Below are 55794 nucleotides of genomic sequence, written 5' to 3' on the forward strand. Positions count from 1 at the left end.
TCGACTCACCTGACTCACGTCGCGCCGGAGTTTCTCCGGGGGGCGGTGAGTGGACTATAAGTCAGGTGAGTCGGTGCGCACGCTGTCGGTGAATTGGCCGCGGTGTGCGTGAATGAAAAAGAAACGAGAAACGTCTTGCACCAAGACTACAATAACTGCAATAACTCAGTAAAAAGGCGAAAAGAAAGTTTTATCGGACAAAAAGGCTTACCCCTTTCTATATTACTTATGACTGGTTTTTTTTCTCTTCTTTTTCTCAATATTTAACATAAAACACATGAGTTTTACAGCCGGTCTATACCAGTGTGCATAGTAGGCCTACAGCCGTGCGAATAGGCCTACTCAATCTATTAAAAATGGTACATTTCATGCAATTAGAGAAAGGTCTCACGCACATAACATCACATAATTTGTGTAGGCTTATGAAGTTGTTTGTATTTCCATTAAAACAATTCATATTATTAAAATTATATAAAACAAATCTGCATTACAGCAACAGTTCAAAATTATATCATGGAGTTATTGTGTAATACTCCTATACTGTGGCCATCATGGGTTCGTCATTGGAAAACTCCCTCTCAAGAAGAAAATCCAGTAAGTAACCGCAAAAACTTTCTGGGTCTACTCGGTTTGATATGCTTTCCCTTAGAGATACAGGCAGGGGTAGGGCGTCCATAACAGATGGGTCCCCGAGATGATGAGGTCCAATGCTGCGCCTCAGTGTCTGCCGGCAGAGGTGGCCAAGAGACGGCACAGTTCGGGAGACGTGACGGACGATTTCGGTGATCTCATCGTACAATCGAGTCGACAGGGAGAGTGGGTTGTTGCTGACGGCAAACACCTGCCCTGGAGGAATGGACGGCGTGGTTGTCATGTAAGAGGCAAGGAGAACCACGGACCGGATGTTAGCGTTGTTGATGTGCGTCTGGTGTGAGAAGAGAAACTCTATCAGAGCACTCCTACCCATCTTGTTCACTAAGTCAGGGTTAGAGCCTTTGGTAAGAAGAGTCGATACCAGTTGGAAGTCGACCATGCGGCCGGCAACAGCGTAATGGAGTGCGGTGTTGCCAAGGTGATCTTGCTCGTTCAAGTCCCCGTCGTACTGGAGGATCCCAATGATATTGTTGAACTTCTCTAAATCAGGGAACTCCACATATGCATTGACTGCAGTGTGCAAGATGAACGGGATAGCGTCGATCCTCCCTTGCAGAACGCCCATATCAAGGAACCGACGGAAAACCACTTCGTGCCCGGAGATTAGTGCCATGGCTGCGGGGGTTTCTCCGTACCTGTTCAGGACATTCGGATTGGCTCCGTGGGATAGCAGCACCTCTACGATCGCCTCTCGACCTGCTTCGCAAGCTCTATGCAGAGGGGTACCCATGTCGACCTGACTGCGGATGTTCAAATCAGCACCTGGTGCTGAGCACAGTATCTCAACACAGTGATGGCTGCCGCATGCCCATCGTCTCAACAGCTGGGAGCGATCGGTACAGCAGTGAAAATGCAAGGCATGGCAGAACTCTGGATTCTTGGCAGCGTGGTGGAGTGCTGATTCCCCTTTGGAGTCTAGGACGTTGGGTGAGGCACCAGCCCGGAGGAGCAGAACCAACATGTCGGGTCGGCCCCGACTGGCGGCTTCATGGAGTAGGCAGAGACTCGTGGGAGGTTCACTTCGACAGAATCCAGTCATAGGAGCAAGGCTGGCCAGTCGAGGTGCTACCAATCGAGCAGGAAACAGCTCATCCACGCTGCCGGTAACTACCACATCAAGACACCGTCTGAAGTCATTCAGTCTCCCCATGATGATGCAATTGTGAAGTTCAGTCAGCCTTTCGAGGTGATCTACTGATGATACTCGTTGGTGAATCGGCTCACCACGGGACGTCGATGCTGAAGAAGCAAACGTCAGCAAGCGGTTCTCACTGCTGAAAGCTAGTCCGTCTACAGCACTAGCTGACACCCGTCTTGGATTTGGCCAAATGTTGGCAAGAAAGTTTCCCATGATAAATTATTATCCCGTCACCTGTTTACTTTTTGCAAGAGTCGATATAATCTACACACGTTGTAACTAATGTTGCAGATACCACCCCGGCCCAAGCGCGCGCGGTAAACTTTTAGAAGCATTTTTGGCGCACGCGTTAACGGGTCACAAAATGCCCGGGCCCCCACCCGGCCCAAACACAACATTTTCCGCAGAGCTCTACGCCACATTACTCTCAGGGCTCTATCAATGGTGCCACCACCACTCACAAAAGAAACTTGTTGGTCACTATGGTAGGAGATAATGTCCCCGGAGACTCTGTCCGTCATTATGGCGAACAGTGTACAAACTTCTTCCGATAGCGCCCTCTTTTGAATTCTCCTCCTACAGCGCAGCCCGTGTATAATTTCCTACAACCGACTTGCTTCCCGATTTGACATCAACGCAAACATTCCCGCCTGTTGGGTCAAATTGGAATGTCACATTGTTCAGGTCATCTTTAATTTTAGATAAAACGTAGAAGTATCGAAACATATTTTTGGTTTTCCTTTTGGTAGTTTAGCATGATGGTAACACTATTGTGTTATCAAGATATATCATTTTGTTTTGGCAAAATTAATAACTTTTATCTATTGGTTTTCAACTAATATATTGGTACTATACAAACAACCTGTCAACAGTTCGTAGCTTGTGGATAACAAAATAAAGAAAACACAAGTAACAGAAACCAAGAACAAACCCCATTAATTTATATGTCAATTTATGTGTCGAATCCCCAGCCGTGTGACACTTGTGTCCTTAAGCAAGACACTTAACCATTGCTTCGTCCTTCGGATGGGACGTAAAGCCGTTGGTCCCATGTGTTGTGTAACGCATGTCAAAGAACCCAGTGCACTTTTCGAAAAGAGAAGGGGTTCGCCCCGGTGTTCCTGGCTGTGGCTGCTGTATGCGCCGTAGCACCTTGTAAACCATTATAAGGTCCTAAATAAATGGGTCTCAAAATTCATCACTGCAATTACTTATCTTTCTGAAAGTTTGTATACTCAGCGCCTTGAGTACCTTGTTTGGTAGATACGTGCGCTATATAAGACTTCGATACTATTATTATTAATTTTATTCTGCCCTTAAAGGAGGGTCGTAGAGATCGGTAAATACTTGGTAAACAAATTAATGACAGTATAAACTTTGTTTGGTGAGAAGCGCGACAGCTGTTTAGTTTTTTTCAACTCAAACATTTAAAGACATTGTACACCTTTGTAATGTCAAAGACCAGCTCTCACTGTATCCCAACACATTTATAAAATGACAAACCTGTGAAAAACTTGGCTAAATTGGTCGTGAAGTTGCAAGAGAATAATGAAAGAAAAAATACCCTTGTTGCAAAAGTTTGTGCCTTCAGATGAATAACAAAGGCTTCAGGCCCGAAGTGTCTTAATATTTAAGTGAGAAATTTTAATTTCTCACTACGTTCTTCAGAGGGTAGGGAGCCGTTTCTCACAATTTTTTAATTTAGATCAACAGCTCACCATTGCTCGTGACCAAGTACGTTTTTATGCTAATTCGAATACAAAAAGTGTTTGGTGCCTTTATATCAGAAACGAATCACTCATGAAGCTTTTCTTAGATTTCTGATGGTTGGTGTAAGGCAGGTTGGTGTAAGGATTCGACATTCTTATGAATATAAATATTTCTCTTTTAGACGCTGTATTCAGCTGGAACTTTCATATTATATGACTTTCTTTTCTTAAATAATTTGCCAAGACAATGACCATAATAGGCTGCGTGGATGCAGAAAGTGAACTTCGGAGGGACGTTATGTTGATGTCGGCCCTATAATTATGCGCCAAATTCTCAATACCATAGTCATTATTTATAAGAATTACTCATTATAATACAAGATCTTGACTGTTACGGGAACTCCACAGGTGTTTGAATAATAGCTCCCTAGAACTGTTAACTAATCATAATATCTACTCCATGATCTAGCAAACACAAAACACGCTCTGTCGTCATGTACAAACGATGATATCAAGATAATGATGTGATAACCTTTTCATATTATGATTAAGATTGTGTTTGACACTGACATGCAATTGGTCCGTCGGCTGTTTGTAAAGCTGTACTCGGTGTATGCCACGTCGTGTGTGACTTTGTTTGGGCTGTTGCCCTTGAATAATTTGAAGTTAAGCTGTATGCAAACTTCTGTTTTGTTTGTATTGTTTGAAGCTTTGCATAGTGTGGAGAAATAGGAAGAAACTACAAATGAATAGTTAACTCGCGGGTACAACCATGTGTAAATCTTTCTTGTGTGAGTGTTGGCCCTGAGAGAAGAGTCGGTGTGGTCTCGACGTTTCAAACTCTACACTCTGCTCGTTTGTTGCTTGTGTTATTGTTGTGTGTGATGTCCATGAACTGTGTTTACACTGGTTTCAACCGGGTCTCCTTATACATTACAATAAAATTGGGGTATTGATTTTTCGGCTGATGATGGAAACACAATTCAGCCGTTCTTGAATGCATGCTGCAGAAGGTACTTTCTTCTGTGTCTATGTTGTCTGCAGCTACTGTGCAAACTCCATCGGGTGGATATCCAGCACAGCATCACAGGCTGCTGACGCGAAGCAGGCAGCAAGCATTTTGATAACTTAATTGATGCTTAAAGTCACAAACAGTTTCGACTGCTGTACAGATGGAAAAACTCAAAGAAGCTAAAATGGAGGGAGATCTTCACAACAGTATGGTTGAAAAGACCGGGAAAGGGCAGGAGGTAGATATGGAGGATGGAGGAGGGGAGAGGGGCAACTGGTCCGGAAAACTCGACTTTGTGCTGTCCTGCGTGAGCTACGCCGTGGGTCTTGGTAACGTCTGGAGGTTTCCTTTCCTGTGCTATGAAGATGGTGGAGGTAGGTCAAAACACTTGGAGAACTTCGCAAACGCATATACAAAATGACAACTTCACAAAATACATTTTATGAGTGCAATGATTTAATTAAATCATTATTTGTTTTTTAATTATTTAAAGTGCCTAAACTAAAATTTAAAAAAAACAATTAAAAACAACAACAACACAGAATTGAAGAACTATAGACTAGTGCCCAAACTGCAGTATGTGGATATATCTATTCCGGCCGCCAACTGAGAATTAATGGGACATAAGCAATAACCAAGCCATCGGTAATCCGAAATCGGTAACTATTTTTATCTTTTCAGGAGACGGACGACCCTAACTTTTTTTGGAAGGGTCTATTACCTATATAAACCAGAAACACTTCTGGGCCAGAATTGACCTGCCTGGATCCAGGTCCCTTTGTGCTTGGCTCATTTCTGGGTCAGTATGACCCGAAGTCTGTGTAAAAATTACCCACAAATAATTGGGTCAACGTGACGCAGAATACGGGTTTAGAACCCCACGTTTAACCACTTTCTTTTGCAATGTCAAACACAGCCCGAGTTTTTGCCAACCCTGGTTGGAAAACTATGGAAAGCCATGAATGCAAATCAAAAACAGATCGCTACTTTTGGTTACAATGTACAAAAATGTTCAAAATTTGTATTGATTTTGTTGGAAACAAATCAATTAATTATGGGAGGTATTTTATTTAATTGAAAGTTTGCAGAAATCGTGAATTTGTGATTCGTGAAAGCCAACCAAGACGGTTTGTTTATCAACAAAAGAAAGGTCTATAAGAAACTGACAAAACCCATAACTTTTACTCCCCAGGTGCTTTTTTGATTCCCTACGTGATAATGATGCTTGTAGTCGGGTTGCCAATCTTCTACTTGGAGATGGCAATGGGGCAGTTCTCCAGCCTAGGATGCCTTAGTGTTTGGAAGTGCACTCCTATAGCTAAAGGTAAGGCAACAACAATAATTTATAGAGTCACTAGAAGCAATGAGTATCGGTGGCCCCGATGAAATCTGTCCCGCCGGAGAATTTGTCCCCCACTGGAAATTCACTTTGGCTGAAGGAGAGTGATTCAAAAGAGGGCGCTATCCAAAGTAGTTTGTACACTGTTTGTCGTATTGGGGGGGGGGGGGGGGGGGGGGTACAGAATCTTCGGGGACAGAATATCCAGGGCGACAATATCTTCTGCCACACCGTTTTATCAGACTATTCAAGAGTTGTAATGACACAACCAAGCTATGGTACATTAACGCTGTTAGCGGTTATTTTTTAGCTGTTTGTAGTTACATTTTTTTCTCCAAATCCTCGCCTTGTTTTTAGTAGAAATAATACAATATTTCACCCAAATGTTGTGGTTATTGTTTTCCTAGAAAACGTGGAGGAATGTCTTTCGGGGTAAGCTTATTCGATTTCTCAAAACAGAGTTAGTAAGGAAATTAATTATTTCACAAGATGATAATATTGGTAGGCCTACTTGAAGCCGTTTTTGTTAAAAATAAACTTAGGAATTCAAAATTGAAAACAAGTTTTTGTTCGTATAAACCTTGCATTCAATGAATCAGTGATTTTTCTCTTATATCCCAGGGCTTGGATTTGGTATGATTACAATGACATTCTTCGTTGCCACTTTCTACAATGTCATCATCGCCTACGCTCTGTTCTACCTCTTTGCCTCATTCACAAAGGAACTGCCATGGAAGACTTGCGACAACTACTGGAACACACCCAATTGTAGAGTCACCAAGGCCAGTGACAACTCTGTGATCAACGACACCTTCTTCAATGACACATTTGTCAATGACACAAGTGACACTTACGACATCGCGAGTGGAACTGCAAGTTTAAGTGACAATGACACAACTTCGAACGGTTCTTTTGTTGCGATTCGACCTAGCGAGGAGTACTTCTAGTAAATAAATGAATATTATTTTTGTTAACAGTTAATTCAAATAAAAGATATGTAATATATACAACTAATAGTATACTTTTTTGAAGATTACGAGATGTATGGTCTAATAATTATTCGATTTTTTTGTTCCCGAAAGAATAACGGGCAAGTGTAGCCTTTTTGAAACTTGCTGATTAATTCTTCCAGTCACTTTTTCAAAATTCTAATCTGCGATGGCCCTATAGCCAAACATGTTTCTCATTAAATTGTTTGACTGGGTCAAATTCCATGCTTCTATCATACAACAGCACAATTCCCCAAATTCCCATATCTCCAATGAGGTAGAATAGTAAAAAGAACATCGTTTTAACCACTCTTTTGTTTTGCAATACTAATTACAGAACCATATCATTCAATTCCCATGTTATGCTAATCGAACAAGGGTAAAAAAAACTGTTTTATTCCTAAAAAAGGGAGGCTATTGGTAGCACTTAAACTAAAATGCAGAAAAATGCATCAGTTGATCTTCATTAGTTAGTCTTATAAGGCCTACCATCCTTTTTTATAATCTAACATACTAACACAGCTATTGTATTAGGGTGTTTTATTCCTGACTTTCCACGTGTAATTTCTCATTTCTAAATTGATTCAAATGTCATCTTTCCTCGACATTTTCCAGTAACCGTGTTCTAGACATGTCAGACGGTATAGACAAACTGGGTGAGGTGAAATGGGACCTGACGCTGTGCCTCCTACTGGCTTGGCTCATAGTCTTCCTGTCTCTAGCAAAGGGAATACAGTCATCTGGAAAGGTACGTCTTAAAGGAACATTTCACATTTTGTTTATTTAACAAAACAGTTTCTGGTAGTGTAAGCACTTAATGTAATCCACCATATACTCAAACTGACAAACCTGTAGAAGTTTGAGATCGATCGGCCATCTGATGAAGAGAAAAAAAAGGAATAAAACGTTCACTGAACGGTGAACCTCAAACAGGAGTTTTAGTTTTATTTATTTGTAATCAAATATGACATTTCAGACAAAAATATTTCAAGCGATTTTGTATTCTATCATCATAAGACCGTATAAGTTTTATGTAAATCTGTGAGACGAGTTTTTTCTAAGAAATTCAGTAAGTTTTTTAATTTTGCTAAATAATTACTTGGTTTGAAAAGTACAGCAGCTTTAAATAAAATGCTTTTTGAGAAACCTTTCACTTCGGTAATGGAAAAATCTATCACTTTTACCTACCACTATTTGAATCTCAAAAGCGTTACCGTTGTTACGCTTATTCGATAGTGTATTCCAACGGCAGATTAAATATTCCTCCTGCGTGGACATTTTTCGGCAACATCTCAAAAACGCTTCCACCTTTTGAAATTTAAGTTCTCAATTCTATTTGGCTGATCAGAAAATAACGAGTAATAGTGAATAATTTTCTTGACGAACAGCCTCACTCTAAAATTATTATTTCCGTGCAAAAGGTTGTTTTAGAATCTGTGGCTTAATGCAGGACAATACTGTAGCAGAGGAAACCAGTCACAGATTAATGTGATACGGTATTTTGGTTAGTTGTTAATCATGTGTTTTTTTGACCTCGGCTGCTTTTAAGTATGGCTTAAAATTGCGTGATAACAATGTGTATCTTTGTTGGATTGTAATATTAAATATCGAGGACAATATTAAAGGCAGTGGACACTATTGGTAATTACTCAAAATAATTATTGGCACAAAACCTTACTTGGTAACGAGTAATGGGGAGACGTTGATGGTATAAAACGAATTTGATTTCGAGACCTCAAGTTTAGAACTTGAGGTCTCGAAATCAAGCATCTGAAAGCACACAACTTCGTGTGACAAGGGTGTTTTTTCGTTCATAGTTATCTCGCAACTCCGACGACCGATCGAGCTCAAATTTTCACAGGTTTGTTATTTTATGCATATGTTGAGATACACCAACTGAGAAGACTGGTCTTTGACAATTACCAATAGTGTACACTGTCTTTAAACGTCAATATTTATTTTGGCATCAGCTCGAATTCCTAGAAATAATCAGACTTGCATTGTCACTTATCAAAAGATTCCCGTTATATTAGAGGAATATCAATTCCTGCCTCCAGCTCTCCTGAAGTTATTTTTAGGTAGCCCCTTAAAGTGGCTTTAAGCCTTGTTTAAGGAGAACTTAGTGCATTAAAAAGAAATTATGTTTTAATCGTTGGCAGGGGTCTGGTTTTACACATCTCAAGGTGACATTTATATTTTTATTTTGTGTAACCTTTACAACCCCTGCTCAACTTGTAATCATCGTGTAAATTATATCTATGGACAGAAGAAAACAGTCAACAAGACATTTTACCCTCTATTATAAATCGGGACTTATTATTTACTCCCTTCTAAAATCCATCAATATACATATTTTGTCTCTTAAATGAATGCTGGCAGCATTCGTTTTATGATGTAGTTTCACAATAAGCAACCTTTTATGTAAACTTTAATATGTGCGAGGTTGTTTTAACTGATTTACACAGGTGGTGTATGTGACGTCAACCTTCCCTTATTTTGTTCTGGTGGCCCTCTTTATCCGTGGTATAACACTTGAGGGCGCTATAGATGGTATCGTTTTCTACATGAAACCCGATCCTGTGAAGCTTCTCTTACCCAAGGTAAGCATCATTATGGTTTTCCGAATTTCAGTGCATGGTTTGCTTAGAATAACTCTTAAATATTAAAACCGCTGTTTAAATCTGCCTAACTTCGATAGTTTCCGGAGGACACACAGACGATGTCAATGCCTAACTTATGACAAAACCCTTTGTAGATTGACGAGGAGTTGTTTTTAAATTTGAATAAATTATTTTCTTGGTCGAAGAATGACAAAGCTCATAGATGAACATCAATGTGGACCTAGTAAAATTTCGTATTATTTACTGGAAAAACATGGCACAAACATAATATCCTAATTTTCATTTATGTATTAAAAAGGTATGGCAAGACGCTGCAGTACAAGTATTCTTCTCTCTCGGTTGTACGTTCGGCACACTACATACGCTATCAAGTTACAACACGTGGCATCAGAACAGTCATAAGTGAGTCTTATCACCAAACGCATGATCTGTTGTGAATTACGCGCGTAATTCAAAATACACTTTAGTTGCACGAGTAGTTCAAGCCATCAGAGAGTGACAAAAATGCCATTTGGAAACGTGCATAATAATGTTCCAATGCCAACAGAGATCATAATCTTTGAGGCCTACATGTAGCTGTGTAATAGCAGGCCTGAAACTGTCCTTACGCGAACGATGTGTCAGCCCTTCAATAGTTAGTTCACGTTCACTTCAGGATGAACAATCATTTGACTGTAGGCCTAACTGTGCAATATTTTAACAGTCGTGATTCGATTTTGTATGCGTAAGGATTTTAACAAATTAACAAATTTTGGTAGCCCCGATTGTTACTTTGAAAATGCACTGACGCCACATACACATAGTTAAATTTCCTATTGTAAATCAGCATGTCTCCATACATTCTCCTGGGTCAGAAACATTACCCGGATTCCAGGTCCGGAAGGGGGTGTAGACTTGATTCAAGTCCCGTTCTCGTGCGAGAGGTCCCTGGCCCTTAGCATACACCGCCGTCAAAATGCAGCTATATGTGGCCCCGCAGTGCGGCACAGGCTTGGGTGTTTTCTAAAGTAAGGCGATGGGCATGAAAATAATGGACTCCCACGTGATTGGGACTTGATTCAAGTCTAGAGGGGGTGGGAAGGGGTGGGGGCTGGACTGACACAAACTAATTGGGTCAGCCTCATCCAGAAACTGGTTTAAATTAATAGGTTAGTTTTTAACTCTGATTCTGCGTCAATTTGTCAATTTGTGGGTCATTTTGACACAGATTCCGGGTCATACTGACCTAGAAATGGGTCAGGCCCCTACAGGACCACCCGGAATCTGGGTCAAATCCAACATGGGACTTGTAAAAGTTTATCCTTTTGCATTTTGACAGAGATGCTGTGATCGTAGCTTGGCTTGACTGTTTCACTAGCGTCTTCGGCGGGTTTGTTGTGTTCTCTGTGCTGGGATTTATGGCGCATGATGCCGGTACGACGGTGGATAAAGTCGTCGCTTCTGGTAAAACCCGATTCGTTGTTTCTCTTCCACACATCACATAACCTCTTGAAACCATTGAATCGTTTCCCTTCTTCTGTTGACCTTTATTTATGATTTGACTGCAGTCTCTTACTTCCCAGATAAGGATTGAACCAGATCCGGGTCCCACATGGGTCCTGACCCTTTTCTTGGTCAGTATGAATAAACATTTTGCCCCAAAATGGATCAAACTGACGCAACACTCTAGTTAAATCCCATTTTAACCACATTATGGGTCAGCCTGACACTGAAATTGGTCAGGACACTAGGACTGGTTGAGTTTGTATATCTCATGTGGGGGCACGCGAGTTGTTAGCGGGACGGGTTGAGTTGGGTTTGGATGGGACTGCCGCCTCTGCTTATACACCACTTCAATCTACACAATGGGTTGTTTAATGGTACCATAGAAATAAAACACACAAAATGCTCCAGTACGGATGTAATATAAATACCCACGCAACTGCTATGGGGCAAGTCGTGCCATTGCCATTTTAGCCATAGTATTATTGCAAAATGTCTCAACTTCGCAATATTGTTTCTAAATCTAGTTTCCGGCACGCAGATCAGGCAAATGCGCTCGACATCCTCAGTGCACGTTCTGAGTATTATTAACGAGTATTAAGTATTAAACCATCCTTCTTCTTATTTTCTTTATACAGGGCCCGGGCTTGCATTTATCGCCTACCCCGAAGCCATTGCAAGAATGCCACTAGCACCTTTGTGGTCGATCTTGTTCTTTATTATGGTCTTTATGCTTGGGATTGGAAGTGAGGTGATTTACATTTTTGTGCTTTTCTAATATTGTCTATTATTGTATACGCTTTATTCAAAGTAAGGCAGTAGAACTAGGTTTTCGTGGGGCCGTGCAGTATAGTAAAAAAATCGTGAATAGTTTGCCAAAGAAATGTAGCCGTTTATTTTAGGGAGCCTAAAGATACTAAGATGACAGCTCGCTTGTTGACATGGTCTTGCGCGAGAGCTCTAGGGTCAACGAACATCGGTGTAGCCGTTCCTTTTATTTTTATCAAGGTCCATAGGTACTCGAGTGTGTAATCACAAAATAATGTGATTTAGCTCCCCCTCAATATTCAATATTAATCAGTACAACAAATATATTTATTTGTATAGTTCTAAAGCACCTGACTGAAGGACGAGATTTTCATTTGTAATAATAAAGATTTATATCTAGACCTAGCAACATTTGTGTCCCTGCGGTGTAGGAATATTGGAATAGAGCATCACGATGTGTTTTCATGTTTTTATATTACTGAAATGTCTTGGCAAGAGAAAATGTGACATTGTGAGCAATTCTGCATTAACACAGGGGTCCTAATATAGCCGCAATCTTAACATGTTAAATACACAGGACACTATTGGTAATTGTCAAAGACCAGTCTTCTCACTTGATGTATCTCAACATATACATAAAATAACAAACCTGTGAAAATTTGAGCTCAATTGGTCGTCGAAGTTGCGAGATAATGGTGAAAGAAAAAAACCCCTTGTCACACGAAGTTGTGTGCTTTCAGGTGCTTGAAATCTGAGGTCTCGAAATCAAATTCGTGGAAAATTACTTCTTTCCTGAAAACTACATTACTTCAGAGTGAGCCGTTTCTCACAATGTTTTATACTATCAACAGCTCCCCACACCAAGTAAGTTTTTATGCGAATAATTATTTTGAGTAATTACCAATAGTGTCCACTGCCTTTAAGACTCCTGGTTACCAACTTTCCAGGGGTCGATTTCACAAAGAAAGTCCTATAAAATAGGACTCTTTAGGAACTATTAAAAACTTAAGGCAAGTCGTCCTAACTCGAGATAAGACTAGGCTTAACTTTTTGTGAAATCCAACCCTGTACAAACTTGCCTGTGTGCTAAGGCCATACATCATAAGAACTGTATATTAAAGTGTACTTTATGTTTCTGTCTGAAGTTTACATTATTCGAAGCAATCATCACAGGCTTAGTGGATGAATTCGAGGGAAGCTTCAAGAATCTACGCAAGTACAAGACGCTGCTCACCCTTATCCTGTGTGTCGTCTGCTTTCTTCTTGGGCTACCCATGGTTACACAGGTAACAATGTCAGAGGGTCTTGAGAACACTAGGTGGCAGCAGACTTGATTGCTAAAACCCATTTATTTTTTGTAAACTAGCGAGCCAAGAACTTATCAAATGGAAAATGACCTGAAAATGTACTTGTTCTGCCCATCTATATAAAAACTATGGCATAGAAATGGCAGGGAAAACAAGTACTCTCCTCTGCGTTATTTTTCCCCGTGCTAAACACGGGTGGTCTTTTACGAACAGGAGACAATTAATTTTGACTTTATAAAAATGCAATTCTATTGCTTTGCTTTAGAAACTTCATGACTTAGATTTGAATGTTTATTTTCTCCAGGGTGGTATACACGTCGTGACACTGATGAACGCATTTGCTGCAAATATTTCCTTGCTGCTTGTGTCAACATTTGAGGTCATCATTGTTGGCCATTTCTATGGTAATGTTTGAATAATAACAGCGTGACATTGACCAGTCTATTTGTGTCCCCCCCCCCCACTGTCCCCGCCCACTGGTACAGTACAGTGAAACAAAATAATCCTCCCTTTTAAAGACAATGGACACTATTGGTAATTTTCGTCTTCTCACTTAGTGTACCTCAACATATGATCAAAATAACAAATGGTCGTCGAAGTTGTGAGATAATAATGGAAGAAAAAACACGAAGTTGTGTGCATTCAGATGATTGATTTCGGGACCTCATAATTCTATTCTGAGGTCTCTAAATCAAATTCAAATATTTTAGTGAAAAATTACTTCCTTCTCGAAAACTACGTTAACTCTGAGGGAGCCGTTTCTCACAATGTTTTAGACTATCAACAGCTCTCCATTGCTTGTTACCAAGTAAAGTTTTTATGGTAACAAATATTTTGAGTAAAATGCCCAGTGCCTTTAAAGACCTGGCAATGATAAAGCAAGTGGAACAGTTTGGTGCAAACGCTGCAACATTTTTGTTTACAAAGATCACCATTTCCGGGCGGGGCATAGTGGAGGCATTTTCGAAAGACCAATGTCAGACATGGTTTTTATTGGTCAGTAGGCCTACATCAATCGATCAATTCACAATTCCTCCCTCATTAAATGATTACAAAAAAATCTTCGGGTTTTTCCTAAAAGTGTCGTCATTCTGATGTTGTGTGTATTTAAATTTCACACAGGTGTCAACAGGTTTCTGGAGGATCTGAAATATATGCTTGGTTTCAAACTCAATTTATACTGGAAGATATCATGGTGGATTGTCACTCCTATTACACTCGTGGTAAGACTCATCAATAGAAAACAAAATGTGAAAATATCAGTTGTCAAAAAGAGAAGAATTCTTTTAAATAATTAAAAATAGAAAAATCGACAAAGTAACAGAAGCCGTTCGTCTAACGCCCATGTTTGTGGAGCGAAATAATCATCTGATTTTTGTATTTATTGTTATGGGTGTTAAAGGGGAGGTACACGTTTGGTAATTACTCAAAACAAAAATAATTAACTTAAAAACTGACTTGTTAACGAGCATTGGAAAGCTGTTGATGTATAAAACATTGTTGGAAACGAATCCCTCTGAAGTATCGTAGTTTTTGAGAAAGAGGTTATTTCTCACTAAAAGACTTCTAGCTAGAAGTCTTTTATTCCTACCTGTGAAACCACACAGATTCGTCCAACAAGTGTGTTTTTTCCTTTCACCATTTTGTCGCAACTCCGATGACCAATTGAGCTCAAATTTTTACAGGCTTGTTGTTTTATGCATTAATGTTGGGATACACCAAGTGAGGACACTGGTAATTGACAATTACCAAATGTGTACCTTCTCTTTAAAGTACAAACAAAATATTATGATTCAACATTTATCTGTGATTAAATTCAGACTGCTTTTTAATTTTTTTATAAATTTTAGTTTTGAGTTTTGTTATGTTTTACATTCGCGGTACTTGTGGAGAACTGTAACTGAGCCAACAAGATATTCGTCTGTTTTACTTTGACAGTTAAGTGTTATTGGAAAACATCATTGTTTTTCCAAATCGTTTTCGGGAATAAATTATTTGTATAACCTCTCTTTTTGTTTCGACTTTAGGCTCTCGTCATTTCTTCCATTGTTGCTTATACACCACTAACGTACGGTAATGGCGACCCTTACCCTGATTGGGCACTTGCTCTCGGCTGGCTCCTGACCATAACCTCACTCTTACCACCACTCATTTACCCTGTGTTTTACATGTGCGGACTACAGGGAACCATACTCGAGGTAAGAGATACGAAATCCTCTGATAATACACATACATGGTTGGAGATTTGGGCCGTTTTTTTATATATACATGAATGACGTACTGTTTCTAAATAGTCCCGGGCAAACGGACGGTTTTCCAGTGAGTATCTCGTTATAGTAGAGTTTGCTAAATGTTACGTGAGCTGGGAACACAATCTATTTTATGAAAATATCATGTTAATTTATTTATAACCACAAATTGATATTATGCTAATAGGAAAGTAAGATTTGAAACTTTTCATCTTTAGGAGTAAAATCTGTTAAGGATTGCAGAGTTACATCAACCTTTGTGGTTCTGGAAAACGGTTTTTTAACATCTCGAAAGTTTATCCTTGAGACGATCAGAGCATACCGATCAAATCGTCGATTTCTTAAACCAAAGGTTCTCTGCAGAACCACCAGAACTTATTAAGAGAGTTTTCACTCCGAACGTCACCAGATTATATTGAGAAAACTTATTATTATAACAAATCATGCACAAACTAATTTTGATTTGTTTTGTCTTCTTTCATCCACGACAGCGGGTACGAATATCTCTAAAGCCGACACCAGACTGGGGACCTCATCTTGATAAGCACAGAGTAGAGGCAGGTTACCAACCACTCAGGAGAAATGATCCGGAGGAATGTGTTAAAATGCTCACGCAACAAAACCTACAGAAACAGCATGTAACGAGCATGTGAATAACTATTGTTTGAAGTTTGAGCATGTGAATGTACCTACACTGTATGTACAACGCTATAAATGCTTTGACGTTTCATTTGACTGGAACAGTAATATCACAAGAAAAAAACAACTGTATTTTGGATAAGGGTTTGTAAAGCATGGTGACGGGGGCTGCTGCAGCAGCAGTTTTGATGTCCTTAGCAGTATTCGTAAATATTTTTAAACACTTCAGAAGAGAACGAGTTATTGAGAATCTTTCTTCATTATGGTAATTTTATGCAGTGTTCTCCCTTAATAACAGTGGTCCGCTAACCAAAACGCAAGTTAAAATGTCCAAGAACCAGTCCAAATTGTGTCGAGCAAGTCCGGCTGGCTGAGTATGTAAATCACCGATTGTTCATATCGCTTCCAACAAAAAGGCGGGAAAGTCCCACAGTGGTTCAAAGGGAACGTTCCACCATGGACCGGTGAAAACGCTGGCGGACAAGTTAAATGGACCATGGAGGTAGAAACTGGTCCCCTGGCTAGTCATTGAGACAATGAATGGCAAACTCTGATATGGGTTTTGTATTGGTTGTATAGACGATGTGACCTGTGATATCGCATGTTTACGAAAGAGCCACCAATCCTGGACTGCCTGCAGGCAGGATTTGTACACAGCCTAATGGAAGAAGACATACAATGTAACATTTTATGGATATTGCACTGTCTCAAGTTTTGGTTTGATGAAAGGGGGCACATCTCAAAACTTGTCCAGTTTTTAGTTTCATAACTCTTGGGATTTATGTGAAAATTATGACACAAAATGTCAACTTTCCCATCATGACCAGTGCAGTATCTTGCCTGCCAGAAAAGTCAAAGAATATGAAAGGCCACACGTGTTGTAAACAAAGGTTACAAGGTCTATTGAATTGTCCAACTGTGTACAATTCCATTTAATTCAATCATGGCAATACAACGACCCCACCCTTAAGCCACGTGTTTGGCATCCACTTTCTTTGTGCCATATTACGCGAGGAAAACCCAATTTCATTTTTGCTCTCAATAAGAGGACACAGAAGAAAATAAAAGCAACCAGACTGGAGCCAGGTGTAAATGAATACTTATAATTTTATTGAACACCTTATTTTATATCTTGGGATTGGTAGTAAGCTTTAGTGAGGGTGAACAGAAATTAAACAAGACTGTGCATGATCTTGGTAGTTACAGTAAAAGTAATTTACTCTTTCTTTTGCAAGTATTAATCAGAGATATACAAATACTACATGAGAATCAGAAGCTCCTATTGGCATTATGAGGTCTTAATAATGAAATACATAGGCGCACATCCCTAGTGTACAAAGGCGTTCTTTGTCGAGGAATTTCAAAGAACAATTATTTCTTAATTTTCAATTTGGTTGTCACAATTGTAACGCAGCATTTCACTCAGCATTGTGATTTTTTGAAATGAAGTTAAGGCAAGAAACGGATAATAAAGTTATAAATAAACATGATCAGACCTACGCATTATTTACATGGGGGAGACAATCATTAAGATTCTTCGTAGGGAATTATATTGATAGCTGTATTAAGTTAAACCCTTCCCCGACACCCCTTGCAAGAATAGACTCACCAACTTGCTATTTAACCATAAAGGTGACTCTTTTAAGGTTGTTATCCGTTCGTTGAGTGGTAGGGCTAAGGGTTTCCTTTCCTTTTTTTCTTGAAACTTCTATTTAAAAAGATGACCCAAATAATGTCAGCATTTAAAGCTATTTACAGTGCTATTTATATTGCTGTATTGTTTATTTATAAAGATTACCTCACATTGGTCTACTATTACAATATTGAATTTCCCCATGGGGCCAATATGAATTTCACATTTTCACCCGATCTGGATGGGTACTTGGAGGGGGCGGATCCAGGATAAGATTGGAGGGATAGCAAAACTAAAAAGGGTGTATAATAATTAGGAATTTTGTGAAATAATTAGGTTGTCTGGATCCGCCAAAATATTATGTCAATGGATCTGGCTGTATAGATCTACGGACAATGATTTTGTTACACTTGGTTGTGAATTCGGTTTTCGAGTTGTTTCATCATGAATTTATAACAAAATGAGTTAAACAACATTAAGGGTACAACAGAGGATGTCCCGAGACCCTCAATACGTATGTATATAATCCCACGAGATTTACAGAATAAGATTAATAACAAACTTATAGAGGCGGATATTTTCAATGCGACGACATCCCGCTTCAGTGTCGATCATATTATCGTTCGCTTTCTTGGTGACCCTTCACTTCCGGTTCAAAAATCACGTCACTTCTGCCTCCTCGTCCCACTGCTTTACACCCATGCATGAACCAATAAGATACTTTCAGCCCAAGTTTTACAAAAAAAAGCATTCTGATTAATATGAGTCGGTACATGTGTGTTTCACACAGTACCTGGCTTGCTCCTTTCTTCCTAAAAAATACATTGCCATGAAGGTGGATTTTCTACAAGATTTTCAAATTTACACATTGCTTCTTTTTTTTGTACTTAGTACAGATGACAAAATGTTCAGTTTTTTCATTGAATTGGTGAGATGTGACCACGATCCAGTTACTGTGCGGTTGGTTTGGGGTGTCCATTGCCTGTAAAAAGGAGAAAAAGTGCTCTGTTTCAGGGTCGTGTTGAGAAGGGTTGAAGTCGGGGGTGGCTCCTGACCGACCTTCTAAAAATTCAAGTCATTTGAAAGGGACAAAATCCTCACTCCAACCCTAGAGCCACCTTCCTAAACCCAGCACTTATACATTCTATAAAGGTTGAGTACACAATTTTAGCCCCATTTAATGATTCAAGTGGGTTAAAGCTTAATTGTGTCTAAAAACTCTGAAAGCAACGAAACAAAATGGAGGGGAATGGAAGGTTTTGAAAATGTGAAATTCATACGGCATTTCTGCTCTAAAAATTAAAATATCATTCTAGGATATCATTGAAGGAATACTGTGAATACTGTCTGCTGCTAAGCTACACATTATAATAAATAAGCTGACCGGTATAGTAGACTGGGAATCGACCAAGTGAACATTCTTCCACGATTTACATAAATAACGAAAGTCAATGAAAGTATCAAGTAAAGCCACATCTGCACTTCTTATAGGCTACCCCTAGTACAAATTCAGCCAAGAAAAGCAGTTTGGAATGCGCTCTACCCCAGTATACATTATACCAATAGACCATTGTCACGTTGCAACCATCTTGGTCATCATCCCTGCGTCCATAACAGTAATGAATGCCAGTATTCATTGTTCAAAAAGGAACCAGACTATTTCTCATTCCAACCTCAGTTTGGTTACATTGATTTGAATGGGGGAAAACTCAAGATGGCCGTACCATGATAAAAGTCTATACGGGCTAGCCGGTCTTTCGTATTTTTGAATCCGGTTTCAGAAATACCCAAGCGGGTTAACCCTTAAGAACCTCCGGATGCCAAGAGGCCCGTTGGATACTCTCTGTTGCTGATTGCCTGCCCCGGGCTGCAGCTGCGTTTCACCCTTACCTTCTGAGTCTGACTTGGGTTGTTTGCCCTTGTGTTTGTTGATGATTCGTTCCAGTTCCTGTGTCATGTCCGATATGTCCATTTCCAGTGAGTCGTATTTGTTGTAGAGGTCGATCCGTGCCGCAAGTTTCTCTTTCTCGGCTTCGAGTTCCTTGACTCGTCTCTGCATCTCGGCCTCCATCTCGGAGTCGCTCATCTCCTTCTCGGCGGGTGTTTCTTTGTCTGCGTGATCAAGAAAACAAAATAATAAATTAGGACCCCGCCTAGTAAAGCTGAGGGGGAACGTGTGGTACTCATTCCAAACAGCAACATTTTGAAAGATTTGAAGGCATTGTGCCCCTTTAAGCCAAAAAGTTAATCATAATCACTAATTAAGAGCCAAAAGTCAATATTCAGTATACACATAGTTTTGATTGGTAATTATTTTTTCTCAGTAAAATGTGTGCGTTTTTAATAAATGTCATATTAAAGTCTTTCATCACAATTTTGCTAAGCACGGAAGCAAACGTGCTTAGTAAATATAGGTTAACCAACTAAAAAGTTGATTAAACTTACATTAATTTTTTGCGACCACATGCCCAGCAGCTGAGATTTTTTTTGCATGAATTATTTTCTGCTTCAAAGCTTTATGAAAACATATGACCCCGACCTAGAAGGACTATTTGAATCTGGGTAAGGTCTTTTTCCCATTTTTACACAGACCTAGTTTCACAAACTAACATGTACAGGTCCCAGTTTTCTTGCGAGCGTTCTTATGCCCAGGAAATTGCACCCGCTAAAGCGGATAAAAACCCTTAGAGACATTAGACGACTGTTGATAATGCGTGTGTGTGATTCGTCATTTGTAACATGACTGTGACTTATAGTGTGGTTTTAAAAACCGCAGTCTACTCGGGCGACACTACATTAAGATACATCCTCTATGCTTCGCAGTCATGGGACTTCAGTCTGGGATGACTACCATCCAATGTGCAGATAAATAATACAATAATTGAACTAGGCCTATATTCATAAAACTGATTAAAGGAAGTAATTGCTGGGTGCAACAGAGCTGTATGCTTCATATGGATTTTTGTTTTCATCAATGCTCTGATCCGGCGTCTAGATCTGGAGCCATAGCCCTAGACAGGGCCGTGTCCAAATTTGCGGCTACAGCTACGGCTACGGCTAGTTTTCGACGTCATCATGCGTTGAAGCATAAGCAGCTCTACGAAGTTGTGCCCAGTTTGTGTTTGGTCCCGACTCAAGTACAAAACATCGATAAATGATGATGGGATGTTGATTATTTATGAGCAATTTCTCTAAAGAGAGACCTTTTACATTTTGTCGAAAATTACAACAGCTGGACATTAGGTTCTACAATTAAAAACAAATTCAGCCCCAAAACACCCACCTCCTTCAGTACCACTATTTTGGCCCTCTCCCGTTGTCCCACTTGCTGCTTCTGGTCCACCCTGCTCGCCCTTCTTGGACCAAAACCATCTCCTCTTCTTGGATGACTTATTGAAGTCTGCCTCCTTCTTCTCAGAATCCTTGGGCGCTTCTCCTCCCTCGCCCCCACTGCCACCTCCATCGCTTGACCCCGCTGTTTCACCACCCTCTGCCGGTTTAGTGGTCGAGGCGTCGTTTGTAGCACCTTCTTTGGCTCTGAAATGAAAGAAAGAGAAACAAACTTGCTGTCAGTCTTTTTCAATTCTTCCAACTTGTACATTACACCATTTTAATTTAGATAGACAAAAAGTTAGATATTTGATAGCATCTATTGCCCACTTTTGTATGGATATGTAGGCTTAGGCATGAAGTACAATGAACAATAAAATACAAATATTAAAATACTTAATATTAAATTCATATGCACACGCAAAGAACAACGAACATCAAAATACTACAGCCCTGTTGGTGAATAATTGGGTTGTTTGAACTGAGTACATACGAAGACTCACAGAAAGAGAACGTGAACATCTGAAAAACTAGAATTTCGGTTATAACTATAGCTGGAATAAACAAACATACAAAAGCTAAACAAAAAGGGGAACTGTAAAATTAGGGCGTTCTCGGAGCGAACTAGAACGTCAACTTGACGACGTGCACTCTGGCACTGAGGTGATGACGTCATGCTCCTCAGGGGTCGAGGTCACAGGGGTCAGTCACCAACCGATACGGGTTCTCATCCGGACCAGGGGTCCCCAAAAATCACCTCTGACTGATTGCATTAGGAGAATGCCGACCCCACGCGACCCTGACATCTGAGTCTGACCCCACCCCCATCCCATATTCCCCCTCCCTCTCCCCTATGCAATGTGGGTGCCGGAAGCACAGACTAAGCAATCTGTTAACGACATCTGTATATACAGTGGGGCGGATTATGGGTTTGTTCTGGGTCTATTTAATGCAACTTTGACAGTGACACAGGACGAACCTTGCCGTCTAAGATGCTCTAAGATGGTGAACTTTGCTGGGGTCAATATTATTTCACAGCCAAGGGACAATGATGTTTTAATTGGAGGACGTTCTTGAACGTTTGCTTTTAGACGAGACACAGAGTCCATTTACATTCTCGAAACATTCCGTCAAACATTTTCAGATAACCTAAGTTTGTCATGGCCGCTGATTTGCTATGTTCAACGGAAGATATAGTATAGCCTATGGGAGAATTGGAGCAACGAAATTAACGGCAAGAGTACATGTTATTACTCAATCTTTGGATAAGAAAAATGTCAGACTTTTCAAAAATCGTTACTTCACAAGAGAACAATGTATTAGGACCGATTGATGATAACTTAACATCCACCAGCAGATTGGTTATCATCTACTTTACACCCCAGTCCTTCAAACTTGCAATTAAAGGGAAGGTACGCGTTTGGTAACTACTCAAAACAATTATTAACTTATGACTGACTTGGTAACGAGCATTGGATAGCTGTTGATAGTATAAAACATTGTGGAAAACGACTCCCTCTGGAGTAACGTAGTTTTTGAGAAAGAGGTAATTTTATTTACTTAAATATTTTTTCTTTCTCGCAACTGCGATGACCAATTGAGCCCAAAATTTCACAAGCTTGTTATTTATGCTTTATGATGGGATACACCAAGTGAGAACACTGGTCTATGACAATTACCAAACGTGTACAGTGCCTTTAATGATGTTCTCCTGCCATATTATTGATCCCATCCTTTATCTCCGAAATCTACAGGTATGGAGTAAGAAAACAACTCTGAAGCCACGAGGCTTTTCACCAACCAATGGAAAATGTTTCAAAATAATGTTTCCCGTCTGTTTTTCAGCGCCTCAATACTTAGCCTCCCAACGTCACGTTTTTTGTGTGTGATAACTAATGGTCGCAGAATTGGCAAAAGGTATTGAGAAATGAATAAATTAACAGTGTTGATCTCGCGAGTACACCTGTTGTTTGAAAACAGCGAAACGAGAATTGCTGATTGAGCTTAAACTTGCACAGATTTGTTATTGTGTGCATGTTGATGTCTCCCCGCTCAGAACCCCACCCTCTTTCTCGCCTACATGAGATCGGGAAACACACATCCCCAAAGAGCCTATTTTGTTTCCCTGTTGTCCCTCCCAAATGAAAAATGTCCGGTATTAACGCCACTGTGCCCAAGAAAACAGTTAATGCAGTCGAACTGTATGTATCAATTAATAACCTTTTTAGATTTTGTTGAAAATAACACATTTTAATTGGAAGCCAGTGTGCAATCATGCACAGGGTAATGATCCTTTTCGAGGTATGGCGGACGTGATAGGAGTGTACTGTTTGGTTTGGGTGTTTATAGTCAAATTTACCCAACCCTTATAGTGTTGAAGCCTTGTGTCCGCCAACCTGCCCTGTGAACGGAACGTTGAAGATGAGCAACGGAGAGCTGTTGACAGTATAAAATTGTGGAAAGGGCTCCCTCGTGAAGTAATGGTGTTTTTTTTTAGAAAGAGGCAATTTCCACTTCAGATAAAGCCTTTTATTATGCATCTGAAAGCACAAAGATTTGTGCACCAAGGGTGTTTTTTCTTGTAATATCTCTTGCAGCTTCGATGACAAATTGAGTCAATATTTTCACAGACTTGTTTTTGTTAGGTGTGATACAACAAGTAGGCATACCAAAGGTGCCAAGTGCTTTTAAACTATGAACATCAGCTGTTACAGTTATACCACGTTGTCAAAGCTGATTTCCACAGTCAGTTTAGAGTTAAGAGGAGGCAGTGCATGCTTGAATGATACGCACAAAACAGGAAATTTCGCATCGTGCTCGTCTAACAAACTTTAGCAACCCCCTAAAACCATTGACCTTCTTCCTAGTGGCCCTCTTAGGGGGGAGGGGAGGGGGTATGAGTGGGGAAGTTCTTGATCCCATAGACGCCACACAAAGTAGACGTGATTTCCTGGTTGTGTTTAGTCTGTCCTTACTCTATGGTTGAATACTCACGGTGTGTCTGTTGATGTCTCTGTCTTGGTCTCTGTCTTAACCTCCTCTGCTGCTGCCTCTTCCTTCGTCATGGTGACTGGGTAAAAAAAATAAGGAGCTAACCTTGATCTGTTGAAACGGAAAAACAGACAGCTGAACCTGTTGATTGGGATGAAAGAAGAGAGAAATTGATGTAAGTTACACAGGGATAAGTATGAAGACACTATCTTTGTAAAAAAGACACACAATGACGTTACTGAATTAATTACGAATAAAGTAGACCTATAGACCTTTATCAACGTGCGGCCATCTTGAATTTCTCCCATTGATATCAATGTGAGGCTGGAAGAACAAATAAGTCTGGTTCCTAATGCAAATTAATTATAACGTTCATTATTATTATCCGATACGAGGAACATGACCAAGATGGACGGGCAGCATGACAAAATGTCTACACACTCCTAAGCAGGGCCTAGTGTTCCAAATTAAAGAATCGGCCTAAGGCCGTGTCCGAATTCGGCAGCGGCTGTGCCGCCCGCCAAAAGTCCTTGTTGCCGTCTAGCCGACAGCCGCAGCCAATAGCCACAACCAACAGTCGTAGCCAAGAGCCGTAACCGAAGTCACTTGGTTTTGCCAATGCATAACTACTGGCAATGGCCCAAAAGTTTCGCAAATTCTGTAAAGGGCGAAACACAGAGTTTTCAGGAACTAACAGATTGGAACAGATTGTGTTGGAACGCCTGGTTCATGTGTTAACAGCAACAACATTATGTAATCTTTACTTTATAGTGGTGTTGACATTCTACACATTCGTAAGGGGACCCTCGACCAATACCACTTCAATGATTCAATTGCACAGTGAATAAATTTAGAGACAAAATAATGTCCAAAGACATTTATTATGTGCATTTTTATTTCAAAACTCTCTCTACAAATTGTGCGTCATTTTGCGTCACTTTGCGGTCAAGCGGAAGTTGTGTTTGAAGCTTAGCCATGAATGTTTTTGTCTTTACAAATAGACCACATGAGTTAGAACTTAAAACTGACAAGCTAAGGATATCAAATATTGAGTAGATTATTAGTGACTTCTTGTTGTTCTACAGGATAATATATCCTTTCCCTTGCCACATCCCTGACCCACGCCCCCCTCTCAAGAATCGGGAAGTTTGCGGTTGACACACTAAACACATCAACGTCTTGAACATCCTTGTCCTCCCCCTAGAACCCCTTCACCCGACCCCACCCCCTCCTTGAAGGCCCCCAGCTGTCCTGGCCATGACACGTTCACTTTCCAATCCTGCAACAAAGTCTGACTTCTTTTGGCACTGCAGTGAAAGGAAATGCACTGAAATGACTCAGGTATTTTTTTCTTAACTCCCAGGTTACTGGAGAGCCAAAAGTAAGCCGTGGCAAACACAATGCTGACCTTATATGGGTCTCTTGCGAAGGATCTAGCAGTGTGATTCAAGGGCCATTGAAACTTCACCCTATATGATTCATTAAATTCCTCAGAGAAAAGGTCCAAACCTTCAGTTTTTAGGTACACAATAACCAAAGGGTGTTGGTCGTAGTAGGTTTACGAGATTTTTCTATGACACTCGCAAATTGATCAGTATTAGTCCAATCGGATCACGCAGCAGATCATGTGATTATGTCAGACCAATCATTGACAGTGGCTTTGATTTGGCTTTCAAGATACCGTGAATATTAATACTTTGTGAATTCGAGTCAAAGACTATATTTCCAAATTGCCTCGTCCTTTAAGGGCACGATGAACACCTTTAGCAATATTGTCAAAGACAAATTATTCTCACTAGGTGTATCCCAACATTATGCTTAAACAACAAATCTGGGAACATTTTGACTCAAATGGTCATCAAATTGGGAGGAGAATAATGAAAGAAAAAATCTTGTTGCACAAATTTATGTGCTTTCAGATGCATAGAAAAGACTTCAGGCCTGAAGTTTTTTTAAATATCTGAGTGAAATATAACCTCCTTTGAAAAAACCACGTTACTTCAAAGGGGGCCGTTTCACAAAATGTTTTATACTATCAACAGCTCTCCATTGCTCGTTACCAAGTAAGTTTCTGTGCTAAAAAGAAGTCCAGTGCCTTTAAGAATGAGTAAGCAGCTGGCCCAAGCACTTGTTATTCACGACAAATTTACTATGAAGTTTTATGGCGTACACCGTTGTTCTTTCCCTCGGTACATTTAATTTCCCAGCACATCCTCCCTAAATTACGTATTTCCTACGATCCTTGTTATTGTTTTGAAGTGTCTGCGTTTGTGGATGGACACAGTTTAAGAGCCTACGACTGTTTAACCAAAACTGGGAACAATGAGATCTCGGAGTGCCAGTAAGGTTTGAATTAGAAACCTATAATTAGAATGCGTTCCCGAGTTATGAAAATTCTTCTGGACGCATGTTGGAAAAAAAAAACATGGTAGGATGTTATAGATTTATATTTTAAAGAAAGGATGTGTTCAACTTTCTTGGACGTGTTGAAATTTGATGAATTTGGTGAGTTGAGTTTATAGCGGCGGAATCATAATGTTTACAGTTCAAACTTGATTTGTCGAGTGCATAAAGATCAGTTGCCCGTCGGTTTTAGTGGAAAAAGAAACCAAATTTGATGGGTTGAATACCGATTTGACTGTATGTGGCTCTGGGCCCAATTTCATAGAGCTGCTTAAGCAAAAAAATACTTGCTTAGTAAAATCAGATTACCGGCCAAGACTCCACTCAATTTTTATGCTAAGTAAACTACAGCTAAATACCAGTCACAAGCAATGTTTATGGCATGAAATTTGGGCCAGTAACATGTGTAAAATAACCGAGCTATTTTCGTGCTTATGCAAATTGTTTGATTCAGCAGCTCTATGAAATTGGCCCCTGGTTTGAGACGCTTTGGTTACCTGTACGCCAACAACCTGTGTATGTTTCTTGTGGTAAACGCACATTCTAAATTTATAACAACTACATGGATGATAATTCAAAGCTCACACAGAAAACATTATTTTGATATGAGGCATTGATGGCACATACCAATCCTAGGAGTTCATGAATGTATTATTTTAAACTCCATGACATATACACAATTGGTCTTAATAAGACCTAACTGTCTTACCATAAGCCTATCGTTGAAAGTGCATTCAGGAATTTCGAGTTGAGTATACACAACTAGTCTTATTACACTACAAAATATATCACAAAACATATAAATGTTCTTACCTAAATCGTTACCCACTGATCTGCTCTCACTTCCGATAGATACAGCTATCCTTTACTGTGATTCAAACACAGATGGTACGCCGTCTCTCGCTCTCAAAAACAACCCCTGCCGTTGGTAAAATGACGCTGGCAGCCCTGAGTGCTTTATAGCGCAGATAAAGGCAGCTACTTGCGATGTGATGCCGCGAATACGTGAGTCTGTGTTTTTATACGGAACTTCCCTACACCGACCGCACCCTGTTAGAGGAAGTACCTAGTTATACCCGAAATAGCTAAAGGGTTTGGTAAGATTTTTGTTTAAGAAACTCGGTTCATCTCTTAGTCATTGATTGGAGAACGTAACCAATGTTGCCATGGCTTAAATTCAATAAGGAATCACATGTGTAAACAAAGCAGTTGATTAACTTTTCTTATTGTAATATGTAATAGGCCCTACTGAAAATGCTGACAGAACTGTACAGACGTTTTGAAGAGAACGACAATTACAGCAACATCATCAACAATAGGTGGATGGAAGTAGACAAATAATTACGTCCTTTCAGCATTTTGTTTGATATCTGATGTCTGTATATTTTGTATAGTCAAACATGTTATTTCGTTTAAACTTTACAGGGAGTATGGCCCTGTTTTCATAATAAAAAAAACTTGTTTACAATGACTTGATTTCGTTTGATACCTCACAAAGATGTAAAGAAACGTCGCATTAAGAGAAATGGAGGGTAGTCAACTTTGGGACCGCACAGTGGAATAAGAAATCGCATGAAAACCGTCGATTGAATAACATATCAATGGAAAACACTAGGCCCATTAGTATTATTTAAATGCAAACATGTACTTTTGTTTTTCATAAGTCAACAATCTCTGCAAGGGATTGACCAGATGCAGGCAGTTATGGGGGTTGACTAGGAAGTTTAAGAAGCTAGATATTTCCTCATGGGGGCTTTGGGCAGTGATGGGAGTGGTCGCATATCAACTCAACTTCAATAAAAAGCAATGTTGTTGTTAACTTAAATATATTACATGTTTTTTTTAGCAATGGGATGGGCTTCCTCGGAACGAAGTTGAGGCCTAAAGTAAAAAGTAGGTCGATCCTTCACATGTGACTGTGATGTACTTTTGATGATAACCTAACCCTAAATCAGCCTTACGTTGACAAGAGTAGCAGTCCGACCCTTGACCTAGCCTGATCATCTGACGTCACATTTCGAGGCTTCAGAGCCGACACGTACATAATCACCTTTGACCTCTCAACATTTCACATTTCATTGATGATATTCGTAGTTAAATTTGACGTGCATGACGTGTTTCATGAGCAATACCTGTCCTCATCCTTGTGGGTTATCTTTGTGGATAAGGACAGGGGACAAGTCTACCCTTGACCCTAGACCTTTCAAGAAGATGTCGCTGCTGACCAATGATCTGACCATATCAAGTCTCGTCCACACATCACTCTACTCACTATGACTAAATCACTTTGACCCTCGAGAAAATAGGGTTCGTGGCTTTCCAAGGTATTTTACATTCCGAACTTATTTCAAAAGGCTGGGAGGACAATGTTTAACACGGTCGCAAAGGTAAACTTTGATTGGATGGCGTAATAGTACCTATCTCAGTTTATGCTTTTTCTTAAAAGAAATAAAATAAGTAATAGATACAGTGTCTATCTGAAATTTGACAACAGGGCTTTTGAGATTCTTGTTAACCTAGCACCGTGGATCAAAGTATTGTCGCAGTAAGGCTTAGTTGTCGCCATTTTGATATAACGCGTCGTTTCAAACCACAATGCGTTAGTGGGTTTTTTCTTTTCTAAATTAAAAGACAACGTAATTATTGAGAGACGGGAGCAACTATAAATATAAGTAAACGTGCGGGTACAACCAAGGGTAAAAACTCTTTTGAAGGAGTGTTGAGAGCCGGTTTGGTCTCGACGTTTCGAACAGTGTACTCTTCACTCTTCTTCGTCTTCAGGTAAACAAGGGTGGCTAATAGTTTTGAAGATTGTGTGTCTTATAGTACTAACATGCCAAGGATAGGGTGCTTCCAGGTGTCATTTTGACAGATGAACGTAAATTTTATTAACGTGTTATTGCAAACTTTTTTTTTTTACTTGGGCATCAACAACCGCACCTAATCATCCCATCACAGTGTCAAGAACTCTAATTTCCAAAAGAGTTTTACAAAGTTGTTAATCTTACGCCCCCATTCCAATTTTTGACGTTAATTTGTTATGTCTTCGGTTTGGAGTTTGAAAAAAAACACCCGTGGGTGAGGCTTGGCTCGAAGCGTCAAGAATGGCTTGGCATTAAAGTAAGAGGGGGCGTTTTCTTTCGCAATGAAGTTAGTTTTGAGTGGTTTGGCCGATACTGACCCCTGTCTTTTACCCCTGTCAAGGTCACACCCTTTCCACCCACACACAAACCCTTTATGTACAAAGTAGGGTCTTGATAATTTGCAAATTGTGAAAGTTGTACATGTTATTTGGAAATAATTAGTTTAGGAATAGATTGGTCGAGTCTCACGCGTATTCAAATATTGTGACCCGTTGACGTGTTCGAGTGTGTTTCCTTCATCATTAGCCTAAAGCAATGTATGCTACTTAACTCATTAAATTGAATTGTTTTCATGTACTATCGTGCACGTACACAATAATATCAAACTTATCGTGTATATGTACACAATAATTCCAAAGTTATCGCGAAGGTACATGTTAAGTTTGAAAGTATCGTGTACGTACACGGTAAGATCATAGTAAACGACAATTCCAAACTTATCATGTACATTGATAAGTCAAAACTGTCGCGTACGTACCGTGCACGTACGTAAGTCCAAAGTTATCGCGTACGTACACGATAAGTTATCGTGTACGTACGCGATAAAAGTTTGGAAATGTACTTTAATTCAATCTACTTATTGTTACCGTGTACCTACACAAGAGTTCCAAACTTATCATGTACGTACACGATAGTCCAAACTTTGTGTGTATGTACATCGTGCGTACACGATAAGAGATTTGTTTTATCCATGTGGCGGGCAATACGCTTCCGTACAAATCAGCCAGGTAGCATTTATATAATGTTATCAATGGGCAAGCTTTGCGTTTAGACAGAATGATAACCAATGGGCATAGCTTTGCATGTAGACCGGTAACTAGGCCAAGGAATGACTGTGTTGAAAGATACAGAAAGCAGACAAGACATTTCCACACTTCCCCCTAGATATTGGCGATCAGTCAATGCATGACGTTACACTGCAAACACACCACACCGATTTAGAGAACGGAAGGATAGCATTTTGCTGATTCCGGTTGGGAAAATGTCAAATGATGGAGGGTGTATACTTTTGGGAGTTTTGCACTCGAAACAAAATGTGGCTATTTGTGTTTATATCGAATGAACCATACAAACTGATATAGGTGCGGTACTCTATGACAAGGAGTGTGCGGGAAATAAGTGTGATTTGGGGCATCAAGGATTTGGAAGTACATGGGGGTGGGGGCTGAAAAGATGAGGGTTGGGTGGGGGCTCATAACTGGGTTATGTCTCCCTCAACTTCTCGTTATCTCCAGTCAAACAAACCTATATTGTAAAAGAAAGAAAGAAATATCCACTCTCTTTAAAGAAGACTTATCTGGTAACTAATAGTTTTGGACAGCAAGTTGAGAGTCGGTTTCCTACTGTATCTTTCAGAGCCCAAACATCTCAGAAGCTAGAGCAATACTTCATGTGACTTCAAGCCGTCAACTGTTTCCTATCTGACGGTGATTTATTGGCTAATAACTGCGATCATGTTACAATTCCAGGTATTATAGTGTCGATAGAAAGGATACTCACACCTTTGATACAATAATATTAAACTAAACACTTCCATTATCCACCGACATCAAATGATAAAGTACTAATCAAACTGGAAACCATACCAACCACTTGCCGATTTCTCGGTTGTAAACAAATTTTGTCAAATGCCAGTTACATCAACGGGTAAAAACGAAACAACATGGGTAACTATAGAAACGTGATGTCACATCCCCAGTAACTACCTCGTCACACTTAGGTACAAGCAGATCAGTTTGAAAACAAAATCCCCCTCCTCCATAACATCCGAAGTTCATCCATTCACTTCCCCACTTTGCCATTATCAGCTCGGGAACTCCGAACGCTGACTTGCAAAACGCCAACGCCAACAACAAGAGGCCGGGGGTGCCCTGGCCGCCTGTCACTCGGTATCAAAACCGCGACCGTGAACCACACTTCGGTCTTTTATAAGGTTGCCGGTCTATACAGCCGTGGTGCGAAAACGGTGTGTTGGTGTGTTGGAAAGAAGCCTAAACTCACCCAATAAAAATGCCAGAAACGAACATCGCTTAACGATCACTTGAATTTCCTGCAAGATTATTTCCACTTCTTGCAAGTCATCTGTACCTTGGTGTTTTATCGCGGCATTAGCTGGCCTATATAGCAAAGTGGCATGATGGGCTGACTGTATGATGGGACGAACAAGAGAGAAAATATGCGTGCGTGATTATACATCAAGTCATTTCGGGAAAAGTGTCCCTGAAAACCCGTTAAAACCAAACTCGAGGACAATGTGTTTATGCTGAAAAATTAATTAGCATGATTTTTATTTTTACTTTTAAATTGTTTAAAGGCACTGGACACTATTAGTTATTACTCACAATAATTGTTAGCATAACAATTACTTGGTAACGAGCAATGGAGATCTGTTGATAGTATAAAACATTGTTAGAAACGACTACGTCTGAAGTAACATAGTTTTCGAGAAAGACGCAATTTTTCACTAAAATGTTTTAATTTGATTTCGAGACCTCAGAACTAGATTTTGAGTTCCCGAAATCAAGCATCTGAAATGAGTACACAACTTCGTGTGACAAGGGTGTTTTTTCTTTCATTATTCTCTCGCAATTCCGATGACCAATTGAGTTCAAACTGTCACAGGTTTGTTATTGTGTGCATTATGTTGAGATCCACCAAGTGAGAAGACTGGTCTTTGACAATATTACCAAAGGTGTCCAGTGTCTTTAACACTAAGCCATTGGTTTTGCATCTTAGATAGAAATCAGTCTGGAATGTGAGACCCAATTCTCAGTAGTGGCCACACCTCACAATATTCCCCAATGGCATTTTGTTCAACTCCAAAGTTGTTTCCTTCCAAATCCGGTTCATGTGAAAACGAACAAGGGAGTCAGGGAAACACCCAACCAAGGGGGATGTGAAACTCAGGCAACCCCAAACCTTGGTTTGATATTAAAATAATGTAGATCCTTCGGATAAATTTGTATCGTTATACATCATCGATTGCAATCTCAGACATGTTTCCTGGGGAAGTAAACCAAACCAGCCCGAATAAATGCCGAGCAGTTGTGATTTTCGAATCAGAGGCTGCGACTTTGTGAACCCTCGCCCTGATTTTGGGTTTCTCTCATAATTCAAATAACTCAAACTATGTTATCGCGGAGGGCGGGCCTGTTAAAAAGTCATGATGTGACGGGACACTCGAGGTCCCAAACATTACTGACATGCTTACTTTGTGTTTTAATTGCGGCTCCCTAGAAGATCTTTGATATGAACGATCAGGAACCAACACTTCAATAGACATAATACCAATGCGGTTATCGTGAGTTTTCTTCCATTAAAACCAATTAATCCGAACCGAGGCTGGAAAAGACTAATAGGCTGGTACCTTCTTGAACACTATCGATTGGTTGCGTTGAGACATAATGTCAGTTTGATTGCAAGCAACATTATTATTTGGTTAAAAGGATACCTTTTTGTAACTCATTTTAGGACCATGAAGCACTCTAAAAACTTCCTGTCCGGGTCATGAGAGTTGACCCAGATTCCGGTTTAGGAGGTCTGACCCACATCTGGGTCTGGCCGACCCGGAGGCAACGCGACCCGGAGACTGGTTTTAAAAAAATGAGATTTGATCTCAGATTCTGCATCAGTTTGATCCATCTCTGGGCCACTTAGACGCAGATTCAGGTGTGGCGGTTTCAACTTTGCGCCGTGTTCAGTTTTCCGAATGACCAAATACGGTAACAATACGTCATGCGACGCCTGCGCACAGCAAGCGAAAGTAGTCCATTGTTAGTGCCGTACTGAGTCCCGGATAACTGAACACGGCGGAAGACTAAAACCGCCACACCTGCATACTGACCCGAACATGGGTCAGGCCCCACTGGACCCGGAATCTGGGTCAATTTCTGATCCGGGACAGTTTAGAGTGGTAACAGAAGTGTGACTAGTCTTGTTACCGGTCGGTAGGATCTCGTGTCCGACAATACGTTACTGGAGTTGTTAGCTCAAGGTTTCATATCATACAGAAATAATGGACATTGGACGACTGTTAACCTAAAACAAACAATAGACAATTCTCGTTAAATTGTATTTACAACGACGCCTGTGTACAGACCCTATTGGTTGGCAAACACCATAGAGATGTGCACTCAGCAGACGTACAATCACGTCTGCGTCATGCCGCCATTAGCCGCATACAAAATAGCACGATTTTCCCTCATTTTGCTAACCAAAATGTGTAGCACGCAATGTGCAATTTACATACCAGGGAAGGGTGTTTAATCTCAACAACATGATACAAAAAAAATCATCTAATCAACTTAGTCAACTTTCGTGTTGTTCAGCTTTCCATTCGTCGCGAAGCAACCGCAATGTAAGGAAAGGGGATATCTTGCCAAACTGAATGGTGTAGGGGAAAAAAATCCAAAGAGAGAACATAATTCACTCATGTCTACTGGACTAATATTTACGCTGGGGGTGTTCCCCTAGGCGCACACGGGCCCACTGAAAACCTGTTCAATCGGATATTAGCAATATTTACGTCCTCTGTACTCTAATGTGTCTCTGGACATTGGAGGCAAACTGAGTGAGACAGACACGTGTCCCCGGCCTCGGAACCCTCCAAGGACAAGGAATAAAATTCAGCTGATGGTTATCGCCCGGTTGCACCTGGTTGTATGGGAGCCAACACTTTTCTAAACATTAAAACTGAATTAAAACAAATCAGACACATTTTGTACAGAGGTGAGGGGAGAGGGGAGGGGGGCTTCAAGTGAAAATGGGTTAAGACAAATGTTTTTAAATTCAATTTGTGCCGTTATAACCCACAGGTACAACGTTTAGAATGCTTTATTAATTTAAATTTCGTTGTTTTGTTTTGTTTAGCTTTAATTTTGTAGCGAAATAACTTCAATGGATACAAAGGAAACGAACAAGTTAAAAAGGCATGCTTTAAAAGAAGAAACCTTCATACATTACTGTTGCACACTTACTACAACTGTAGAGAAGTGAACTGTATTACTTTAAAGGCAGTGGACACTATTGGTATTTATTCAAAATAATTATTTTTGGTAAAGAGTAATGGGGAGAGGTTGACAGTACAAAACGGCTCCCTCTGAAGTGACGTAGTTTTCGAGAAAGAAGTAATTTTCCACGAATTTGTTTTCGAGACTTCAGAATTAGATGTTGAGGTCTCGATATCAAACATCTGAAAGCACACACAACTTCGTGTGACAAGGGTGTTTTTTCTTGCATGGTTATCTCGTAACTTCGATGACCAATTGAGCTCAAACTTTCACAGGTTTGTTATTTTATGCATATGTTTAGATACACCGTGTAAGAAAACTGTTCTTTGACAATTACCAACAGTGTTCAGTGCCTTTAATATTATGAATATTTACTCCTGGTGTTGCGATGAAATGTTATATTGCAGATGGTTACAAACTCTCTACACTTTCAAATAGTAAAACTAAACAGGGTCTGAGACTTGCAATCTTTAATGACAATTTCGTCTCTTTCAAGAAGAAATCAGGAAAAATACCACAAACCACAGGTTGTCCACACCCTTCTTTTCGGACATATTCTTTTAGGAAACCAAGTTTTCGTAAAAATTACCCCCAAATTAGCAGGTAACTTCTACACAATCCTGGAGGATCAGGTGCAATAATGTCAACGTGTAAGGCCAGTTGCCTTTTACACGTCGACCTTATCGTGCGCTTTCTGAACAAATTTACTCTGATGTCTGATATGTTAATTTTGGCATCGGTGCTAAAGAATTAGTTGGTTGTTTGCCCTTTTATCGGTATAAAGAACCGATTATTCAATGCATATAATATATTACGGCACAATTCTTTTAAATAATATTTACTGTGGTGTCAAAGAAAGATTATACAAATTATTCGTACTCAATCGAAATGTTTTCTTTTAGTGACGATACAAATAACGTAAATAAATTTAAAAGAATAATGTTTTTGAAGTCATTTTTCAAGAGTGAAACAGACAGTACACCTGACGCACAATGCACGGCACACACACAGCGAGAGCGCACTGCTGGGGCGTTATCCGGACGGGGTTAATGGGTGTTTTCCTGTGGTCTCTGACCGTGCCTCGTCGGGGCCGATTAGAGTAATTTCCGGGACAAGTTCTTGGTCGGGTCGCGATGAGATGTTCCATGGTCCCAAGAGAATGGCAAGTGTTGATGACTACCAATGACGCGTTTTTGTATTCAGCGTGTATTATTATTATTTTTTTTTTCAAACTGGATGTACTGGAAAGTGGTGATTTGTTGATGGAATGGGACACGACTCCCATGAAATAAAGGTCAAAACTCAGATTCTTGAAATGATTATTCCTTCCGTAGACATCTTTAAAAATAAATTTTTCCAGATAAGATCTCAGCATATTTGATGAAATGATGGGCCTTTAAAATCTGTTAAAATAACCTTCAATTCTGACATATACAAACCTTACATTCTGACATGATTAAACATGGAATACTTATCTCCTGATCATAACTCTTAAAATTAGATAAAAAGTTGACATTAGGGGAGCAATACATGTTTGATATGAGCTTAATAACATCTAAACAACAACAAAATGGGTGAAGAACCACTTGATGAGTAACTCTTAAATAATCAACACAAAACCAAAATTGTTCTAGATTTGACAATCTGGACATTTATTTCAAAATTTTACAAACTACTCTAAAGAAAGTGATCATAATTCTACCAGCTGTATAAGGAGACGAGCATTGTGTACATATATATACAAAGGTACATGATGACATCCTAACATCTATTGTGTTCATCATCTTTGAAATGAGTGAAAATTATTCTACAAGATACAATTGGATTATGAAGTCATTGCTTCAACATTTTAATAAACCCTAACCCTCTAAATCCTCCTTTGATCCTCTGTGCCCAATTGAAGGATTAAGAAGGACTGAGGGATGTGAAACAAAATAACATGCTTTCAAATCTTATCCAAGTATGATTTGAAATTTTGCATGGTGGAAGAAAGGTAGAATATTTCTTTTGGGTTGCATTTGTTAACCACACTATTCAAATGGATAATATTCAAATGGCATTACCACAACTTCCTTCTCCTAAAGGGAAGGTATTCAAAACAAAATTAACTTAAAAACTGACTTGGTAGCGAGCATTGGAGAGCTGTTGATAGTATAAAACATCGTGGGAAACGACTCCCTCTGAAGTTATGTAGTATTTGAGAAAGAGGTAATTTCTCACTAAAATAATAAAAGACTTCTAGCTAGAAGTTTTTTTTATTCCTATCTGAAAATACACTAATTCATCCAAAAAGGGTGTGTTTTTTCTTTCATAATTTCTTCGCAACTTCGATGACCGATTGAGCCCAAATTTTCACAGGCTTGTTATTTCATGCCCATGATGGGATACACCAAGTGAGAAGACTGGTCTTTGACAACTACCAAACGTGTACCTTCCCTTTAATCTTATCCAAGTCAAAATAATTTGTCAGAGAGTGACATAGAGTAAGAGGATTGCGGCCACCTGTAGGCAAAAAGGCCAAGAGCAGGACAGGGTCAGCATAATAACATGTTGTGTGATCTTCAAAGTTGCATCAACACTTTGAGATGTAGGTGACCTTGAAGCTTTGTATGGTGTGGATGACATGGTACATTTGTAAACAGGTACAACCATGATGTATAAAATCTTATTTGGGAGAAGTGTTGGATCTTCCCACAACAACAGTTCTTTTCAGAACAACCTATTTTCAGAACGAAAGCTCGAGAACAAGTTCTTCTCAGAACATTGCTTCTTCCAAGAACCACCACTTCTACCACAAGTCTCTTTAAGATGTACCCAGTGTGAGCACATCTAACCATTGACACAAAGGACCCAGACAAGAGGGGATCCCATTGGTTTGACAATTCATGGACTTTCCTTATTCTTATTCTGTCTACAAAACCAAAAGGGACCTGTCAAAAACAGACATAATTATCTACATCATCTGACATCGTGACATCTCCGACTGTGTTCCTGTGGCCATTCACCAAACCCCATAGGATTATTTTCTTCTAAATTCTACTACTGTATAGGCAAAGGGTAGGACTGTTTCACTACAGATCAAGCGAGTGTGTATTTTGTCATAGACAGGAAGGATTAACAGTCAGGGATGTAGCATCACTCCAAGCTTGGCAATAAGTTGGCTATCACGGAAGAAGTGCCAAAACCAATCTGTTCAACTCTCCATTGAAACCCTAACTACCATGAACCTTCTGTAATCCTCCTCTATCAGCTCCCAGCCATCTTTGGCATGTTCCTTGTGTGCATTTGCACAAAACACACACTGGTTATAATGATATAAAACAGGGTCCAGACTATTTTTTACTTCAAGTCTCGGTTTAGTTACAATCAACTAATCGAGAGAGAATCGAAAGAGCTGCATCCATGAAGCATCCCCATGTGTAGATTATACAAAACTGATAAGAAACCCCAAAACTTGTTGCATTGGTTTGCAGGCTTCATACTTCATGGAGCGACAAATGCAATTTTCTCCATGCCCCTTGGTGCCCTTGAAATGCTCCAGCAGAAATTAAAAATTTCCTAATAGGTTCCCCTTTACCGAGGAGAAAATGCCTTGGTGCCCTTGCCCTTTTAAATAAACGAAGCATAGAGGTCTGGGTTTGTTGAAATCGTCCCTTAATGCCTTGGTTCTGCCTGCACTGAATCATGGATAAATTTGATGATTAAGACAATTCTTGAATCATGGCTTCCAGGCTTTGGTTTCCCATTATTATATACCCAGAACCTCCCAGATGTTAGAATTCAGGAGGTTCACAGACTCTGTGCATCAACATAAACACATAACTACAAGTTTGGATGCAGTGTGGACTATTTATTTATCCCTTTGGTGACTGTTTCAAGATCAATTGAAGGTTCAAGTGGGGTTTGAGAAAATTCTGAAACACAGACAAAAAACTGAGAAATCATAAGCCTGCTAAATGGACAGGGCAGATCTGTACTAATGTTTTGAATTTGATATACTCAGTACTGTACAGCCACAAAACACAGGCCCAACATGGGACTGGCAACTTATGAAAGCTTTTTTAACGGATTGTATTACTTCTACGGACAAGTGGATTATTTTACACTATGTAAAAAATTACAATGTACAGAAAAAAACAAACACAGAAGATTTAACAAAATGTCTTCCCCTGCCCCAGGCCATTCTTGCAATAACCATTGGCAGGGGGTTGAACATTAAAAACATTTAAGAATTTTTGTTTTTAAAGAAATACTTTGGGTGTGAGTAATCATTCAAATAAATCAAGGACAAACAACAAATTGTGTTTTTTTAAAGAAGGTTTTGGGTTGAGTTTTTCAGACTGGCTATAAAGCCAACATGGTACCTCATGCAAGGCCCCAAAGACACAGCATTTCCCCCCCTTTTTCAAACTCACAAACCTAGCTCATCATAGTCGCTGCTGTCAAAGATGAAACCAAAACAAACCAGAATACGTTCTGACAAACAAAACAGTTGCACAAAATGTTTACACTTAAAAAAATACAAAATAGCCAAAGTTTAAGAATTGAATGGATTGAAACTCCACAATTACACCCCCTCACTCCTCCACTTGTTGAGGTTTGATTCACTTCACCTATACTTCCTCAAGGTTTCCAGAGCTTCAGTAATCCATCTTCACTGTATGTTGCCAGCAGGTTCTGATGTGGATGAGGAACGATACCGATGACATCTTTCTCGTGGACCTACAAGAGGATACAACGAAAACAATGTCATCATCAACTCATGGCTTTTTCAAGTGCAGCACCAAGGGCTTAGAATAATCTTCCTGAACAAATTTGACTTGCAGAAACTAATATTGACTTCAAGTGGACTTTGAAAACACACCTCTTCTTCTTTCTTAATTGTATTCCTAAGATTGTTTAACGTGTTCCCTTTTTCCTTTTTTTCTTGCTTAAAGGAACACGTTGCCTTGGATCGGACGAGTTGGTCTATAAAAAGCGTTTGTAACCGGTTTTTTAAAAATTCATATGGTTGGAAAGATGTTTTAAAAGTAGAACACAATGATCCACACAAGTTTGCCTCGAAATTGCGTGGGTTTCCTTTTATTGCGCAAACTAACACAGTCGGCGATTTATGGGAGTCAAAAATTTGACTCACATAAATGGCCGACCGTGTTAGTTTGTATTCTACTTTTACAACATCTTTCTATACTCATATGTATTTTATAAAAAACAGTTACAAACGCTTTTCAAAGACCAACTCGACCGATCCAAGGCAACGTGTTCCTTTAAGGACAGAAGTTTCACGACAGACCAGGCCACAAATGCCGCATTCTATTAACTACAGAGCTTGAATCCCCCACCCTTTGGCTATGACACTCCCAGGGATTCACCCCGGTGTTCCTGGTTTGTGGCACTACAGCACCTTGTAGACCATTACATGATCCTGTAAAAGGAGCAGGTCTCATAATTCAAATGTAGTCCCATATCAAATCTGCGCCTTGAACACCCAGCAGGGTGGATATGTGCGTATTACAAGTCTTATTATTATTATTATTATTATTATTATTATTATTATTATTATTATTATTATTATTATTATTATTATTATTATTATTATTATTATTATTATTATTATTATTATTATTATTATTATTATTTATATACCGTGCAAGGAAATACTGAATGTTGAAGCACCTTGAGCGCCACTGAGTAACGGATAAGAGCGATGCGTAAGAATCCACTATTATTATTATTATTTGTAAAAATTAAGGATTAAAGCCATTGGACACTTCCGGAACAGAATTTTTTTTAAAGTTCACAAATAACTTACAGGGTTTACAGAAGGCAATGGTGAAAGACTTCTCAAGAAATATTTTTCCATGAAACGCTTTACTTTTCAAGAAAATATTAAATAAATATAAATTCTCGATATCGAGAATTACGGATTTATTTTAAACACATGTCGTGACACGGCGAAACGTGTGGAAACAAGGGTGGGTTTTCCCGTTATTTTCTCCCGACTCCGATGACCAATTGAGCCTAAATTTTCATAGGTTTGCTATTTCATATATAAGTTGTGATACATGAAGTGTGGGCCTTGGATAATACTGTTTACCGAAAGTGTCCAATGGCTTTAAAGTCAAAAGCAAGTAGGCTTACATTGAGTGTTCTCTCCAGTTTGCCAGTAGTGGTTGAGAAACAGTACAGCACAAGATCACCACCAACACAGTAGATCCACTCTCCTCTTGGGGACAGACAGCAACAGACAAAGTCACCTCCTTCACGCTTACCGGAGCTGAAACTCCTTACGATCTGGTAAAGGAACAGTACAGATTAACTGTAAGCTGTAAGCTGTAGGGAATCTTTTTACGAGTAATAAGTTTGGTAATAATAATAGTAACTTTAGTTTATAAGTTTAGTAAATAAATAGTAACTGGTAATAAGTAATACATGTACCTTCTAATAACTATTCTAATAACTAATAACTACAAGTAATACCTTCTAATAACTATTCTAATAACTAATAACTATAAGTAATACCTTCTAATAACTATTCTAATAACTAATAACTATAAGTAATACCTTCTAATAACTATTCTAATAACTAATAACTATAAGTAATACCTTCTAATAACTATTCTAATAACTAATAACTATAAGTAATACCTTCTAATAACTATTTACAATGCCTTTATAAACACGTATTCATAAATAACCCAGTTAATTTATGGAGTCCTACGTGTACTTGTTGAAAGGTGGTCTCATGATATAACAATAATAATAATATTTAAAATTTATTTTGCGCCCCTTACATACAAAATGGCCCCTTACATACAAAATGATCAGAGGCACAGAACACATGTTAAAAAGCACAGAGTGGAAGAAAAAGACAAAGAAAAATGACTGGTTTCTAATGGCTGATAAAGACATAGTCTATGAAGGTGCATTCGGAAATCATAGCCAAACGCATGTTAGAAGGCCTGGAACTTCTTGTCCTAGTCTTGGCCTTGGTGCCCCTTATAATTATATTAATTTATTTCATTTCTCGGGAATAAAAAGTACAATAATGCACACTAATTAGGTTAAAACCATTGAAAAATACAGCAAAGAGCAATTTAAATACAGTAAAGAAAAAGAAATAGCTGAAGCCCGAAGGAAACACAGTTCCTGTCCAGAGGCTCTCCTCTCCAGCTGATCCTAAAAAGACCAACAAATTAAAACATTTCGCATAAACTGAAAGATTTTCCAATGGAAGTACTTTTTTCAAAATGAAAATGGTCAAGCCCTTTCAATGATGAAATTCCAGGCCGTGGTTAGCACACTCATTAACTTACGCTGTACTCATTTACCACATAGGCCTCCGCAGTCAAAACATGCAATTATATAGTACTAAATGTAATTTGAACGTTGAAAAAAACCACTAGGGACGACTTAAAAAGTCTAACACTATACATGTGTATAAATCCCCTTAAGTTAAAGGTCCCAAGTTATACACCAAAAATAGGAGATTTTGCGAAAAAAAAGATACATACAAATTTTCTAAAAGGGACAATAGCAGGTCCCAGATTGCAGGTATTTACTCAGCTGCCTTTAATTACCAGCCGTCGATTTCACAAAACTCTTCCTAGATTAAGACTAATCTTAGGACTTAAGACAAGTCCCAACCCTGCACTGTAGCATGCAGACCTTAAGATTAATCCTAAGTTAGGACGAGTTACTCGTCCTAACTCGAGATAAGACAGGTCCTAACTCTTTGTGAAATCGGCAGCTGGCTTATAAAAACCAGAACAAAGTGTAAGAACCCATCCGTCGTTCAAATCATGTGTGTGTGTACTTTATCAAAGACAGTCAAGAGGAAGGATAGATTACAGAGAGATGTAAGATCAGCTTGGATTATGGGATCCTGATATTATATCATAGAAGGAGTGACAAAAACAATGTGGTCAAATATCCCTTTAAAACTTCAACTACATCTTAGATCTTCCTTAAAGGCAAAGTATAACTTGGAACCTTTCGGTTCAACTACATCTTAGATCTTCTTTAGAGGCAAAGTATAACTTGGAACCTTTCGGTTGTTTAAATCCTTTATAAATTTAGATGTTTAAAATAAAACTACCATATTAAAATTTCATTTCAAAAGGTATATGAGATATCGCTGAACATATGGACCGAATGTGTCCACCGCAGGAAGACTAATCCCTATCATAGAATACACAAACATTACTGCAGTAACGCTTCTGAGATTAAAATCATGTGGCGTAAAAACTGATATTGCTTTACATAACCACACTACTTCGAAGTAAAATGTATTCTCAAAATCTTTTATACCATCGAAAGCTGCTGTAGGCTTCTAACCAAAAGATTTTATTGCCATTTGATAAAACGAAAGTATGGGTGAGAAAAAGCAGAAAGTCTGATTTGAAATGCCACTGCTGGTTGTGTAACGGCTGTTTTGTTGCGATGTCCGCCCTCGCTGTCAGCACCTGAATGTCAAGGGTTGCTACCCAAACCACCACTGGGGGACGAAACATTGATGGAGCACTTCACCCTAAATTGCTAACACGTGGGCCAAACTTTGCAATGTCATTCTGGCAAATACACAGGGTCTGTATTACATTTAATAATACAAGGGCAGATCCTACTTCCAATACTAGCAAAACTAGAACTATTAGTTCAACTTGGTTTCTTTGTATTAGATTCTTTGTCAAAGCACCTTTGAACATACTGGCACTATATAAATCATTTTGATTGATTGATTGTGCCACCAGCTTAAAGGAACACGTTGCCTTGGATCGGTCGAGTTGGTCTTTGAAAAGCGTATGTAATCGTTTGTTATAAAATGCATATGGTTAGAAAGATGTTTTAAAAGTAGAATATAATAAGTATCACTCGAAACTGCGTGGTTTTCCTCTTACCTCGTTGACAAACACGGTCGGCCATGTATGGGAGTCAAATTTTGGACTCCCATAAATGGCCGACCGTGTTAGTTCACATAGTAAAAGGAAAACCACGCAATTTCGAGGCAAATGTGTGTGGATCTACTTTTTAAACATCTTTCTAACTATATGCATTTTATAACAAACGGTTACAAACGCTTTTGAAAGACCAACTCGACCGATCCAAGGCAACCTGTTCCTTTAAAGTTCTTTTCATGCTACATTGTTAAGTACTTGCAGTAGCAAGATACATGTATTAGGTACATGTACATTGTAGGATCGTGGAATAGTGTGTACAAATTACCTTTAAACCAGACTGTTATTAACAGCACATGTTCTACATGAAAATGAAGTATAAAATCGTGTGTCCAAAAGACATGGTGGCCAACACCATGCAATATAGCAGTTGACTTAATGTTTTCCGTAACTTTTTACAATAATGGACATGTATACACACATTACATATAATATACTCTACTGCGCATGCATTTTACCAGTGATTGGACTAAATATTTTGAACCATTTAACTGCACAGGTGGTGTAAGTTGCAACAACTGTGTACAGAACTATGTATACAGTTGTGATTATAAGATCATATTGTGGGTGGCATAGTACATCTATAGTTAAAAATCACAGTGAAAAATATATTTAATGGTTAGATAGTAGGAGGGTTGACGGTGTACAGAGTAGATACATTCACCACATTATCTCGTATTTCATGCTGGCATAGTTTACATGTGTATATTAATCAAACCCATAGTGGAAAATATTGAATGATGATACAGTTGGAGGGTTAACTGTGTACTGTGTAGGGGGATGCATTCATCATATATCACATTGCGTGTATCACATGTGTAGATGTATTCACCACAGTATGAAAAAAGCATGTGGGTGGTAGTTAACAGGCAAATCAAATTTGGGGTACTCATTTAAAGAAGAAAAAAAATGAAGGAAAAATTTCTTACCTGCCCTTGCATGTTCATGATGACCACTGTGTTACTGCGGTTACACACGATGAATTGTTCAGTGTTCTTAGGGAATGGAATGACGCTGTTGACTGTGATGTCCGTCCCGGAGCTACCACCGAGGGACTTGAATGTGTTTATGCATTCTGTTGTCTTGATGTTCCACACCTGAACATGGACAAATCAAAAGGAAGATTTTCAGTTAGTTTTCACTGTGTAACCTCAAACGTATATTTATGTGCGTAGCCGCAATCATGGGTACCAAAGCATTTTTTTTTTTCGGGTCCATTTTATGTTTTCAGTTTGAGAACCATTGATGTTGCATGAGTTATCTCAATGTGATTTATATATAGATTAGCAATTGTTGTGTCAATGATAGAGAAAAAGTTCTTTAGTTTGTCAAATACAAGATCTGCAAAGAGATACTCAATATCTATCCATTGTTCATTTTGGTGTCTTCATTAAACAAAACGTGTACCCATGATTGTGGCTGTGCACTAATACAATACTTGCGGCACAAAGACAAATATGTTTGTTTCTTAGATGTTATTTTTGAATCTGGGATAATTAATATAATTTGCTTCTAACCTTATAATGATATGTGCATGTATCACTGTATACTCAGTACTTTCCCAGGTTATGTGAACAAAACATCTTTATTGCCCACCAAAGTCATCATACCAAAAGAGTCTAGTTCAGTCTAGTTTTAGTACCAGTCTAGTTTAACTGCATTGCATGTACATTTTTATCCAATGAAAGCATTGGGTTTGTACGGCCAGTGCCTGACAGGGAACCAGTCTACATACACTCCAGCAGTATCTGTGTTTAGTACCTTGACTGTTCCATCAGATGAAGCGCTGATGACATTGTGACCGTCCATCGTAAACACAGCTTCATTGACGAAGGATGTATGACCTCTGAACTCCTTCAGTGTTTTGCCAGATTTCAGGCCATGTATTCTGAAAAGTAGAAAAGACAACATTAGATCAAGGTGATTTTATACATTTAAAATCTTTCTGGCAATGACAGTGAGCAGCACTACAACCCAAACCACAGTAGGGTGTTATTATTCAATCGAAACAAAAGACCGCTGGACTTGTCCGGTCCTGAGTTTATTAGCCAGCACTCAAATCACTTGGCCTTTGGCCTGTTGTCTGAAGAAGTCAATGAAAACAATCTCATGTATAGATGAGGGAGTAAAAACCTAAATATGGAATACCCTTGCAATCAGTCAGAGACTGAGAACCCAACCAACATACAAGACTCTGGTCCGAGGAGGAAATGAACTGAGGTCCACAGAGGTGAAATGCATGGCATAACACCACTGAGGCAACCTGACAAAAACGCTGCTGTCCATCACCAGTCATAAGCCCCTTTCCCACGAGAGCAATTTAGCAAGGGTCCCTTGCTATAATTGTAGCATGGTTGTAAGATTTTACAAATATACCTTGAGTGAAAGGACACAAATTTTTGGAGTGTCCAGGGTCCCTTGTCAAATCTTGTCCAACATTGCTACATTTTGTCGGAGGTCCGGACCTACGACAAAATCTTATACTGGCGGAAGTTTTGACCAAGGACGTGGGCTACATCATCGGGTGAAAGGAACCCTTGTTTACTGAACGACGTCCTTGGTGAAAATGCCCATACATTACATGGTATTGTGGGTGCTATCTTGTCCAACTAAGGTGATCAGGATTACCAATTCGTCATATCACTCTGATGTCGCACAAGGGTTGTTAGTTTTTTAACTTTTCAGTGTGAAAGCTCACAAAATCAGTTACACATGGTGAAACCAAATAAACAATCCAGGCTCGTACATTTTGTAGCAAAGGACCCTGGCTACATTTTGGCCGTGTGAAAAGGGCTATAGACTTATACCTTTCAAATAGAACGTTTCTGTAACTGATAACTAAGTAGGGAATAAGACCATAAATTACACAGAGAACCCTACCTGAGCGTTTGGTCAAATGAAGCACTCAGCACCTGACTACCATCCTTAGAGAACTTAACGGAAGTCACTCCTTTGCTGTGAGCGTTTTCAAATCGTCTCAAACACTGACCAGTGATGATTTTCCAAACCTGATAAAACAAGAAAATCAATTCAATACATCCTGAATTTGAAGGAGGGGTAAAGAATATTAATTTGGTTTTACTCTTACACCAATTAGTGTTAGCACTGTGCTTTCACCAAGTTCTGTGAAAACACTCATACATATTACTCGGTTGGAATTCAAGCCCATGACCTTTGCAACTCTAGAGCAGTGTCACACCAACTATTATACCACCGAGATTGCCCGGTAGCTATTAGGCAGTTCATATTACCCGGGTGGGATTCAAACCCACGACCGTTGCAATTCTAGAGCAGTGTCTTACCAACTAGACTACCGAGATTGCCGGTAGCTAGAGGCAGTTCAAATCTTATAATTTAGCAGCGGGTACTGCAACAAATAATACATGTTGAACTTGCATCGGAGATTAAAAACACTAATTTGTTTTTACCCTTACACAAAGCACTGTATACTCAGTACTTTCACCCGAGTTCTGTGAAAAAAAAAATGAAAAAAAAATGCACAGCATGTCCAGTCCTGAGTTTGCTGGCCCAGCACTCAAATCACTGGTCTTGGACCCGAACTCCAGTGTAAAAGTCAAGCCCTCTAGTTATGATGTATTTATACTGTTCTGATGCAAGGATGTATCAAAATGTAGAAGTTTTATTTGGAAATTGTGTGTTACAAACCTTGATCTTTCCGTCCTGCCCACCGGTTGCCAACATCTCACTGTCTCTACTAAAGCACATGCATAACACTGCGTCGTCCATCAGCATAAAACTATCCTAAATACAACACAAGGAAAATACAAGCTCTGGTTACATATTGAAAGCAAAGAAGTTTAACAAGTAAAATGTAGCCAGGGATAAGATTCAATGAATGTGACGATTCTGAGAAAAACTGCTTTGGGATCTGGGTCCCCCTAATCCAGACTTGGGCCCAAGCTTCAGCAGAAAATACTGCTTTAAAAAAAATCTGCTTAGCTATAATGAGCAGGATAACAGTCGCAAATTGTACATTTAGGGCTGGTAACCTTATTCTGGTTAGCATAATCTTGTTTTGCTAACAAGTTTAAAGCAGCTCTATGAAATTGGACCCTGAAACTGCCCATCCATAACAACAATTCAAAGAGAAAAGGAATGTATAAAATATGGGGCCACTAAAACGAATCTCTGCTCGATTTCATTAAGCATGTAGACACAAAATCTTGCTTAGAACAGAAAAAGTCTGCTGACATACAGGGCATGCACAGCAGACACAGTCGACAATTGAGCTCGGCATTCTCCCAAGGTATATTTCTATGAGTTGTTCACATTGTGTTTGTACCTGTGCTTGATACTTGAGATCTTTCCTGATCTTGCCAGTAGTGAAGTTCCATACTTCAATGAATCCATCCACGCTGCCAGTCGTCAGATACTGACCGTCAGGTGAGAAAGAGGCGCATTCCACGTGTGATTTCTGACCAAACTGTTCAAATATTCAACAAGGATGAAAAGGGCTTGTTAGTTCACATACATGTATAGAGGCAGAGGAATGTGCATGTGTGTTGTAGTAACTTATAGTTTTGAAATACAGTCTGGAAGACGAGCAGAGAAGACTACAGGACTGCAGAATGCAACGGTTCTTTTCAGAGCCAACATTCCTCCCCAAAAACTTGTAATTTTGTTGTACCTGCATGGTTTTAATGTTATTGTTAATTGTTGGTTTTTACCCATCACCGATGTGTGTAAGCACTGTTTTCTCAGAACAGGCATATTACTCGGGTGGGATTCAAACCCACAGTCCTTGCAATTCTAGAGCAGTGTCTTACCAACGATATATCATATAATATATTTTATGCCTCTGAAGAAGGTCCGGACTGGATCGAAAGCTAAGGCCATCTACCCTATTCATTATATATATTCCCGGTCACCAGGATTTTCCTGTCTGCAACTCAACAGTTTCAACAGACCCTCCACAAGTCGTAGTAAGAAACTTTTATTTCTCTGTTGTTGTATCCCTTCGGGGTGATCCCCTTGAATTGCTTGTATTTTGTTTTTAATTGTCATAACCATATCCTTTTTAAATGGATATGTATTTGTTTGTACTTGTTTTATGCCTCTGAAGAAGGTCCGGATTGGATCGAAAGCTAAGGCCATCTACCCTATTCATTATATATATTCCCGGTCACCAGGATTTTCCTGTCTGCAACTCAATGGTTTCAACAGACCCTCCACAAGTCATAGTAAGAAACTTTTATTTCTCTGTTGTTGTATCCCTTCGGGGTGATCCCCTTGAATTGCTTGTATTTTGTTTTTAATTGTCATAACCATATCCTTTTTAAATGGATATGTATTTGTTTGTACTTGTTTTATGCCTCTGAAGAAGGTCCGGATTGGATCGAAAGCTAAGGCCATCTACCCTATTCATTATATATATTCCCGGTCACCAGGATTTTCCTGTCTGCAACTCAACGGTTTCAACAGACCCTCCACAAGTCGTAGTAAGAAACTTTTATTTCTCTGTTGTTGTATCCCTTCGGGGTGATCCCCTTGAATTGCTTGTATTTTGTTTTTAATTGTCATAACCATATCCTTTTTAAATGGATATGTATTTGTTTGTACTTGTTTTATGCCTCTGAAGAAGGTCCGGATTGGATCGAAAGCTAAGGCCATCTACCCTATTCATTATATAATATATAATATTATTAAATAATGAATAGGGTAGATGGCCTCAGCTTTCGATCCAAACTGGACCTTCTTCAGAGGCATAAAACAAGTACAAACAAATACATATCCATTAATAGAAAAAGAGAGGGGAAAGGGATTAAGGGAAGGATCCAGAAAGATGCGGGAAAATAACAGCCAATCAATATAATGTTATTGTTACAATGAAATTCACACCATGCAAAGCTTCAAACACCACTAAGGACAATTGTATCTTTAGTGGAGACTAGACAAATTTACAGAGTGAAAGAACTCCTATAAATATATAAAAGGCAAAATACACACATACTTAAAGTCACCTGGAAGTGGTATTTTTTTCAAAATAAAGCTTTTGTCACTAATATTATGTGTTTGGATGAGTGGAATGTCAATAAACAGTTAACTAAGTTTAAAAAAAATTAGTTCTTATGATACTTACAAATTTAGGAGTAGTCCCAGACCCGAGAGGGCGCTGTTCGTGACGTCAATCGAGGCAGACTTTGCCTGCAATGCGTAGAGTAAACACACTTGCAAAGTACATGTACGGTCCAAGTCGTGAGTTTGTACGTTTCAAAAAAAGATTTGTTTGCATTAATCCGGCAATGCCGACCAGGTGTATTGCTGCTGAATGCAGAAAAACACTTATTGAACCGGACAAACTCACGACCTGGACCGTACATGTACTTTGCACGTGTGTTTACTCTACGCAGTGCAGGCAAAGTCTGCCTCGATTGACGTCACAAAAGGGGTAGGCAAAGTCAGCCCCCCAAACATTTTTAAACATATAAATCGTGACAAACAATTACTAAAAAAATTGTTTTATTGTTCATAAGCATATACTCTTATGTTTGAAAGAAAAAAAAAATATATTTCCAGATGACTTTAACTTGTAAAGGGGCTCAAATTTGTCCCAGAGCTCGATTTTGGTTTGAGAATCCACAAGACCACGGTACTTGTAGGTCAGTCTTGAGCTTACTGACCCGACACTGAAATCACGGTTCCAGCCAGTGGTCCATTGTTAAATTTGAGCCTAGTGTACACCATATCCCAAGGTTTAATGTGAGTCACACTGAGTCTTGTGACGACACCATCGGAGTCAAGTGCATACAAAAACTATTTGGTAATGTCTACCAGCATTTCCTATGTTACTGTCATTTGTCAACTCACCTTTATCGTCTTGCTCAACTGTGTTGGGTACTTCTCCTCTTCTTCATCCCTCACGGCTGCCTTCCCTCGGAACAAATCGATGGTAACCCCAGGGGGCAAGAGACCCTGGTGCTGTTGCCACTTGAGGGCTTGACCAAGGAGGGCCAGAAGGCGGGATGGCGGGACCACGCTCACCTCACCTGACAGAGCCTGGGCGATAGCTGCTCTCCTACGCTCCTTACTACTACCATCTGGGTAGGCCTGATGAGATTCGGGAAGGAGATAGAAAAAGGTTAGGCATTACAGTGAATCTTAAGAGCAGTGACATGTTTGTAAAAACACTCTCGTTGGGGTCACTACTTTCCTCCAAACTGATTTCATATTACTAATAATGATGAAACCATTCTTATAGTAGAAATAACCTTAAGGTCCCCAAGGCACTGTAAAGGGGAAAGCAACAATTGTACATCAGTATCATGTTTTCAACCTCTGGAAGACAGTTTCATAACTGAATTGCTGCATAGAAAGAGAGAACAACAATACTTGTTGGTTTTTCTTCTTCATGTCCCTTGCAGAGTTAATGCAGCTACATTGTCAACCATGCCAGGCCCATCAGTATAATTACCTTACAAGAATATGTGGGGCTTTTGTTCCCGTGAAATGAGTATGTTTTAATTGAAGATGCAAAGCAAGATCGTACAGTCGAGGGTCTAAACAATCATCTCTCATTTTCTAATGTTTGCTTATTATCTTATTTGTTTTATTTAGTTTCTTTCAAAAAAGATTTGTAAAAACGTTGCATACCTCTCGTGGATCGAAGTATGATCTAGCGAGTAGATTCTCAAGATGCATGTAGCGATCTGGCTGCTGTTGCTTCAACATGATCATGGGATCGGTCTGACGAAGCAATGAACGAGCAGCTCCAAGTTCCCTAAGCTCTATCAGCTCCAAGACGATCTGAGGGAATAAGGGAATTCAAACCAAATTACACTTCATCCTCAAGGCATAAAAAAACCATGAAATTAGACCCAAATGTGATACTGTTTTTTGTGTTTTTATTTTATTTAGGATTTTCCTCCAATATCTAAAACTGATCAGTTTTTCATTGTCTACTTTACAATCACGATCAGGTCTACCCTTAACTTTTCTAACGACTAGCCAGCAGTCCCAGTTAGCTGGTCAGCTTACTAGTCTGTCAGCTGCTTTTTCACTTGTCCATAACTCCAATGAAACAAGAATAATTTTTAATACGTAACAAGTGAGCAGGAACACCTGGAGAGAATTCTGACTAGTCCTGATGTGTTTTATGAAATATTAGGCCAGTGGACCAGTGGTAACTCTTTCAGTGCTCGCTTTTTGTTTGCATTGTGAACCTGAAATTCCAAGCTTTTTGAGGTTTTCAAAATTCTGCATTATAACAAATAAACAAATAAGTCCTTCTAACCAAGTTTCTTAAAGGCAGTGGACACTATTGGTAATTGTCAAAGACTAGCCTTCACAGTTGGTGTATCTCAACATAAGCATAAAATAACAAACCTGTGAAAATTTGAGCTCAATTGGTCATCGAACTTGCGAGATAATAATGAAAGAAAAAAAACCCTTGTCACACGAAGTTGTGTGCGTTTAGATGGTTGATTTCGAGACCTCAAGTTCTAAACCTGAAGTCTCGAAATCAAAGTCGTGGAATATTACGTCTTTCTCTAAAACTATGGCACTTCAGAGGGAGCCGTTTCTTGCAATGTTGTATACCATCAACCTCTCCCCATTACTTGTCACCAAGTAAGGTTTTATGCCAATAATTATTTTGAGTAATTACCAATAGTGTCCACTGCCTTTAAGTGGTCATGCCCCCTTGTGATAAAATGTATACAATGGGTTGTGAGTGCATTTATAAACAAGATTGTACATATTTGATAATGGTGCTTTCAGTACACAAAAAATAGATGTTACGTCCACGTACAACCTTGGCACAGAAAGAGTTAAGGGAGAAATCCTTGAACCGTGAAACTAGCCAATTTGTTTGAAAGTTCTGAGACATACCTGTTCATAGAGATCAATAAGCATCTTATCAGCGAGCTTGAGTGATTGGATAGCCTGCAGGACGGTGTCCCAGTGCCCATTGTTGATGTCTGATACAAACTGGTCGATACTGTCCACTGTGTTCAAGGATACTGTAGACTCTTCTTGTAGGACGGCCAAGGAGCGATGAAGATTGCTCTCCTTAAGATACTGTTGGATGAGGCGGATAACACTGAAGAAAAAAGAGCAAAATTCATTAAAAGACGAGAAGATTTGCAAATTGAACTTGATACAGTAAAAACCTATCTATCCTAAAGTACAGTTTACTTTACCCACCATCTTCCTTAACTTCATTTATGGTCATCTTGTTTTTGTAAAATTCTCAAATAAACTTGCTTAATAGCCCTTAATATGTACAGGACACCAGTCTTCATTGCATTGCACTGGGAGTCTTGGTAAAGACAACATTTGGGTTTCCAAATTAGTGTTGGTCTGGTTTCAATAATTGTTTTGATTTATTAATAAGATAGGGTATCGATACTCTAATCAAACTATTGTACATAATTGATACAGTGAACATGAAGAAGTAAAGCTGGGTAATCATTCATATTGTGGGCGAGTTTCACATAACAATACTATTAAGAGGGAGTCAGTACTACAGTATACTGCAACAGAGAAAAATGTATTTCATTGTCAAATATAAAAAAAAATTCACCAACAAACCAGGATAAGTTAACAATTCTGAAACCAGCAATTTCTGAATTCTGGACGAAGTCTGCTTCTTCCATTCCATTCATCATCATTGGTCAGGTAAGAATATGAATTTTTAATTCATATATTCACTAGGCCATGAGAATGAAAATGATAGATTTGCATCCACCAACCGCATGCTCTGAAAGCTACCGCCGAAAAATTTCATTATTTTCAAAAAATTTCGCAAAAGAGACTCTGCATCACAAAAGTTTCAAATCATCGAACAACGGTGAAAAGTTATATTTTACGCATTTTACGAGTACAATACAATGCAGACATTCCGCCGTGATCATGATTGCGATCGTTTTATTTGCAGTAAACACGCATCTGCTGTCGTTCATCTGTCGAGCGCAGTCAACAAATATATGCAACAATGTTCTGCGCAATTTGTAATTTGCGCTATGCAGAAAAGGCAAATTTGTGTATCGAGCACCAGTTTGCGCAATTTGAAGATTGCGCACCTATGTGTGCAATTAAAGCTTTGAATGAAAAGCTTATTAATATGAGAAAATAATGAATAATGAAAAAATGAAAAAAAGCCTCATGTCATTTCAAAAATGCCAAGACGCAAATCTAAAACTTTCATTCTCATGGCCTTCCCTTAGTTGGTTTTATCAATATCAGTACAGTACACATGCAGCCGATATTAGGTAGAGTTCAGTAGGAGAAGTGAACAGGCGGTAGGATGCCATCGAGTCACTGTCGGTACCCCCCCCCCCCCCCCCGCCCCCTATTTGTGGCCCTGTCGTACAATACAGTGCAACCTGGGCTGGGCCCAATTTCATATAGCTACTAAAAAGAATTGCTTTAGCATGAAATTTCTTCCTTGATGAAGACAGGATAACCTACCAAATTTCAACATGATTTTTAGGATAAGCGAACAACAGCTGAATCCACAAGCAATATGCAACAAATGGAAATTTAGTTGTTTTTTTATCCTGTTTTTATCAAGGAAGAAATTTCATGTTAAGCAAAAACGCAATCCAGTCTATGAAATTGGGCCCATGTTGGAAGTTCTCGAGTGAACACAAAAACACAATCACACACGGACGTACGTACGTACGCGTTTGCATGTTTTTTTAAGTTACTGTAGTACTTTAGTCAGGTAATTAATTTTATTAAAAGAATGCTAAACCAAACAGTAACAATATTGAGATTTAATTCTATCTGAGGTTATTTCTGATAACACTATTATGTTAGGCATATTATCTAACAAATATTGAAATATACTTACTCTGCAGATTCTATTTCGAGCGACATTTTGGAAGGGAAAAAGTACAACCAGATCCAGCACTAAATGCTAAATTGCAAGCAGAAAACGATCACACGGTGCATTTGCAATGGCGCCACCAAGAGTTCAGATTTGGCATTTGTTTTTGCAAAGATCCACGTTTTGTTGTCTTTTCGAAACGGCGCACGAGCTCCCAGTTGTCGAGCTTCCAGTTATTTTCAAAGCCTCAAAGATCCTTAATTTTGTCAAAGGAAAAACCTCAGTGTTTCCGAAACGGCAAACTGGAAAAACCGAGCTTCAGAAGTTCCTCCGGTGTCAGATGCAATTGTGTCCGCCATACACTACTGTCCGTCTGGACACTTTTGCATATTATGCAATCGTGTCTAGGGCTATGCAAAAACCGTCCGATGGACATGTACATGTATGTAATGTATGTGCGCGCAAGCGTGCATAATGTTCACGTATGACGTGCACTTAGCTTGTAAAAAAATTGGCGAACGTGTTCCGTCGACCAAGGGCGTTTAATTTACTGCAAGAGACGGTTTTGCACGGGGCCGCACACAACTGCATATGCAAATGTGTCCGGGCCGGCACAATATTGCGGTATGCAGCAGCGTCCGGGCGGACACGATTGCACATGCAAAACCGTCCGGCGGACATTATTGCATATGCAATACTATGCAATAAAGCCTCCGGATAGTATTGGATAGAGGACAAACTTGCATGCGACACCGGGCCTGAAACCTGCGTTTCACAAAGATTCTTGTTTTGTCCAAGAAATCTGGGAATAATTTCGAAACGGCTGGGATTACCTAGCCTGAACGTCTGACGTCATTCTTCGAGGCTCGTTGCGGATAAAGACAGGGGCCCAGTCTAGGAATTACCAAGCCTTCAATTGTTTTCTGAGCCTGAAAACCCGAACTTCGCATTAGTCATTTTGTTTTTGCAACAAAGGAAAAACCTATGTATTGAAGACGAAACGGCGCACTTGAATCAGAAGCCCCTTGTTTTCAAGGCCTGAAAACCTGACTGAATGATTTAATTGACCAATAGAGGGCGCCCTTTGTCAGCCTTTTGGGTTTGCCTCCAACCAAAATACATCGGGGTTTCCTAACTCCATGTTAACTTCATTCTCCACTGATCTTCAACATAGACCGAAAGTACTGGTCGCTTTTTTGAAAGAGCCTTGATGGTTTCACCGGAAAGATAACAAAGCAATACATACAACAATTCAATAGATGTTAAACTTGCATCAGGGATAAAGAATATATATTTTTTTTACCCATATACCCCGATATACTCATCTACATACCCGAATTCTGTGAAAACAAATCACAGGAAACTCGGGTGGGCTAAAAATACATAGTATTGGCAGTGCAACTGCACCTTTATTAATCATGACTCCTTGTGGCGTTGACCCCCCCCCCCCCCTATAATGTGACTTGGTTTTTGATTTTTGTTTTTATATAATGAGACCCAATGTGTAATTAATCAAAATTGTCATGAGACATATGGGATTAATATTGTTGCGTTGGTATAAAGTTTGGTCGAATGATTTTATGATCAATAGAGGGCGCCGTTGTACTTTAACGGTAGTCGCACTGATGCAATTTG

General features: G+C 39.3%; 4 protein-coding genes across 4 annotated transcripts; 1 reads left to right on the forward strand and 3 right to left on the reverse strand.

Moving 5' to 3' along the window:
* Positions 1-535: 535 nt before the first annotated feature.
* On the reverse strand, positions 536-2005 carry LOC117293606 (serine/threonine-protein phosphatase 6 regulatory ankyrin repeat subunit B-like). The gene has a single exon (XM_033775964.1). It carries the CDS (start codon positions 2003-2005, stop codon positions 536-538), a length of 1470 nt encoding a protein of 489 aa, XP_033631855.1.
* A 2692-nt stretch (positions 2006-4697) lies between these two features.
* LOC117293607 (sodium- and chloride-dependent glycine transporter 2-like) lies at positions 4698-15921 on the forward strand. Its single transcript, XM_033775965.1, has 13 exons — positions 4698-4887; positions 5706-5837; positions 6474-6798; positions 7457-7589; positions 9307-9441; positions 9761-9864; positions 10781-10905; positions 11583-11695; positions 12858-12998; positions 13324-13423; positions 14142-14242; positions 15047-15217; positions 15760-15921. The coding sequence occupies exons 1-13, from the start codon at positions 4698-4700 to the stop codon at positions 15919-15921; spliced, it is 1932 nt and encodes a 643-aa protein (XP_033631856.1).
* A 1075-nt stretch (positions 15922-16996) lies between these two features.
* Positions 16997-27237, reverse strand: LOC117294072. Its single transcript, XM_033776591.1, has 5 exons — positions 27078-27237; positions 23865-24002; positions 20824-21077; positions 19431-19652; positions 16997-18522 (listed from the first exon to the last, which is right to left on the reverse strand). Exons 2-5 carry the CDS (start codon positions 23933-23935, stop codon positions 18491-18493), a joined length of 579 nt encoding a protein of 192 aa, XP_033632482.1. The 5' UTR covers positions 23936-24002; positions 27078-27237; the 3' UTR covers positions 16997-18490.
* Positions 27238-37684: 10447 nt separating this feature from the next.
* On the reverse strand, positions 37685-54311 carry LOC117293734 (WD40 repeat-containing protein SMU1). Its single transcript, XM_033776162.1, has 11 exons — positions 54184-54311; positions 52218-52428; positions 50982-51134; positions 50199-50438; positions 47674-47814; positions 47037-47132; positions 46251-46378; positions 45132-45258; positions 44300-44467; positions 40558-40710; positions 37685-39138 (listed from the first exon to the last, which is right to left on the reverse strand). Exons 1-11 carry the CDS (start codon positions 54207-54209, stop codon positions 39040-39042), a joined length of 1542 nt encoding a protein of 513 aa, XP_033632053.1. The 5' UTR covers positions 54210-54311; the 3' UTR covers positions 37685-39039.
* Between the last annotated feature and the right edge of the window lie 1483 nt (positions 54312-55794).

This window comes from Asterias rubens, chromosome 8, assembly GCF_902459465.1.
Source record: "Asterias rubens chromosome 8, eAstRub1.3, whole genome shotgun sequence".
NCBI lineage: Eukaryota > Metazoa > Echinodermata > Asteroidea > Forcipulatida > Asteriidae > Asterias > Asterias rubens.

What these genes read in the sequence shown, in the direction of transcription:
- LOC117293606 (XM_033775964.1), bottom strand. Translation starts at nt 2,005, where the DNA reads ATGGGAAACTTTCTTGCCAACATTTGGCCAAATCCAAGACGGGTGTCA.
- LOC117293607 (XM_033775965.1), top strand. Translation starts at nt 4,698, where the DNA reads ATGGAGGGAGATCTTCACAACAGTATGGTTGAAAAGACCGGGAAAGGG. An exon ending in GAATACAGTCATCTGGAAAG is followed by an intron (nt 7,590 to 9,306) that starts GTACGTCTTAAA and finishes TGATTTACACAG; the next exon opens with GTGGTGTATGTGACGTCAAC. An exon ending in TGAAGCTTCTCTTACCCAAG is followed by an intron (nt 9,442 to 9,760) that starts GTAAGCATCATT and finishes TGTATTAAAAAG; the next exon opens with GTATGGCAAGACGCTGCAGT.
- LOC117294072 (XM_033776591.1), bottom strand. Translation starts at nt 23,935, where the DNA reads ATGACGAAGGAAGAGGCAGCAGCAGAGGAGGTTAAGACAGAGACCAAG. An exon ending in GAGACATCAACAGACACACC is followed by an intron (nt 21,078 to 23,864) that starts GTGAGTATTCAA and finishes CTTTCATTTCAG; the next exon opens with AGCCAAAGAAGGTGCTACAA. An exon ending in ACCCAAGTCAGACTCAGAAG is followed by an intron (nt 18,523 to 19,430) that starts GTAAGGGTGAAA and finishes TCCTTTTTACAG; the next exon opens with GCAATGGACACCCCAAACCA.
- LOC117293734 (XM_033776162.1), bottom strand. Translation starts at nt 54,209, where the DNA reads ATGTCGCTCGAAATAGAATCTGCAGA. An exon ending in AGTTGAGCAAGACGATAAAG is followed by an intron (nt 47,815 to 50,198) that starts GTGAGTTGACAA and finishes ATATTTGAACAG; the next exon opens with TTTGGTCAGAAATCACACGT. An exon ending in TCATGAACATGCAAGGGCAG is followed by an intron (nt 40,711 to 44,299) that starts GTAAGAAATTTT and finishes TTCCTTTACCAG; the next exon opens with ATCGTAAGGAGTTTCAGCTC.